This window comes from Elaeis guineensis, chromosome 7, assembly GCF_000442705.2.
Source record: "Elaeis guineensis isolate ETL-2024a chromosome 7, EG11, whole genome shotgun sequence".
Lineage (NCBI taxonomy): Eukaryota > Viridiplantae > Streptophyta > Magnoliopsida > Arecales > Arecaceae > Elaeis > Elaeis guineensis.
In genome coordinates, this window is record NC_025999.2 from 84,048,527 (window position 1) to 84,115,921 (window position 67,395).

A 67,395-nucleotide genomic window follows, 5' to 3' on the forward strand; every position below is an offset into this window, starting at 1 on the left:
TCCACATACAATACAAAAATACTACTACTGGATCATTAGCCCACTTATAAATGCAGGGCTCTTCTCCGTTCTTAACGAAGCCATACGTTTTGATTATCCTATCAAAATGTATGTTCTAACTCCGAGATGCCTGCTTAAGTCCATAAATGGACCTTTGTAGCTTGCATACCTTAGATATGCAAGCTATAATGATATGATTAGAGCGTAGACTATCTTCTCCGTCCTTGAATATCTTATTTCAATATTATGAAGCACTTTGCTAGTATAGTAAATTGACAGTTGAATTCGATTTTCATCCTTCTGGACGAGTACCGATCTAACTATTTTTGTTGAAGTCATCAAATAGAGATATAAAATTTCTCCGACTTTTGATTTTGCAAGCAATGGTAGAGACACCACATATCTTTTTAAATCTTCGAAGGATTGTCGGCACTCGTCTGACCATAAAAAACTTTTTATTTATCTCAAGATCTTGAAGAAGAGCAAGTATCTTTCTGCCGACTTAGAGATGAATCAGTTGAGTGCGGTGATCCTTCCATTAAATTGTTGTATCTCTTTCTTGGAGCTTGGGTGCTTCATATTGATGATAGCCTTTATTTTCTCGAGATTGGCTTCAATTCTTCATTGTGATACAAAAAATTTTATAAATTTTTTGAAAATTACTCCGAATGCACATTTAGTCGGATTCAATTTTATTTGATATCGTCGAAGTATGTCAAAGGCTTCCTCCAAATTTTGAACATGATCAAAAGTTTGGAGACTTTTCACCAGCATATTATCCACGTAGACTTTCATATTTCATTCAATTTATACTTTGAATATTTTGTTGACTAGCCATTGATAAGTAGCTCCGACATTTTTTAAACCGAATGGCATTACTTTGTAACAATAGATGCCTTTGTCGATTATAAAGGCAGTGTGCTCCTCATCTTTGGGTACCATCTGAATTTGATTATAGCCTACAAAGGCATCTATGAAGCTTAAGAGTCAGTGTCTCGAAGTCGCATCAACTAGTTAGTTAATCTTTGACAAAGAGAAATTGTCCTTCAGATAAGTTTCATTTAGATTTGTATAGTCGATGTAGATTCTTCATTTTCCATTGGCTTTTTTCACCATCACTATATTGATGAGCTAATTGAGATAATTAGCTTCTTTGATGAAGCCAACTACGAGGAGCTTGTCGATCTCTTCGTCGATGACCTTCTGTCTTTCAGGAGCAAAAGGTCTTTTATTTTATCTTACCGACCTAATTTAGGGTCAATGTTCAATCAGTGGGTTATTACTTTTAAAAAAATTTCTGGCATATCCGTTGCCGCAAAAATATCAGTGTTTGCTCTTAGTAGATTTATCAATTGTTGTCACTCCGGATCAGACAACTGCGATCCAATTTGGACCGTCTTCTCAGAATCTTCTTCTTTTAATGGGATGAAAATCAGTTGCTCGGCTGGATCAACTCTTTCTTCATTTTTTCTTTAGTCCAATTTATCAACGGACAAAGAGTCTTCAGATTAATTATTCTTTGTGGAGATCAGGAAGCAACGTCGAGCAAGTTGTTGATCTCCATACATTTTTCCAACTCTATTTCTCGTTAGAAATCAGATTAGTAAATGGTATGTTAAAACTACTGCTCTTAGGACATTAAGTCCAGATCGTCCAAATATGGCGTTGTAAGCCAACGGAACTCGGACGACTGTGAATATCAGAAGAATAGTACTTTATTGTAAATCTATTTTCATGATTAATGGGAGAGTAATTTTTTCTTCCACGATAACTGCATCTCCAGTAAAATCGACTAATGACGTCGACACTCTTCTAAGTCGGTCAGTCGGTAGTCGCATTCGAAAAAAAATTGAGTAAAAAAGAACATCAGTTGAGCTTCTATTATCAACTAATTTTTTTTTTACATCATAATTTGCTATCATCATCGAGACAACGACAGCATCATCATGGAGAGTTTGTATTCTCCGGACATCATCTTTCAAAAAAAAAATATTATTAAGTCATCATTTTTTCGCCGACTCTTCTTCGAAAGTTATTCCTCAGTCCTTCGATCGTCCAGAGATTATATTGATTACTCCCATCGTTGGTCGATTGTTGATCGTTTCCTCAGCTTGTGGCTGAGATTATTGGTTGGTGGGAGATTGAGTTGGGCGATCTCATCGAAACTTTTCGAAGTAGCCACATCGAATCAGGCCCTCTATTTCATCCTAGGTTGGATGCACTGCTCGATATCGTATCCGTGATCACGATGAAACCGACAATACTTCTTTCTTTCATGGCTGCCCGATGATGGTTTCATCGATGAGGGATGTCGAAGTACTCTTCTCCTTCGATCTTCATCAAGATCTGCGTATGAAAAGCAGAAAGAGGAGTATAGGAGTCATACCTACCATAATTGTTTGGCTTTGGACTCCATCGTTGAGGTGAAGCTCGCTTATTGATAGTTGACCGACTTAGTTTGGTCGGAGCTTCACTTTCTTTCTGCTTCTTTTTCTGACATTTTTCTTCTATTTGGCATCGGTCAGAAGCACCCTCATCTGCATGGATATACTTGTATGCGCACTCCAAGAGTTCAGCATTGGTCTAAGAGAGAGTCTTATCCAGAGAAAAGGTAAATCTGGATCTCTTCAAACCCCTCTTTATGGCCGATATGGCTATATCTTCATTGAGATCCCAGACCTCAAATGTGGCCGCATTAAAGCTAGCCACAAAATCTCTCAACATCTCTGTCTCATCTTCCTTGATGGAGGTACCTTTCGACTGGTGCTGAAATGGGCCATGAAAGAATGTTCGAGCTACTCGAAGGAGTTTATGCTCTCCGACTGCAGTTCAAAGTACCAAACTCGAGTAGCCTTTCGAAATAGTCGTCAGAAAGTCAATGCATAGGAGGACGTCAGTTGCCTCCTAGATCATCATGAGAGCCTTGTAGCTCTCCAGATGATCGGATCGGTGGAGCTGTCATATGGCTCCATCTACGGTATTTTGAATCGAGACGAAATCGACTTATCCAGAATGCGTTGAGAGAGAGGTTAGACAGTGTGAAAGTCATAGTCGCTGAAAGATTTTCGACCTTCCATCTGAAGTCAGGCAAGTTGGCGGTCGATCTCTTTGAATTTACACTCGTAATCATCGAGTCATCGTTACTGAGATAATCTTGGGGTAGAGTCCCCCCGAAGAATTTGAGAATGGAGAAGGAGAAGGTTCATGTGGCCTTTTTCCCTTCTTGATACTATGTACATGGGAAGGAGAAGGAGATTGCCATGAAGGATGGGTGGTGTAATGAGAATGTCGAGAACATGGTTGCTCGACTCGGTGAAAATGCTGAGACGACTGTCGTTCTGGAGATGAAGAGAGTGAATACCATGGAGGACGGCGGCTATGCCTAAATGGCCTCACAAATCCCGTTGAATACTGAGCTTTGGTCTTAGCCATGGTTGCCGTATTCTCTCCTTTCTTGGTGCATCAATCTGTTGCGGCCAATCCCTGTTATGCCTGTCGTCGGAGAAGAGTACCTGCAAAAGAAATCTGCATTGATCGAAATTATGTCTGATGGGGACCCTCTGATGCTTAAGTCAATGGAGAGTGGTGAACAGTAGATAAAATTTTGAAAGTGGCAAAATATTAGCCTAGAATTTTTTTACCAAGTGCTGTTCATTTATCTCCTTTTATAGACGAGTAGTTGGTAACCATCTGTAACAGTTAGACATATGAATCCAGCATGTTCCGACATCATGTGATCGTGGGGTGGGTGGTTATACCCACCATTGATTATATTCTGATCATTATGCACTTCCTGCATTGGCAGTTTCAGATAAGCCGACTATATGTCGGTAGTAATAATACATCGATCGTGTGTCAGTAGTAGTCATGGAGATCCGAATGAGTATCGATCGGTAACTCTAATATGTTAATGGTCATCAATTTAAGATTAGCTGAGTTGTCATGGCTAAGTCTGTCGATGGCTGAGGATAACCGACTGTAGGTCGGCCAACTGATTGTTAGAAGGTATTTTATATTTATGAGGCCGATAGTAAATCAGAATCAAGAGGGTCGGCTGAATCGCCCCAACAGCTTGTAAATTAGTTTTTCTTCCCCATCTAGTAAAGTTCTTATTACTGCACATGCATGCAAGGAAGTTATATGGCTCAAAAATTCTTTTAAAAGTTCATGTAATCCAGAAGGTGGTAACAAAGTGCAATTCATTTGGCAAGGACTCCGATATTATAGGTGAAGATGAGGCATATAGATGTACTGTTGCTGCAAGGTCGATTTTGAATCGAGCTGGAGAGCTGTTAAAGGTCAAATCAACGAAGACCACGAATGAACCCATAAAAGAAGTTCTAAAATCGATGGAATACCCTCCGATTTAAGATCTTCTGATGCTTAAGTCAGTAGGAGCCTTGAGAATAAATAGTGAAAAATAGAGAAGCGAAAAACAATAAGAGTAATTTTGATCGAAAAGAGTGAGAACTCAAGTTCACTTCAGTGGGGGAAAATAAAAAAGAATTCAGCCGAATCTCAGCTCTTTTAGTTATGACTTGCTTTGTGAAAAGCACTATGCTCCTCTTTATATAGAGGGAGCTCATTTAGGCCGTTAGGAGTTTGTTAGGCCGTTAGTTTGTTATAACAGAAGGACAAGCTGTATGGACATTGTAGGTTCTTCACTCCATGTGGAGAGTAGTTGTAACATAACTGGAAGACAGCTGTACCAGAAATAGAAAATAACTGATTTGCAGTATATCTGATTTTGAATCACATTAGCTCAGGAACGATGTCTCAGGTGACAGATCTGTAGGTGGCTTAGCTGATCACAATGCTCAATTGAGTCAATCCAGATGAGTTTAGATCAATATATAATCAAGCTGAAGGTTAAATTAGATCGATATTTCACCGACTTGATCCTGAAGTTGACTTGATCAATATAATTCTCAGACAATTCTTTCTGATGTTGTCACATGATCAGTTAATTGCACTAACACATACCTCCCACTTTGCATATGCGACATTATTTTGATCGGGATATTGTGGAGGACCAATAAGTCTGCATAAAAATTCAAACAAAAAAAAAATCCAACTTATATACTTATGAAGCCCATTTTGTTATTTTATTTTTTTATCATTTCTGCCGCTTCTCAATTATAACAACAATTGTAAAAGCATTCCTAATGTCCGATATCAATCATGCTATCATAATATATCCTAGGTGCTGTTTATCAATATGACAACCAGACCAAAAAAAACAATATGCAATAGTGTAGCGGCAGAGATTGATCAACAAACCATGATATTTTGTAGGAATCTCTAGTAATTCAGAAAAGACAAAATTCTTTATACATCACGGGCGGTGTAAAATACCCGATATGGAGCACATCATTTTATATGATTGATCCACATAGTTATCATTTTTCAATACATATTAATGTCTGCAGTTTTACTTTTTCATTTGAAAATTTTAAATGATAAAAATATTCCTGCTATTTAAAAAAAATTATGACATTTTATGTCCATATTACGATATTCTGCGTACAGAAAGTCATAATTTTGAATCAGGATGTCATAATATGCTACAGGATGACATAATTTTTTCAAAGAGAAGAAGTATTTTCATCATTCAAAATTTTTAAATAAAAAAATGAAACTGTAGATATTAAATGCGTGTTGAAAAATGGTTGGACAAAAATACTTCTTTTATATTATGACATTCTGGATCATATTATGATATTCTGAACTATATTATGACATCTTGCATATAAAAGTCATAATTTAACGCAGGATGTCATAATATACCATAAAATGCCATAATTTTCTGAACCATATTATGACATCCTGCATGTAGAAAATCATAATTTTTTCTAAAAAGCAGAGATATATTTATCATATAAATTTTTTAAATAAAAAAATAAAATTACAGACATTAAATATATGTTGAAAAGTGATAGCTATATGGATTAATCAGATAAAATAGTATGCTCAACACCAAATTTTCTGCACTGCCTACGGTGCACAAAAAGTTAATGGTCCAACGGCAGGCCCACCGCACTCGTGCCCATTAAAAAAAAAAAAAAATCCTTGATCCATAGGAAACGAATCTTCAAAACATTTGAAAATGTGTTTATAGGCACTTCCCATGTTTTAATTCATAATGAATAACTTCCATCGAAAAAAAAAAGAAAAATTGTCATGAATATAATGGATCGTCAAGTTGTATACCCAACAGAATGTTTTAGCTAAGATGGCACAACTCACCTATTATACCCTTTAATCTGTTAGCATCCTTCACAACCAGATCAGATAATGGAATTTTGAGTAGAGTGTTGGTAAAACTGGGCCAAGTTTCACGGCCTATATCAAAATTGTACTGTGTCCAAATGGAGTAATTTTCTTCTTTCAGGTCTTTTACGGACTGGTTCTCATGTCTTTAAATTAGCATCTACTGCATCGTTGTGTTTGGTCTCATATGCATGCTTAAAGAATCTGCGAATGGGTGGTTGGGCCATCAAAAGGAGGCAAATTATTCTCCACTTTCTCCATGCTTGAGATATGACTGCTGCAAATTTGAGTTGTCAAATTGTTAGTTTGAAGGCCCGGCATACTTTACTGCAATAGAAACTGCAACAACAATTTAGTTTAATTTAGCTGTAACCATATCATTAAAGCTGTCAAGATGGGTCAGCCCGTCCTGACCCACTCCGACCCATCTCTAAACAGGTCAGGATGGATTGGCTCGTTTAACTGATGGGTTGAAAAAACCCCAATCTGATCCGATCCGATCCACCATGAACCGCGAGTTAAACGGGCCAATCCATCAAAAAAAAAATCTGTAAACAGTAATATAAACTGAATTTCATATTCAATTTGAGCTCAAATCAACCTATCAAAATCTCATATCTCAATTCTTAGAGCCATAAAATGAAATTGTCAAACTTAAACTAACTACTTAATATAACCCAAACTTAAAAGACTATAAGTTTTAATTTTTAAATTAATTTAGAGGCAAATTAAAGTCTCAAAAAATTATCCTCCATATCATTATTATGGTTCTCATCATTCAATTCTTCATCTTCTTCCTCTTGTTCATCAATTATCTCTTCAATAACATTAGAACCTTTTTGAAATATATATATATATATATATATATATATATATATATATATATATATATATATATATATATATATATATAAAGAGACGGATCAATCCGCTCCGACTCGCCAACCCAAACAGGATGGATTATTTGACCCACTTTTAAACGGGTTACTAAAATATCAATCCAACCTGTCTCATTTACATAGCGAGGTGGGCCAACCCGACGGATCCAACCTAAATTGACAGCTCTGCACATCATCAACTATTAGCAGAATAAGTAAATGACTGAAGCCGAGAAATCAAAAATAATAAAAATATATTTGAATATTGCTACATGATTAGACTGGAAATTCTGTATGATTCATAAATTCTATATCTTTAAGCATTACTCTGTATCAACTAAATACTACTTAGCCCAAATCCTATGAATTTTTTTTTTTGCTTGAGCTGAATTTGGATAGACTCTTGAAAGTACAAGCTAGAAAGGGTTTCAGTCCAATCCAATCGGAATATCTAGATAGACACTGAGAGAGTGCCAGCAACCAACTTTAGAATAGTTTATAGGATATCCATCACTTCGGACATGATCTCAATGGTAGCTAACATCCTGCCACTCTGCCCTTAGATTTGTTTATACAACTTATAAGTATAAAATTTACAACATTTGATCATGCCAACATAAATCAGAATGGTCTATGGTTTGGATGTTTCATACATGACCATTTTGTTGTCAAAAGAATGATGAATTTGGAGGCTAGCTTGCTTCAGACCTTACACGCTACTAGCTCCAATTGAATACATAAACAATTCTAATACTTTGATGCCAGCTATTTCCATTTCATGAAGACTAAATTGGAGGTCGGCTAGTATGATGCATTAATCATTCAAGTTGTCATCATCACGTGTCACACATATTACGAGAAGAGGTAGCATGATATCTAGCTACTAGCTATGTCGAACTTACTCAATTTTTTTTTTTTTTTTGGTATAACTTACTCAAAATCTTTAAAACAAATTACCGGCGCCCATGAACAATTTGCATGTACACTAATTTATGCACTAACATGACAATGTGCGGGGAAGTTTGAAAACCCAAATTTAATCATGCATTGTCATGTTGACATGTGAATTTGAACATAAAAACGTATGTCCCTGATTTTGACATTAATCTTCGTAATTGTGATCCAACTGTCAACTTCCAAGGGAAGGGAAGGGGAACATCCAAAAATCCTTCAAATTGTCGGGGAATCCATCACTTTAATTGGCTTTTTAGTATTTTTCTTCCCATCGGCATTCCTACGGTAAATTCTTTGTGGACTGCGGGCAGCGTAAAAAATTTAATATAAACTATATCATTTTATATAATTAATTTATATAATTATTATTTTTTAATATATATTTAATATCTGTAGATCGACTTTTTAGTTTAAAAATTTTATATAATAAAATATTTTTATTTTTTAATAAAATTATAATATTTTATATTTATATTATAACACCTAATGTCATAATTTTTAAAAAATAAAAATATTTTCATCAATCAAAATTTTTAAACAAAAAAATATTGATCTGTAACTATTAAATATATATTAAAAAATAATTAAATAAAAATATTTTTTTATATTATAATATTTTAAATCATAATAGAATATTATAAATTTTTAAAAAAATAAAAATATTTATTATATAAAATTTTTAAATAAAAAATTGGCCCATTGATCTTAAATATGTATTGAAAGGTGTTGAATACGTGAATCAATTAAAAAAAAAATGATGTACCCCGCATTGAATTTTCTGCACCGCCCGCGGTGCACAAAGAATTTCTCATGTTCCTCCACTTTTATGCATCATGGTCGATTTTTTTTCAGTAGTCTAATATTCTTTTTCTCCTCCAAAAGCGACTTTAGGTCCGACGGCGGAAGCCTCTAGTCCGGAACCCTGCACGAAGAAAGCTAGGGAGCAAGGGAGAGAGAGGGAGATGGAACCCGATTCGGTTCGCTCGACCTTGTCCGGCCTCGCGCTGGGGAATGTGATGGCCGCGGCGGCCAGGGATTACCAAAAGGTGCTGTTTTTCCGTCAAATCCACTGTTTTTTTTTTTTTTTTTGCCTATTTTGATGCCATCTTCGCGAGGCGTCCACCTATTATCGTTATTGAAAGGAGCGAACAAAGCTCGTGTCTTTATCGCCAAAAATATCCTTCTTTTGATGGTTTTATGACCAATTAATTCCCTTGTTGTTTTACTTCGAAGTAATTGATTTAGTTATCATGGCTCAGCTGTGCAAAATTCTAATTTTTTAGCTTGATTTAGATGGATTTCTTTTCTTTCTTCCTTTTTCTTTTTTTTTTATGAAAGAGAGATCAAAGATCACCCAAAATTTTTTAAAAAGCAGCAGGAGTTTATGTACAGGAGTTTGAAATATTAACAAGGAGAGAGAGAGAAAGAAATGTGATACAGCAAGAACTCCTCTGTTGCTCCTGAACTGAAAATTCTAGATGGATTTCTTGATTATTTGTTTTTTGTATTTCAAAAGATGCGATTTTTCCCTTGTGATAGGTGTGTTATAATTAGATGAGGTATCCTGGTATTGTCATTTCTGTGTTTAATGTGCAAGGCTGCGGTTGAAAAGAGAAAGAAAACAAGAAAATTAAATTGCCAGGATGCTATGTAGTGGGCCTATTGGCTGCATTTGAGATTTGAGAACGAGGATGCTGATGTCCTTTTTATACTTTGATTTTGAGAATGCTAGAGTAAGAATAGAATTGAATGTACTAGTATAGAAGTTCGGGTAGGAAATTTTGGTTAATGTTGGTTTATAAGAATTGGAGCCTTTGGATTCAAAAATGGATCAAAATTTGCAAATTTTTAAGTCTAGTTGGTGGTTTACAATCTTCTATATTATGGTACTCCAATAATTTAAGCATCGTTTTTTGGATTAAATGGTTTCTAGTTCAAGTGTTAGTATATTGCTTGCTTGGAATTTTTTTGGGAGAATGCTTGTAAATTTCCAGCATTTGGTGTTTGTAGACAGGGAAGACATGGATTGCTCATTTTATATTGCGGGGATAGGAAGGAGAGGGGGAGAGAGAGAAGGGGGGAGGGGACAGAGAGAGAGAGGCCAAGGCCTCTGAGGATCTTCGAGAGCTCTGGATCTAGCAAGGACCCCAAGAGAGAGGGGGGGAGAGAGAGAGAGAGTCATCTGGATTCTTCTGCCACCCGCTGTGATGTCAACCTAGGGTTTTGAACAGGACAATGGCTTCGAGGAGGAAAGGCTGATATAATTCATTTCAATCGGTCGAACCATGTTGGTAACCGAGACCAGTCTAGATCGGTATGCCTTGAATTGGGTCGTTCAGCATGATTCAAGCTAACTTTGGTGCTATGCAATGTGCATGTTCCTTTTACCATCTGATTAGGACGGTTCTAGAGGAATTTATTAAGCAATCAGTCCTATAGAAATTTACCCTAGAGAAATTAGTCCAACAAGACTCACAAACCTAAGGCATTCTATACAAAGTATCTATAAATGCAAAATAAAGATAGAAAATTCATCCCAGATGTCATCATTGAAAAACTGAATGGGAAGTTTTTGGGCTGGAGGCTTCAAATTGCAGGTCTTTTACAACTACCTTATTGATATCTCGGATACAACTGGGTGGAATAATACAATCCACAAGCCAGAAAGTTGAGGCCTTATTAAAGTGGATGGCCGAAGAGAAAATGTCAAAACTGTATCATAATGGATGCTCTTGGGAAACCATTGTATATTGGATTTGAAATTATTATAGATTACCAGTCTAGTGCTGTATTCGATTCGGCAGCAAGGCTTGTTGGTCAACAGTGAAAGAACCAAAACCATGGTTCTTGTGGCATCGATGAAAGAGATTTGTAGGATGTGAAAAGGCCTAACAGATACCTTTCAACTTCTATGTATCGTCTGTAGCTTCAGCTTATAGAAATTGGATTATGATATGAATAGATTTTAGAAAATGATCAGTATGCTATTTAGTTATTAATCATCATATATTGTTCATAAGTTGTGTCAGGGCACTCAAATCATGACCAACATGGACTGCATTCCATCCAATTCATGTCTAATATTATTGCTGTTTTTAATCTTCTATAATAAGTTAGAAGTCTTAACATTTAAAAATATGATCATCAACACTATAATATATAATCAAATGCTTGGCATTTGAGGTGAATTGTTTCTGTTGTGATGCCTCATCATGTAATAAACAAGGATTTGTGCATACTATAACCATGACCATCAAGGCTTGTATAGGGCCAGCTTTATGGATCCTCATTTGCCAAGAATACCTGTTTAGGATACATATTAACTTTTGGATCCTTTTCATTATAGTTTGACATGTTTTCTTGACTGGCTTTCAACCTAATATCAACCCCCACCCTTTCATCTAGGCTTGGGCCTGGCAATGGCGGTATTATCTATTAATACACATTCTTGAAGTTATTATATTCCTCTTAGGTCTATCTAAGACAGTGATGAAACAGGGGATTTGAACTGCCAAAAAATGTGGTTGAGGGGCATTTATAATTCCCCAGAAAAGACCTGGTCAGGGAACTGAAAGGCCCAAATGATTCTTCTCTTAATGGAGTGAGATTTATCCACCATGTCTTTTTGTTTAATTCTTATCAACAAACCATCCACTTTGTAAACAAGTATACTACAACCATCTGTTCCTGGTGCCTCCTCACTGACATCAAGATCACAATCTTTTACTCTTATAGCTCTTCTCATGTGTCATCACAGCCTGTACTTTTTATGCCAATTCTATGCAAGATACATCTAGATCACAGCTGCTCGTAGGGTAGGAAGAAAAAAAGTATTAGGTTGTTAGGCAAGGATTTGCTTTGAGAATTTTTTAGCATAGACGTCTTGCCATTTCTGGGATCATCATGTTCTGGGTATAGAGAATAAGATGGATTCACACTGAAGTTTTTAGCTGTTATTGTCATTTGTTCTTTACGATTGGTGATTTTCATATTTCATTGAGAACAAGAAATTTACTGATTTTGTAGGAATTGTTAGCCAAAGAGAAGACCCAGGCAAAGCCAGCTACCAACGACGTGGTTGATCTTGATGAACTGATAGATGTAAGTTTATGGCATTCAGTCTAAATCTCTATGCAATAATTAATATCCTCAATGAAAATTATATCATTAATTGATGTTTTAATTAACTAACTTTCCTAAATTATAAGTCAGGACCCTGAGCTGGAAAAATTGCACACAGAGAGAATTGCAGCTCTTAAGGTAAATCTTGAGGACCATAACACCCCCCCCCCCCCCTTCCCTCCTTATTTTTGGAAGTTATGCATGTACCTTTTTTGCAATATATGATTTTCAGTGAATATGGATTTATAAAACACTTTATTAACAGAAAGAGTTTGAGAAGCGAGAAGTCCTAAAAAGGCAAGGTCATGGAGAGTATAGGGAGATAACTGAAGGGGACTTTCTAGGGGAAGTCACTGGTAGTGAAAAAGTGATTTGCCATTTCTACCACCATGAATTTTATCGTTGCAAGTAAGCTTTCTCATATAACTTTTTATGTAGATGATTTCTGGCTCAATCATCAACAGTGTTGTCTTAATGACCCTTGCAGGATAATGGACAAGCATTTAAAGGCTCTGGCACCGTTGCACATTGATACAAAGTTCATCAAGCTGGATGCGGAAGTTAGTCTACATTAACCCTTTGCCTTTGTGTTGCAAAAGAGAGACTAACTGCTTTGGTGCTTGATGCAGAATGCTCCCTTCTTTGTGACAAAATTAGCAGTCAAAACCCTGCCTTGTGTCATGTTGTTCAAGTGAGAGCACTTCTTGCTTTTTGTTTAGCATCTTTAACTTCTAAATAAGTGGACTTCATCTCTCATCCAATATTATCATGTCCTTGTTATGATTCTAACGTATCAAGGGTTAAATCATTATCATCTCTGTTGAGGACCAAATTTTCTGCATTTTTTTTTCCGGTACTTTGAATGGCTTTATATGGTGAATTGTCCTCTAACACGTTTAATGGCAATTCTCCCAGAAATGGCATTGCCTTCGACAGGCTGATTGGGTTTCAGGATCTTGGCAGCAAAGATGATTTCACCATGAGAGCCTTAGAGAATCTTCTGAAAAGAAAAGGTAGCTGTCCTTCTTCGATGATCATTTGCATGATTTATCTTGTGGGATGCCTAAAATTAATGAAAACCGAACAAAACATTTCAGGCATCATAGATGAAAGGAAAGCAGATGACAATGACGAAGATGCAGACAATTACAGACACAGGAGCATCAGGGCCTCCGCTGTTCAGGAATCTGATTCGGACTGAGGGCAAAATAATCCTACTATTTTTTTTTTTTTCCTTTTGATGTCTAACTTGACCATATCTTCTGAGAGATATTATTGAACATGCAGTAGGGTTTCTTGAACCCACAAATTCCCCCAAACCATGCAGACTTCATATCATCTAGGATGTGTACTGATATATCACCTTTCTAATTTCATCTCGATCCAGTTGCTGTTCCTGTTCTCCATCAAACTTAAGATGGCTAGGCTATTTTCAGCCGGCATTACTCATCAGAAGCCCAGTAGTTAAGATAGAGAGAAAAAAGGCTGGTGTGTCAAGCTGGTTAGTACCTCATTATATGTTTTGCTGCCCCTACTCTCGGAATGAATTTTTTCGGGGCTGTTTTAAGCTTGATGTAGAATTCAAGAGTAAAGATATTATTTTTATTTTATTTCCTAATTTTATTAGAGAGTTGACTGATATTGTAGTTTTTCCAAATCTGTGGGCTAAATATTCATAAGTAGGTTTGCAGACTCTTGGATCCTCCCTATTATTTCCCATGCGATCTATTTGCGGTTGTTATATTAGGGAGTGTGTTCATCTTATTTGATGTATGAAAAATTTGTTGTATGAATACAATTCAATTTAAATTTAGCTGTGTCCTAAAAATGAATTGGTGTTCTGTGGCTAACCTTTCCAATGCAATTTCATAATTTGAATTGGAAATGTATTGAACAACCTCCTTTGCATGTAAAACTGAAGAATTGTTATTTTTTGTCGTTGTTGCATCAGGGGAGTTGCTTCACATGTGTTCGCTTGGTCGACCGGGTTAAAAATTTAGGCATGTCAAATTTCCTCAGAGCCCATCAACCTCCTTTTAACCTTCCTAGCTTGACCAGGCATTTAGAAAGCCAAGCATGATTAGATTATCATTACGATGTTGGTCTTCATTAAAGAGGTTGATCAGACTCGTCCTGCTTCCCATTTGGACTGACAATTCTAGGCTTAATTTATCAATCTCACCTGACTCTCTTTATCACCATATGGTAATCTGTCTTGTTAAGAAGTTTTATGGTAATTATCTAACCCAAACCAGGTGGATCTGATTTTGATATCAGGTTGGATTACCTGTGCCAAGGATCAAGATCCAGAGTCTTCATATTGGATGATGTATGGTTAGGTGATCAATATGGTAGCATACCAAACCATACAAGTATACTAGAAGAATATATTTTTATTTTTAGTTATTTTATAGCATCCTTTATTTAATTTTGAGTGAGAAATAGAATTTTGTGAGTTCATTTTTATTAAATATAATATATTTAAATATCTTATATTACATTTCTAAAGAATGAATGACTATGTGGTACATATAAAATTAACAAAGTATAACATTGAAAATATAAAATACTTCTATTAAAAAAAAATTGAAATGCAACATTCGTGTAATTTCCAAATCAAGTGTTGATGTTCCTCATGCATGTCTAGGTGACGAATTTTCAAAAAAGGACAAACATTCAACATATGTACCCGAAAATTAAAAATCACAAGGCACATTCATATGGGTTGAGGGATGTCGATCATTAACTGGGTTGGTACCATCATAAACACTCAACATATGGTTCATACAAACCAAAATTTAATGGTAATATAACATAATTATCCAGACATTGCAATGCAAATATTTTAAGGAAATGAGTTGTGCCTTTTGGAGAAGGTCATTTTATGTGTTTTGCCTAGACGACCAAAGTGCCTTGACCTAACGCTAGCTATCCAAGAACTTCACAAAAATAGAGGATGGTAGAAGATAACAAAGTGTTAATTTTGTTGGATAAATAAGCCACGTATATTTCTTGACCCTTACACACCACTTTAAAGTTATTCTTGATCTCAACCTTCGTTGTATGTTGGCAGCCATACTGGCTGATTCTTGCTAAGAATTGAGCTAGGTTTCTTATTTTAGATAATCTCAGCTTATCTTGGTCTGTGGCTAATATCAAGATGAACAGAGTGATTTATCTGAGCCAATATGGAAGGCTGGAATCTTTGAACTAGGAAATATAGGCTGACAGACACGATGGTGTGACATATGACCACCAAGATATTGAGATATCAGCCAATGTGGTAAAATTGAGATTAATGACTGCACATTATTTAATATTGGCATTTAGTATCTAAAAACATTTGAATAAGATAAAATAAATTGAATCAGAAAAATTCATGCCAGTATATCTATCCATACATGTTGGCTGACATGCAAAAAATTTATTTTAGTTGAGATTATAAGATGCAACATTTGCAAGATAATACATCGAGTTGTCATATACAAATATAGATGGATATCTCCACTGAGATTCAGCCAAGTTGTGAACATCGGATCTACACGAGAGCGTATTCCTTAATGAGTTGGACTGGCACTATGGCTAACTTCACTAGTGAGAAGTCCAGGGATTTTTTGGGAGAACGGTGGAATACGTCTACCTTGTGTATCAGCACAAGATGTTGCACAGTTTTTCAGAGCATTTTTTCAAATATATGCATGTATACATATACGCACACAGCATGCGTGCATGCACACACATATGATTTAAATTGGACGATAGAGGTTCGACATTAATAATCCAGATCATTGGAAGGGATCCATTACCTCTCAATGAGTCATGTACGAAAAATCATATGATTTGGATACTTCTAGTTTATGCATCAAATATTTTTTTTTTTAAAAAAAATTATTGTTTTGTACTATCTAAATTATTATTTTTTTTTTATCACTCAATATATAGGCCAATGATTTTTAAATCATATAATTTTTAATATATAAGTTGTCTAAAAATAATAGATCATGTTGAATAGCTTGAGTCGTTGACGTGCAATCTTATCATTCAAATTAAAACTTTTTAAATCTGAAGAAATTATTGCCTAGACCGTGCCGAAGTAGACCAGCGCAAAACTCGGACACATGCACGGTGGATAACACACAATCGAGAATTCATGAAAGACAAGGGTTAACGTGACGTGTTATCCACCATGGGATTTGGCTGGTCTACCTGGACCACGCCCAGGCAATAATTTCTCCTGAATCTGAGCGAAGATTCACTCAGGTGTAGCCAAATCAAGCCCTGCCGGCTGTCATCCCATCCAATGGAGCTTGAACACCTTCCGGTATGTGCCTCAGGCGAGGCATTTGCAATCCCTCCTAGACGCAGTAGAGGCACCGTTTTATTTTTGGTACAACAGCAGAGGCACGGTTTTGTCAAAACACAGTTGGTTCAGATGCACTGTTGTCCAGCATAGTAGGGGTGGTGCAAGTGGGCGTGGCTTGAGATGGTGAGAACCCAAAAGCGATGGCCATGCACGATCAGAAACACAAGCGTGCACGTACCGCAGAGCAGTTGCAGTGGCCTATTTTTTACATATTTCAAAGATTAAAGACCTTTTGGATCATCGCATAAGTTACGCTTGGAAAGAACAGACGATCAAGAGAGGAGCATAAACAGAGAGGAGGGCAATAATTCCGATCACTAGGGCAAGTCATCTTTCAAAAGGGAAATAATAAATTCCCAATTTTCCATGCCGGTCAGATCCATCTTGGATGGGGCAATTTATCTGGGCACCCAAACGGACCCTAAGACCTGCAATCGCATTGGAAACATTGAGCTATATAATACCACCTTAACATGGCTGGCTTGCCCCCAAAACATAAAATAAATAGGATCTAACAATCAGCCTACCATCAATAAGCTTAGCAAACTCCATAGGCACAAATTCAAAACAGGATTGCTGCAACCGATATCGATGACTAAATCTATGGTTAGCCCTTGCTTCAGTAACTCAGGGTCATGATCCACCTACTGTTTTTGTTAACTCGCCCATTTATGCTCTACATTGGATCAGAATTACCAATTAAGTAATTTACAGCCACAGTTTATGCTGCATCAACTTCGTCCATTCCCTGCTAGTTCTTAAGATAGTCAAGGTAAAGGATTAAGTCTACCACAAGGATACCTTTAGTGCCGCAGCTGCTGTAACAAAGGAGAACTACACTAGCAGTAAGAAGCGGCTTGGGTCCAAGAGACAACACTGTATAAGAAAACCGAGCATCAAATAAAATGGCTCATGCTGGGCTAACCAGCAAGGTGACCTTCCATTATGGAGTTCAAGGACAACCATTTTGTATCACAAACTGTTCAGACAGTCAATCTAGAACCTATATTTGCTAAACATAGAAGAAAAGTTCGCCTGCTGATAAGATAGTCCTCAGGCCAACAAGAGAATGATTAGTCTGGACCCAAGCTCACCAAGATGCCTGATCTCTGCAAAAAATGACCCAAAACAATGTCCTGCTTAGAATTCGAAGACATCATGACAAGCGACAAGAGGTAGTTCATACGCATACCAACTAATATAGGAATCAAACATGAAGAGGAATTGCTACTCTCTGATGCTTTTGCCCTGTGCTGCAAGTTTAGCTGCCACCTGTTCTTCAGACAAGGGTAGATAGTAGATCCTTGGGTTGGCTTTTGTTTTCTTGAAGAGATCATCAAGTGTCACAACAGGTGGTTCGGGTTTCTTTGGCGGAGGTGGTGGAGGAAGCCGTTCCCTGACAGGGGGATCAGATAGAGGTGGTGGTGGAGGGAGGGGTGGTGGGGGAGGAAGCTGCTGCCTAAGGGCATTTTGACGAGGCGGTTGGGATGCCTGGGGTTGCTGGAAGGGAGATGCCTTTGGCGTCGTGGGGCTAGGACTGATGGGACCAGGTGATTGTGGTGGGGCCTCAACATGCATCTTTACTTCTTGAGGGTCAACAAACTCGGCAACTAGAAGTTTACCACCATTAGGCGGCCACTGGAGATTGTAGACAGCGTTTCGAGTTGCTACAGCTTCCTCAACAGATGAATACTGCAAACAATAACCAAATTTTATGTCACTTGAGAAATAAAAACTCATAAGATTGAAGCATTCCATGATCCAATCCATGAACGACAAAACGAAAATAATAATCCCATCAGTTTGAATCTTTTCCCTGATTCGACCACTTTATCAACATACAGTATTATGCTGCAAATCAATTAAATACTTAATTTTTAAAAATCACTAGGTGCTGATGCAAAAGAAAATACAAACAAGCAATAAATCCAGATTATCCTATGTTCTGTTTTAGTGATTACATTGAAAGATACATCTTAGAATGACTTTTTTGATTCACCTCAATTCATTTGTTTAAGAAAACGTTTCAGTTCTGAATCCTTGAATGTAGCAAAAACTTGTAAAGCACATCACTTTCCACGTGTTGAAAAATGTGTTATAAGCTACATCAGATGAGAACCTTACAACAACCCTCCCTGAAACCCCCCCATCAAGGATGTAATATTGGACGCAGGGAGGTGGAGATGGCAGGAAACACGACCACCATTACACCAAGGATGACTAAAGTTTTCCCTTTTTGCCATCATTAAACTTCTAGAGTTTCAAAAAGGATTAAAATTTTCAGAAAGATCTGACGTCGCATATTTGCAGATCTGCAATTATCAAAAATGTGCAACCAAATGGTCACATAGCAAACTCAAATGTGCACAAATGATATATATTTCAACAAAAGGAACATCCATGTTGAATATTCATTACGCTATCCCCAGATAAATGGATTGCAGCTTGTATGTTGGCTCTTAATCATATGTGCCATGCAGGTGTGAATGAAATATCTTTCTCATGCCACTATGCTGGAGCAATATTCAGTAACAGACCATTTTGCCCAAGCAAGTCAAAGAATGTAAATTAAAAGGAAAAGAGGGTAAAAAGAGTCCAGAAAAACATACAGTTACATAGCAGTGCGTCTTGATTTGGTCCATCCAGAAACTGCAGACGGTTCCAGTTTTTGCAAGCAGCTCCTGAACAGCTTTCAGAGTGAAGGGACGCAAAAAACGATCTATTCTCAGGGAAGTTGTGGCAGGTTTCTGTGATGGTGGCACTGCAACATAAACACGAAAATTAGTCCTTCCAGCTGCATATAATCATCTAAAACCCAAAAGGATCTAAAATTCTTGATATATTACCAATACGCTCCTTCGGGGAATCTCCACTGAGTGTTGAGTCAGACCTGCTGAATGTACGCTTAGTAGGTTGAACTGCATCCTTGTGTGCACTTGAAGTGCTGAGATTAGATGTTTGCCGTTCTGGAACTTTGATGTTCTCTGAATTCCACCGACGTTGCCGCTTTATTGGCTCATTGCTCCCAACAGCTTCAGCATCTATCCAGATAGATTAATAAAGAAGACTGAGAATTCCATAGTTTGCTTGATCCAATAAAACGGGAAACTATAACACTTAGGACTACAGTACCTTGAAATCTCACCATGCAACTACTTGAGAAAAAAAGTGCATTAACAGAAGTGTATCAAAGAATGAGATAAAAGATTTATTATTATCTTTGTACATACAATTTATGCGAGCTTATCAACAAAAGGGATTAATTATAAAAGATTCAGTGGAGTTGCAAACCACAGTACTATGGGCAAATGTAACTGACCATACATATTTTTGAAATTAAGATAAAAGAGAGAAAGCAAAATCATTACTACTGGAAACAATTTGACAATTATTACTACATGAATCAGCAAAAAAAAACCTAATTCTGTCACTTTAGTGCTCCACATTCAAGGCCGGTCAGCAAGAACAAGTTCAGTTTATCAAGATAAGAATGCGAGTCATCGGATACGTAGTTACCATACATATTACTCTAACATCTCTTGCTACACTTACGTTTACTAGATTGCATATACAACTACAGGGCCTTCATGATTGTATTCTGGAGGTAGCCAGATCAGTGCAAAGGTGAGGTCTATCTTGCTATTAATTCTACTGTCACACTTTGTTTTGAAATTTACAGATCAAGTAAATACATTAAGAAGAATGGATATCAAGAGTACAGCAAAAGTTAAATGTTATGAAATCTACTAAATTGTGTAGACATTAATTCCAAAGTCCCAAAGGGCAACATCTGCCCATATCATCATCAATAATTAACATATGAAAAATTCATCTTAAAAAACATAGAATCATCCTACATCATTCACATGCATCTGAGGTTCACTGCCAGTTCAAATACAAAATATCACAACTGCCGACAAATTATCCCATTATCTAAATCATTGCATCTCTTAATAACCTCTTGTCACGTGAATTTTGCTACTCATGTAACTTGGTGTTTTAAGTCCCCATTTTGGCCCTGGCGAAGGCATTTGCCTCCACAGAAACAATATTATCTAATTATCATCTAAGTGCATGAAGAAAAACAAGTAGAAATCAATCTTTTTTCAACCACTCAATTACAGGGAAGAATTCAATTTATTGACAGCTAAATTCAAGGGAATGGAAGAACAGACAGTAATCCAGATATACCGGACAAAATCATAGAGAATCCTAGGATGTGTTTGGTGTTGCTCAAAAGAAGTGCTTTCGTAACTTCTAAAGCAAAAATTCCTTAAAAGAAAAAGGTGTTCAGTAATAGTGTCAAGAAGTGCTTCTTCAATAAGAGAAAAGTTGCAGAAGTGCTTTTAGAAGAAGCTCGAAAACCTAGCTTCTGGCTTCTTCTATAAACTTTAAGAAAAGCAGAAGAAACACTAAACATGCCCTTAATATGATATAATTTATGGTTAGGTCAATTTATTAGCTTATGGAGATCCAGCTGTATAAGGCTTGTACGAAAGTATCTTTACCCACCCTCAGAAAAACTACAAAGCAATTGAGAACAAGCTGCTCATAATGCAAAAACAAACATGAAATCCATTCTGACCACTAACTGTTAGCTATCTCACATTGGTGGGTGACTCCTAAAAGCAATCGGACACTGACCTGGTTCACAGCAAAGCCACCAAGTGTTGCTAGAAGGAGTTAAATAATAGCTCCAATGGACTCATCAAATGCTACTTAACCATCAGTTTTTTATTGAGTGACGACAAGGCATAACACCAGTAATGACAAAGCATGTCATAGTATGAACAAGTTATAGTTATTGTGTGCAACATTCCATGGACTTGAGAGGAAGCTTTACCTAGATTCCATAGAAGATGTGATCCATCTAGAAAATAAAAAACTACACTGATTTAGAAGGGCTTTGTGTGAATAAATGGTTATGGGGAAGGGTGGTTTCCTGTCAAAAAGCCATTTGAAGAAATTTACAATAAGCAGTTTCCATTTCTATGGTTTCCAAAGTTAAGCAGATAGATGCCTAACAAGGGACAGGGCATTTTTGTGTTATAATTTAATAAGAAATTCTGGAGAATGGAATAACAGAAAGATAGAGCAGTTTGAGAGAAATTCCAGCTACTGAGGATAAAAAAGGCACAAACTTATTCAGATGAAAATAGTAGAGCACATGGCAGTTGCATCATATATATCTAGAGTTGGAATATAACTAAAATCAAAACTTTGGTTTAAATTTCTAAAATACCAAAAAGCAATGATGGGTCATTGACATTAACTAGGTGTTGTATCTGCAAGTATTTATACCTAAATAGTTAGGGTGCATTTGGTTCGTGATTGGAATCGAAATTGGAATCAGAATGGATTGGAATGGGAATCGGAATCGGAATCGGAATAGCTATATCCTCCGATGACTGTAATCGAAACTGGAATGGGACTTGAATATTAGGGGGAAGTAGGGATTGGATTTTAGAAGATTGGGACATTCCCAGTCCCCCTAGGAATCGAAGTGGGAATGCAACTCTCCCCAACCAAACGGCTGAAATAGGAGTCACTCATTCCCACTCCCATTCTAGAGGCCAACTACCCCCAACCAAGCATACCCTTATAGTAAATGCAGGTCTCCCTCCCTTTCTCTCAGAATCAAAAAAAAAAAAAAAAAATGTGTCATTGACATATGAGGCTCCTGATAACCAATGGGTATAAGGCAGTGTTCTTAACATAAAACCTCTTGTCATATTTGTCAGCACAATGACATTCATTCTAACTTGAGTTCAAGTCATAGCAAATATATTTGTCATAAAATCTCTAGTCATATTTATCAGCTCATTGACATGCCTCCTAACATGAATGAAAGTAAGAGCAACCATAACAACAATATTCACACTTTAGAGACAGAAACAGGCCTCCAAAAAAAGCTCCAAGGAGCCACACTTTCATAAACCCTGTAATGATGTTTTGCCTTCAACTTCAGTCACTCATGCATTATCACTCGAATGTTCTCATTCTACAGAGGAACTTGAAATCAAATTTTATTTTGAGAAAACAGGCACATTGTAAATCACAAAATGCAGTTTGTTTATTTATACAAAGTCCATTGCAAGTTTAACCCACCTAAAAAGATACAGTCACCTCGAACATGAACAAGAAGCTTTGTTTATTGATACAATGCAGACAAATAGGAAAGCATGATTACAAATGAATGACAGATTTTCTGATTCTATAATTGGAATGCAATGAATCCCCAAAAGATGTTTGATTTTCTCATCAACATATCCAAAGTCCATCCAGCATCCCTTAGAGTAGATATAATCCAACATTGACCTCCTAGCTACATTAGAATAATCAAACAATTAGCCGCAATCAGTTCGCTGCTTCCGGCAATTTACCTATAAATTTCTAGATCCTAACCTTAAGAAAAGATGTCATTAATATATCAGTGATGATGTTAATTGGAAATAAAATAATGATTAGGGCACTCAACATATTCCACTTGATGAAAGAAAAGGATAGCCAACATCAGAATTAGCAAGTGCCACCACATTTCTGATATTGGCAACCAGCAAAAATAAATTTAAGTAAAAGGTTTGCAATGAAGAAAAGAAATCTCCTCTCTTTCCATATGAGAGGAAATAATGCACCAAACATTAAAACACTCAAGAACTAAGAATTTAAAGAATGTCACCAGAACAAGTTAAAGAAACCAGTAACCTCCTAGAGTGCATTACAGAGTCCATTCCACATCTAACCAGCTTCTCTTCTGGCATAACCAAAGCTATGTATAGTTTGTTAACTAAACCTAACATCTCCACATATGATCAGCAAGGCTTTAGAGAGATGTATCAGTTTCTAACACGGGTGACCACATTAACAGAACAGGTGCAAAAGATGCTTTATGTATATTCAACAGACATATGAATACTCATACGGTCTAGTTGTCAGTGAACATAATGGAAGGAGATAAGTACAAGAATTGGTGGTATATGATGGAGGGTAAAATAATCCTTCAGCACCAATTTAAAAACTGGGCAATCCTTAAAGAACCACCTGGGTCATTGATAGGGATTTTAATGGAGGCCAACAACCCACTAATCTGATCTGAAATCAATCCAAAACGTAGGGTTTGGGTTTTTTTTTTTAAAAAAAAAAAAACCTAATAAGATACTGGATTGGATTTGGATTCTAAAATTACACCCTAAGTCTTATTGGGTGTCAGGTTTGGGTTTAGGTAGATCCATAGCCAAAAACCCAACACTGACCATATTATATGCATACATATACAACCATGTATATGCATACTCGCAAGCATAAATAAACAAATAAGCACACAATATACGTATATCTGTGTATCTATCAAATTTTCTTTTTTAATCATAAAAGAAAAAAAAAAAGGTAAAGAGAAGTAAAACCATAACCCATCTTGTTCCACAAAATTCTTATGCACGTCATTTATTGTAGTCCTTTTATAATGTATTTCTTTGTGATTTAATATTTATATTGAGCTTGATTATTGCAGGATTTTTTTCGTCCAATGAAGATGTCCAAATAGTTTTATGGTATTGTTAAGAAAAATAAAGTAATAGAACTATATACAGATAAATAGAATAGATAAGGAGGAGAGCCACTTAAGATGGAGTCCCTTTACGGAGAACTAAACACTTACAAGATAGGGGCAAGTCTCAGATCACATTGAAAGATCAAATATGAAGTGGGAGAGAGCAAAGAAAAGCCTGGACAGTAAGATGCTTATTCATTTTGTTGCTGGAGTTTCAGCTCAAACAGTGTCTGAAGAAAAGCTGGTTCTAAAAAGAGTTATACACTTCTACACCTTTAAGATCTGAAAATGTATGTTGACAACAAGCATATATTCAAATAAAATAATTAATTAATTCAACTCACATTCCAAAGGTGTTAATAGACATGGGCTTATAAAATATGGTTAGAGATGATGAGGGCATTTCCTATAACCATGCAGGTGAGAAAAAGAAGGTAGCTAATAAAAGGGAGATTCAAGGATTGAATCAGGATAGTTGTTCCCTGGAGAGTTGCTCCACAAGTCTAGTCAGCTAACAATATCTTATATAGCATAATATGTATGTGCATAGGCAGACATCACAGGACGTGCTTAGATTGCTAAATTGATGTTTTTGAGTGGAGCAGAGGAGGCCTTTTATTTCAGAAATTAAGTTTAAAACTAATATGTAATATTCACTTTTCTACATCACTTTTGCATGTCATTTAGCAAGACAATAAGAAAATAAAGAAGTTTCTTTGATGCAAAAATTGCAGTACACTAGTTACGACTCTATGGTCGAATATAAGCAATATGGTATCACAATATCAAAAGAACAGTACATAATACCATACAAAAGAAAAAAGAGAATCTGCCTATAAAAGGTAAATGACAGACAACCAATGATAAAATCTAGAACTTAAGATTGACGAGAATCACATGCATGTAAGCAAACTCACGAGTACCTTCAAGTTTTCTCTTCTCGAGAGCTGTAGGCCCCAACTCCTCCTCATCAACAGTATCCTTCTTTTCAAGAGCAGACCCACCCCCCACAGCATCAACACTGGTCTCCTTTTCTTCAGCATGCATTTTGCTGGCCTCAGTTTTTTCTCCCAGTTCATCAGACTTAATATTGGACTCAATATGTTTACTTTCCAAGACATCCTCCTCCATCGATTCATCACCAGAACTCCTATCTAAATTTAATTTTTCTGGAGAACCTCCATCTGCACTATCTTCTTTCTTGCTAAGTTCCATATGTGTAGCATATTTGGCATTGGTTTCTTCCAAAGAGACCTGGTTCTTAACCAGCTCTTTGTCATCATCCAAGGGGTGCAAATCACCACCAATGGGAGGATCATTGCTGGATGATGTTTGCACCATCTCCGGTTTAACAACTTCTAAATGAAAATTGTCAGCATTCAAATTATCCTTTAGTTCATTTTTTTCAATAATTGACACAGAATCAATAGAAATTGACTCACACTTTACTTGGGACCCTAAATCTGGGCTGACCTCAGATACCTGATTGTTCGGTTCTGAAGGGCTGAGCTTGACATCGTCCATGGTAGGCTTTGAATCCTCGTGCTTTTCGTCATGTCTCAACTCTTGACCACTTGAATCGTTATTAAGAGTCACTATTTTGCTTTCATCCACACTGTCTTCCATGGAAGCTGCATTAAATGATGATTCCCCAGCTGCTGCATCTGATCCCATAACAGGCAATGGATCCCCATCTTGAACTTTGACACTTTGATTGACATCCAGAGGGCCACAATCCATGTCAGCCATAGTGGCATCATTGTCAGTTTTCTCAACTTGATCTACGACAAATTCAGTATGAGCTTCCGCTGGCAGATCTGCTTCCTCTTGATCACCATTGTCCTTAGGATCTGGAGCAGGATCAAGGCCATTATCCACTTCTTCATTAGTCGATTCATTCTCATTTCGAACTGCTTCATCTAACCGCTTCACCAGGTCCTCCTTCAGACCCTTAACAGGCAACTTCCTTCTACGAAGCTCTTCTTTTAATTCAGTAACCTTCCATTGATCAATGGGTTTGTTGTTGAGAACCGGATACGGTGACGACATCCTTTGTAGCTGCTTAAAACCAAACTGAGGTTTATCTTCACAATCCTAATCATCCAAGTAAAATGTTTCACATACTGTAAGTGAACTATACCAATAGCTCAAGCAAATCTAAATACCAACAAATTAATAGTTTATCAAAGCCGCCCATGACGTTCATCATTTGCATTCGTTGATATTGCACAGGAGTTCTAAAACTATAAAAAGCAACTCTTATTTTTTAAAAAATAAGGACAGAAACGAGGTAGGGGGATAATCCCTTCGTGGAACTATCTAATAATTTTATAAAGCATCACCCAAAGAACTTGAAAGCAAATAACATGATAAACTTGAAACACGAGACCAACTAAGTTTATCCATAATGAGTGTTTTGAAATGAAAAGGGAATTTTGCACACAACACAAGTGACACAAATCCTGCAATAAATAGCCCGAAGCCCTAGACAGCTCGAAGCAAGATAAAAGAAGGATCCAGGCTATTAAATGCGATAGAAAACTCAAAGCATCATCCATATATGGTTGGTTCAATACAAGCCCTAGTTCTCAAAACAAAAATGGCCTGGAAAGAACCCAAAACCCTAACACAGGATCTGGAATCGATGAATCTGAAAGATTACCGGTCAAGAGAACTTACCGAACAGCCGGCTTTCCGGAAGGGCGCGGGCGGGAGATTAGGAGCTCAGTGGGAGAGCCGGACAAGAAACCCTAATTCCAGAACAGAAAAGAGGCATTAGATAGAAACCAGTCAAAACACAGTTCGAGCAAAAGCTCGGAAGGTTCGATCTTTAGCACCGATCAGAGCCAAACCCTCGGAGTCCATCCATTTCACCCTGAAAATACCCCAAAAAAAAATTCCAAAAAACGAAAAGAAAAGAAAAACGGAGAAGAACAGGCGAAGAGGGAGAAGGACAGGGGAGCTCCAACAGATCTTTTGAGAAAGGGGTCAAGAAAGAAGGGGGGATGGCCTCCTTTTTTTCTAGGGTTTCGCTTTCGGGCGCTTCGGTCCTTCCTCTCGGGCCAGCGCTTCGAATGGCTTTCGAGAGAGAGGGATGGAGTTTTTTTATGGGGTCAAGGCTTTGGGATGGGTCGGGACACAAGATGTAAGGACGGTATTTTGTTTGGAGAGCCCTGTACATTTAATGTTTTGGGGTAGTCGGAATACACGGGCGCTGCGGAATCGACGAGCCGTTGGCGATGGAATGGTCGGTTCTGGGTTTTATTTGCGAGAAAATTTGTTCGAGGCTCAATAGCGGTACATAATAAAGGTTCGTGATTTGCAGCTGCGTCCAATTGCATAGTGTACCGACTCCACTTTATCGCTTAGTTATTTAAAAATTTTTTAAAATTTTTATTTTTATCTTAAATTTTAATTTATTATAATTAAATTATTAAATTTTTAAAATATTATAATTTTTTTCTTGATTACTATTCCTGTCGAAAGATCGTGATAGAAATGATGATGTGTCATTAAATGACACTCAATGAAAGCTATCGTAGAACGCTAAGTTTTTTTTTTATTTTTTTAATTAAAATTTATCTACTTCGTCTAAATAGGGTTTTTTTTCTAGCTAAAATTTTTATTTTTTATTTTTTTTATTTTCATCCATCATTATCTTCTTTAAAATCTGCACCATTTGCACTTTCTCTTTTAGTTTTTTAGGAAGGAGTCCAGGACATTAGCAAACACAACTTAGATGATAGTCATGATGGAGGTTTTGGAGTTGATGATAGTAAATATAAAGGTACCGATGATGATATAAAAAGTAGTGAGATTTTAAAGGAGATAGTGGTAAAGGGGAAAAAATGAACTGGGAAGTAGAAATCCTAACTATACGGAGAGGATGAGAAAAAAAGAGTTTACAAAGATTCCACATAAGATATCTCATGCCATATCAGTTTCTACTATATATCACGTGACAGTATGTGATCATTTTCATCACAGACTCATGGACATTAGACGGAAATAGCAGCTAGAGAAAAATTACAATATTCTAAAAATGTGATGATCTAATTGCAACAAATCGAAGTTTCGGATAAAAATAAAAATTTTTAAAAAATTTAAAATTTTTAACATAATTAAGTCTTATCACACTGCATTATATTAGGGTGATTCAAATAATATATTTTTTAAAATAAAATAATTATATATATATATGTATTCAAGCAATAATGTATATGGACAACATGGGATAGGTATCCTCACAAGGTGGTTCTAATACAGGTTGAGGAATATCACCATGAAAGGGCAAAATTATTTGTCCAAATATACAATAGATATAAATTAAAATAGCCTCTCGGAATGGACTTTCCATTGAAGTTGCATTTAGAGATTTTTTTTCATATTTTTTCTTCATAAATTCTCATTTATACTTATTTATTTATTTTTTAGAGAATTAGAGATAAATTTCTAGCTCTACTTTCAATTTAAAAGTAACTCCCCAGATAAGTTTTATGTAAAAATAGCTATTCATTTCAAACATAAATTAAAAACAACTATCTAATTTTGGCTGAAATTATTCTTATACCCCTATATCCTTATACTTGTAGAATTACATTATTATAGTCCAGTCTTCCTTTACAATAAGACAGTATTACATTATATTAGTGCAGTATTTCTTTATAATAATATAGTATTACTTTATTGTATTATATTAGTGCAGTATTTCTTTACAATAAAATAATATTACATTATATTAGTGTGGTATTCTTTTATAATAATGTAGTATTGCTTTATTGTATTATATTAGTACGGTATTCCTTTATAATAAGGTAGTATTATATTATCATAGTGTAATATTATTTTATAAAAATATAATATTATTTTATAATAATATAATATAATTTTATAATAATATAATATTATTTTATAATAGTGTAGTATTATTTTATAATAATACAGTATTATTTTATACTAGTACAGTGTTGCTTTATAACTATAAGAATAATTAGATTATTTCATTTTATTTAGATAATTATTTTTAAATTATATTTTAAATAAAAAATTATTTAAAATTTAAATAAAAATTTATTTTTAAATTTAAATTTAATCGAATATTTTTCGTTAATTTACTCTCTCTCTCTCTCTCTCTCTTTCCTAAAGAATCGATGCCAGGACAACCAACATTATAACGGCACTAATTTCAGGCAGTTGCAGCTACAAGTTAGCCTACTCTATTCCCGCGGGACATTATACTCGGAATCGTTTCCCTGATCGCCCTCTGGACCTCTGGAGACCGAAGAAACCCTAACTCTTATGCGGGCTCTCTCCCTCGCTGGCCTTGATCTCTCTTTCCATGGCGGAAAACCGGAGACCTTGATAATCCAATATTGAAATTCCCAAAATGTCCCTCCTAACCACCAAAATATCTCCCGGTCCCTTCCTCCGCCTCCTCCTTCCCTCCGCCGCCCGGCCGCTCTCCTCCGCCGCCCCCGCAAGCGGCGGCGCCTCTGCCGAGGCCCGGACCCAGAAGCTGGAGCGCATCGCCGACGAGCTCCTCTCCCTCACCAAGGCCGAGCGCGACGACTACTCCATCCTTTTCCGCCTCAGACTGGGGCTCCAACAGTGGATCCCTGCCGGCGGTGTGCCCACCCCGGGGGCGGGGGCCAGGCTGGCGGCGGAGGCCATGAACCCCGCAGAGGTGAAGGAGAAGACGGCGTTCGACATCAAGTTGGAGAAGTTCGATACCGCGGCCAAGATCAAGGTCATCAAGGAGGTCCGGACCTTCACGGATCTTGGCCTCAAGGAGGCCAAGGAGTTGGTGGAAAAGACCCCTGTGGTGCTCAAGAAGGGGGTCACTAAGGAGGAGGCCGAGGCCATCGCCGCCAAGCTCAAGGAGGTCGGCGCCACCGTCGTATTGGAGTGAAAATGAGAGTAGAAATCTCGTTTTTTTAACTTTTTCCCCCGAGTTTACCTTTGTTCAGTATCAGAAATTGGTAGGCCGGTATGATTACTGGGTGTTTTGAATACCTTTTTCTCCTGGAATTCCAAAATCTCTTCTTTAATATAAAACTTCGAGAAAATGGGTATGCACAATGGAGTTAATGCGCATTAAGGCATCGACACTGATGTGTGCAAGATTTTGTATGAACAATGTTGAAAATGGATTCAATCCTCTATGGAATTACTGATATGATCGGTTCATTAATGTTTGGATGAATTCTTTTTGTTAGGAAGCGGTATGCTTTCTGGGTTTATGATATCTGTGTAGAAATTTGATGTCTTCAAATCATGCTTTGATTTAATAAGGTGATTGGTACAAAGTAGTAGGGAATGTCCTTTACTTGCAGAAAAATAGGATATACTTAAGGTTGTTGAAATCAATTTGTGACTTGTTTTTTTGATGGTTAATGGTAGTTAATGGCCAAGTACAGTCTTTTGGGAATTGTTGCTATCAGCTCATAATTTGATTGTGTCATTGATGAGGCGGTTTTTTATTGTACACTGTTTGCCATTCAGTTAGCACTGTGGATACCTGATATAATATATCTCAGATTATTGTGTTTGGAAAATGTTGTTTCCCCTTTTGAAAATGTCGTTTCAAGATCTCTCACAGACAATAATAAGTTTGCCTCTCTCCTTGCATGTTCACCATGTCACCTATTGTCATTAAGTTCAATTTCTGTCAGGTTGTTGTGGTGATTTCTCACACGGCTGTTCCTTCGTACTTTTAACCATAATTTATGGTTATACTATGCTGCTAGTTCTTGTGGAAGATTGACATGTTAATGGTTTGTAAAATTAACATGCTCTTACAGATGTTCAACTTTTATTACTTGTTCTTTTATAGAAATTGAGTTCCTACAAGCAGGAGTTAAGTTGTGTCTCAATGAGATTTATCAATTTCCTCAGAGTAGGTGGCGAAGCATGCCTTTGCTCATGGAGCATCTATGAACATATGTTACCATGACAACTCAACCCATTTGGCCATTTCAGAGCTTCCCCAGTGATGCTTGCTCAATTTTGTCTGTATAGATGAAAATGTAGTTCTCATTCTTGGACTGAAATTTCTGACACCAGCTCGAGACTGAAATGCCTATCAAAGATTTACAATTTTTGCATGTAAGTTTAACCAGATACCTTGAAGAGAATTCATTTATAGGGAATAACTAGATATCAGTGATGTGCCTGATCTGTACAATTGCCATTTTCTACAGTAGTTTGCCCTTTTGACTGTGACACCAGTTCCACTTTGCTGGAGTGAAATGCATTGGCATCTTCAAGTGAAAACATGTTTTTACGTGGAGGAATGTTACCGAATTCTTGATGTTGAAACTCAGATATTTGGTTTCCAAGCCTTGTTACCTAATAAGGGTGGTGGGTGTCTTTATACCTTTTTTTGCATCAGGCCTCATGATGGTAAAAACTTGGTTTTGTCTGGTAGTTTGTCTTTTGCCATTGTACACATTTTTGTCTGTGTTAACCATCTTTTCTAACTATTTGATTTACTTTGCATTTTCATGATACAGTATCTGATGAGGTTCTTGGATGAACAGCCCATGCTTCATAAAAGTCCTGCCACTTTCAACAGATTTTCTTTCATTCTGATCATTATCAAGGGCTATTCTAGCCTAAATTGCTGTTTTCAGATATAACAGAACTCATGCTAGCGGTTGCTCAAATATCACTTTCTATGCGAAAATTGAGGATAGTTCTGGCTCTCTCTCCTTTTGTGTGTGTGTGTGTGTTTTCAATAATCTTCTCTAACTATTTAATTTACCTTGCATTGATCATGATACAGTATTTAGTATGGTTCTTCGATCAAGAGCCCATCCTTCATGAAAGTGCTGCCACTTTCAACAGATCATGTCCTTCATTCTGATCATTATTAAGGGGCTACAGTCTGCTAGCTTGCTGTTTTTAGATATAGTAAAACTCATGCTAGAGGTTTCTATAATATCACTTCCTATGCAAAAATTGAGAATAATTCTGTCTTTTTTTTTTTTATTTTGTGTGTGTGTTTAATTATCGTTTTCTGACTATTTAATATAGTTCTTTGATAAAGAGCCCATGCTTCATGAAAAGTCTGCCACTTTCAATAGGTTATATTTTTCATTCTGATCATCATGAAGGGCTTCTCTCAACTAGCTTCTGTTTGCAGACATAATAAAACACATGCTAGAGGTTGCTACAATATCACTATGTGAAAATTGAGAATAAGGCATTCATGCGTGTGCATTCATATTTTTGTTGTTCAGCAGGGGTTGGGGTTGGAGCAGCAATGATGAAAGCTTGATCATTAATCTTTGTGACAGAAAAGAGAATCAAAAACATGTCCAGTCTTCCAACTTCTAAGCTCGTTGAGATGTTCATGTAACTTTGTGCCTTTTTACCTGTCAACATAAGGGAAAAGGAAACCCTAAAATGTGAATGTTATCAGAAATATCATTCATTGAGGATTCATAAGCGGAATGATTCTTGAATTTCCCCCCCAAGAAGATCTGATCTCTTCTCCCAACTTCTCTTTTCAGCTGGTATAAAGGACTCTTGCAAGAGGGCATATGTTGGCTGAAATGAGAGATAACAATGATGGGTTTACCACTGACCCTAAACCAGATTACATATTCTCATTTATCTTACACTATAAAAGTGCGAAAGCATGACCTTCATAATGTGAGTTGAATTATGGACTGCGGACTGGAACAGTAGGAACAGCTCCAAGAGATACTTCCTTTTCCTACTTCTGTTTATTAGGTGGGGAATATGAAGCCAGAAAACCTACCAAGAATATCAGATTCAAGCTCCAGAGACCCAGAAATCAGATATACTTTCATCTAGTCTTTTGTTGGCAAGAGTGTCTGCAACCATAGGTGACATGGGACCAAGTGCAGGTCTTGGTTTTTGTATCACTTCAAGTATCAGGATCTGGCATGCAAGGCCTAGCTTGAGCAGCAGAGGATTATGGAGCCATGCAAACTATAGACTAGTCCAGGCAAATGGCCTGAGACGCAACTAGTCAACACGGTATGGTTACGCATAACCTTATATAAGATTTGATATTCGAACCAGTCAGAACAGTTCTCCATCAAGTTAAATTGTTTCAACTAGCTCCGAAACTCACCTGGTCGGGATTGAGTCAAATTTAACGTTCAAGCATTTATACATAACCCACTTTATGGAATCAATATTATAAACTAGTCCATTGTATGATATGTATCTAGCTTGATGTTGTTAGTGTTATTAAGCTATCTCCTTGCTCCCTGGCCCGAATGATGGACTCTGCATTCCCCAGTTTTGGGGACATGTCTACAGTTATGCTCTTCCCTAATTAATATCTAGGGCTTTGCTCACCAAGATTAACATAAATAGTGAATAAAATGGGGATAACTATTTGTGGTGTCTTACATGGATATCTGTGAACTAGAACGTGGGTCACAGTATCATATCTAATTCAAACAGTCATGATTGATTTATAGCATTTGGAATTTTTTTTTGCCTTTGAAGATAAATAATTGCATTAATTGTAAAAGGTAATCAATACACCTTAGGCTCAAGGGCACGTACAATGATACATACAAATAATACACATGAAGTTCTGAGGAAAGTTATGAGTCGACAAGCTTTTTCCAATACTAGTTTCATTTATCTTGGAAATAAATCATTAAATTATTATAAAGATTATATTAGACATGGTAGCTGGGCCACTCAACAGTTCAATCCTACAACATCACCATCTTACAGATCAAATGGGCCACAATGAATCATAAGGGTCCATCCATGAGTGGGTATTGCTGAAGGATCTCTACCAAATGTTGTGTCAGGTCAAGTATTGGTTAAGATTGCATACATTGTCATCCTAACTTGACTTGACCTGAACCTTATCCTACCCAACACATTGCCACCCCTATTCAGTGATGCTCACCTCAATAACACATGTAAATGTATGTGTTGAAGTACATGTGAGGAATATTCAGATGGTTGTGATCATGTTAACTAATGAAATGTGTGAGCTGCATTCTCATTTTTACATCTTTTATACGAAACATAAATACGCTTATAATCGATACACTTCTCTTGCTTCTTTTAACATGACGCAGAAAGTTTCTTGTTCGAAGAGACTGTTTAATACAGTATTGATTGGAGGTGACTGATTATGGTAAGAGTAATGACAAGTATATCATTCACAATTAGTGAATTATTGAATAGTTAATAACAGCTCAATTGTCCCGGAATAGTTTACAGAGCCATTTGGCCGGTGGAAAGTCTGTAAAAAGTTATCAAAGATCATTCTATGTCAACTTGTACAAGTATCAAAAGGGAACCATCTTTTTACAATCTCAAAACTTGTTTCCTTGGCTCAGTACAAAGATAATACTTTACAAGGATAAACCGACCCTAATCCATATTTTGTTTTCCATTGTCCCAAATTAATCTCACTGAGAAGCAGAATATAAATTACGTCTGAAAAGATAACCACCACCATGAAATCAGCAACACATCATGTATCCAGCTCATGAGCTCTTCAGCCTCCAAATGCACACTCATGTACTCCACAAAGAGGTCCGGTGGGCAGAGTTAATGCACGACGGAAGGATTTTTCCCTTTATTCACTTTCTTCGTCACTTTCTCCGTCGCTTTCTTCACTTTCTCTTAAGTTCAAGTGGTTCAAGTTCTCTTCGAGAGGTGGAAGTCCATCCTCAGAATCATAGTCAGATCCCTCATTGGTGTCCAGACGATGTTCCTCTTGCCCTGCAATTTAGCAGATAAACACTTAAATTCCGTGTGATACATAAACTAATATGAGATAATTTGCTTTGTATCCAGTTTGGCAATGAAATGGAAATGTGAGAAGTCCTTTCAACAGTTCATGAAAAATCTCTATTCAGTGATCACTTTACTAGAGGATTGTTTATAAATTAAAAATCACTTTGATCAGATAAAACCAAAAATTGAAACTTTATGATGAGGGCCAGAAGTAGGACCACAATCAATGACTGCGCTGAACATTCAGGCACGTAGCACTATCAATAAGATACAAATCTTGGCTTCAGAATATCCAAGCCCGATGAGTAGTCAATATTTATAGCCACATGAATGCAAGCTGCCAGCTTGTGTTCATGGAAAGAAATATTCCTATATTTCAACAAATATCCATTTCTATTAACAAGGAGAAATATATCATCTAAGGGCAAGTGTGGCCATACCTTTGGTGCATGGAGGTGTCTTTGGAATTCTGGAGTTGTTAGATAACCAGGAGTTCTGAACGGAAATGATTTCGGAACCATTTTCACATTGAGAATATGCCTTGAGCAGTTCCCTGAAGATGGGCAAAGAAAAAAAAAATGTAAATATTGAAGTACTTGACAAGGGATAGCATGGCTTCTCTAAATAAGAGTTGTACAGGCGAAGAAATTTATGAAAAATAACACGTAAAAAGGGTCACCTCCTTTTGCAAATGTAAATATGATCGGAGATCCAAGTAAAGAAAATTGCTATTTGGTACAGATATGCATCCTCACCACACAAACAACTAAGGGTGGTTCTATTAACTGGTGATGTAAGACAGATGAACTCAGCTAACAAGCATAAGGTTCTTCAATAAGCTTGCCAGTTGCCACCAAATGTACAATATTTATGTCACTGGAAAATATCATGGTTCAAGTCAGCTGCCCAAGAAGGTCCACTGTTTACAGAATAGGCTTCAGGTTTGTTCAAGCTTTTGATTCAAAAGGAAGGTAAATCATCCAATCAGTCAATTCTGGAAACTCCCTCAATTCCCAGGAGGACTTTCAAGGGATCCTTAACCCGAACTGGATGAACTCAGCCAACAGTTGTTTTCAGGCATCTTTATAAAGTGTAATTTGTTTGAAAAAGTGGCGATGATTCTCCAATCACCCATTCATTTACTATCAAGGTTCTTGACCTCTTGGGGAACAAGTAAAAAATGCTTTCCTTAAATCTTCTCAATGAACAATACCTTTTTCCCTTTGAAGGCATAAACTTTCCATTTTGTGGCTCTCCATAACAAGAACCGGATATCACCAATACAATCCAGGTAATTTTTATTTTATACTAGCATGTGTTTTCTTTATGAACATCAGTAATAATATTATCCATATAAAACAATCAAGCAGAACACTGGCACAACAGAGTACAAATACCTTAAAAAATGTTGAAATTTATAGTTAGAGCAGGTGCTCCCCTTGTACTTTGCTTTTTAATAAACTCATACAGATAGAATATAACAATATAAATCATATGATTCCACATACCTGTTCAGAGACAAGAACGAGTGGCCCCACTTAAATTTGCCTAATAGCAGATGTGCGGTATCCTCCTCACCACTGCCAATAAGTGAAAGGGATGTGATTGCCACTAAACTTGTGTATATCTCCACAAATAATTATTGACTGCCATGCCTTTCAAAACACAACAACTTGCCAAGCTTTTCAGAAGATAAGCTAAATACATTTTCTGTTACATGAAATTCCCATTATATAGGCTGATATTTTGGATTTTCTTGATTTTTCTGATGTAGATCGAGTCAATTTAGCAATTGGCATACATATATAAACACAAAAACAGTGTATTCGTCAGTCCTATTTTTAAGAGTTTCAATTATTTTAGTATAAAAGAAAAATAAAAGTTGAGTTCAGTTAGTCTATGATGACATGATTCCATATTCTTCATAGAAGTTTTAAGATAAAATATGTCATTGCCGAAATCACTAAAAGCTTTCATCCTGATGAACATTTTAGGCCTCGAATGCTTTATATGGAGTTTGGACTCTCTCTCTCTCTCTTCTATTTCTTTTAACTCTAATTGTTTAGTTAGTATTGGAAGTTAATAATTAGTCATAAATCAGCCCAAACTTTTCAAGTTTTAATGGACAATTTACACTTCTTGAAAATATTTTTCTAAATTTAATGGTGAGTGCCCATTTGTACTGGAAGAGACAAACAAGATGCCTGCGGTTATCTTCCTATGCCTTCTTAATCAGAAATAAAGAACTAAAAATCTGATTACTGAAAGCAGAAGATTGCACATTAGTTCTCCTTATTTCAAGTTGTGGTATGGAATTTATCTTGAACCCCCTCTTGCTGGGAGATGATATGGTTTAATAATTATTTTTTGCATGCTGCATGAAGTTGTGTGCTCATAACATTATCCCCTACCTAGTGAATGAGGGATGCCAGTGGTATCTTGCAACTATATACGTTTTCCTTTTTCGAGGGGACTGTAAGTTTTGCATTTCATCTACATAGTTGCGGGATGTTTTGCCTTCTACTTCATATTTCATGTAGTTCAACATTTTGTTTTTTATTCTCTCTACTTTTAAATATGTAACCTAGGTTTGATCTCATGATTCTGAAATCGAAACCTTTTTCTGGGAACCACAATATACCAGCGACCCTCTGTTTCTTCCTTGCAAAAGTATTGAGTTTTTTTTTTTTTTTTTGAAAAATTATTTTCTCCATAGTAAATAAATCAATTAAAAAACTATAAAGATCAGCAGAAAAAGAAACCACACTAGTTTTTTAGATGAAATAATTTCATCTCCTCAATAATATGCAAACAGAAGAAATGCATACAAGCTGTCGAAGATATTCAACAAACTATTAAAGATACAGTCAGCAATTATGGTGAAAAGATTTTCCCTCCTATTCACAGGTACAAAACTGTAGACATTGTGCACCTTCTCTCAGACAGGCTGCTTTTTTTCCTTGTCATGGGCAGATGAATAACAACACAAATGTACCAAGATGAAATTATTTAAATAACGTGTTATATCATTATAATGGAACCCCACCAAAACTGTTATTAACTGTTATAATGGTTATAATGGCCATTATTTACCCCCAAAAAGTAGCATTTCAAACTTTCAATATTCAAGTAATAATTCTTATAATGGCTGCTATAATGGCATTGTAATGGAAAATAATGGAGAAATAACAGTATTATCTTCCCCTTCACTTTTCATTGAATAAAAAATATCTCTTTCGAAGGGGATTTTAGTTGAAAAATATGAATTATATATATAAAAAAAAAACTAGTATTGTATTTCGAGAAAGATATTAGTGCGAAAAACAGCCATTATTTATGTTATAATTGATAATTATAACCATAAGTAATATGTATAATGGCTGTTGCTTTTGCCACCTATTATTGTGCATATAACATAATGGGGATGGCAGAAAGCATTATAACGGCCATTATAACAGTTGCAATACTTATTTAAAACCTTGCACAGCACAACTTTTTCTCTGCTGTGTCTGTGTGTGTCAGAGAGAGAGAGGGGATGAAATGCTAAGATTGGTTTCATTGTGGTTGAACATGATCAAGAGCACTTCAGCTGGTAATTAATTAAATTACGTAAGACAGAAAATCAATACATCCGAGGTCCAAAGAGATAATACCATATTATTAAGGCTGCCGATAATGCTTCAACACAGGATAACTCACATGGACGGCCATAATTTACAGGATTTGCTGCCACCAACCATGGCACTGCATCCCAGTAGATTTGTTAGTCAACCATCATGCCTCAATATGAATTTAAAGTCACGCAAGGGCAAGCTATGAGAGAATATTTGAAAAAAACAATCTATAAATCAAGAATATCAGATAAGTTCTTTGACTATTATATTTATGATATCATGGTATAATTTTATAAATGGCATAAATAATGATTTCATATTGTGGGAATCGCACAAAAATTTTGGCATGCATATAACATTGAAATGACCAGCATAACAGCTTTCAAAACTTAAAATCAATATCTTACGTCTTGGCCTTATCCAACAACACTTATCTCATCAATTGGTTTTTGAATCAGAAAACAATCTATCCAAGCTAAAGCACATTCTATGATCAGCTCTCAACCTCATGTCAATCATATATGATATGACATTACCATATTTAACATTGTTGACAAATTCTGAAGGATAACATAAGAGTCCTCTTATATGATGAAGATCAGATTACCAAGAAACTATACCATGTGTTGATTTCTTTGCTGGTAATGTAGAATCGCCATCCCCATAGCTCTTTTATTCAATAATAATAATAATAATTCTTTTAATTGGTAAAAATAGAATATGAGGGAAAAAATTAAATACTTGGACTCTGGCATGAAAAATGGTGGCAGGCACCTGAATACCTGACTTCAATCAGGTGATGCACAGACAAGGCACAACTTGGATTTGCATCATCCATGTGGAAAATAAATGTCAGCCCAATTGGGTTTGCATTGGGCAGCAAGACGACACCACATGTTTTGCAAGTGAAATTTTGGAATGTTAAATAGTTAAAAGGTCAGCTTAAACTATAAGGTCCAAGTCATCAGTCTGCTTCTTCCTATCATATATTGCTTTGAGTTTATGTAGCAAGCAAAAATGGACATGCTTGAAAATATATCATTGCAGAGTCATCGGAGATCTTACGGAGGCGAGGTGCACCACAACGAAGTTTCACAAAGGGAACATCATTCAAGCGTGCCCACGAGCAATCCACCACAGCCAGTCCTTTTCTCTTGATTAAAAGATGATCTTCCCTTGAGACACATTGGGAGCCAAGAGGACTGCCAAAACAATGGAAGAGAAGTTTTCAGCTGAACATTGACTATATATATTCCAAAACATAGAAAGAATTTTTAATAAGAAATCATAGACTACCGCAGCAGGTTTGTAGAACTATTATATTTGATTAATCTAAGATTGCATGCAATAAGGAAGTTTTTCACAATCTTAGCACCAGGACCCATACCAGCACCATCTTGGAACAATGACGTATGCCCGGTACGGGGGTTGGTTCAGTCTACCAGCACTCATTATGCCCCCATATTAACTATCGGTTCATTATGGTACACCTGGTATGGGCAATACGAACCCATACTGCGAACCTTGTAAGAGAATGAACCCTGGCAAGTTCCACTCATAAATTTCCAGCAGAAGCAAACCATGATATGACATATCTACACTCTGCAATATAATTTTGCATATGCAATTTTTTATGATGATAGAGTACTAGAAGAGTAAAGGTTTTGCTTCAGAATTTCCTGAGTACCTAAGTACAATGCCACTGAAGCTGCTATTCACCCGCAATTCCTGTAAAGGGTTCAAGTTTGTCAGCAATAATAAATGGACAGTAGATCAAGCACACACTAATGCAAGTATGCAACAGCATGTGATATAATTTATAAACCATTTACATTTATCCCACATATATTGGAAGTCAGACTTCTCTTCTCTAGCTAATCTACTTCTGTAAGTCAGTAACTATGAATGTGTCAAAAGCTTTTTAGCACCAGTGGCTACTAACACCAAAGGTAAAACTTCAACTTTTTATTGCATGAAAATGTTCAAAAAAATTATAGGTAGATTTATTGGATCCTACAGATAATCTTCCATTTGTCAAAGGTAAAAGAAAGAAAGAAAGAAAGAAACAATGAACTCCCTTCTAAAAAAAGGTAGTTTCACGAAAAGGTATGGCTACTGGATTGAGCAGTTATCAAGAAGCAAATGCTCCAACTTTATCTAAATACCGCATAGGACCAGATACTTTCCTTCAAAAAGCCAAATCTTGATAGCTTGCGGCCAGTGCATCTCTTCACATCACATTGCCCAAAATCCTGAAACAATAGAAGAATTGAGCCATGCTGGTGAGGGCACTCAGGCAACATACCAAGATCTAGATGATCATACACAGAACATACCCACATTGCAAGCTGAATTCTTGGAGCCTGAGATTCCTCTCTACCTTCTTCTGAAACAGAGAAGTCCGCATACCCAGTTAGACAGACTAGCTTAAAGATAAAAGGATTTGTGAAACAAGAAAATGAATTGTTCATAGAACATTTCCACCTTGGACAATCATCCCATGCAATCATCACTGAAAGCTAAAAGCATACTCCAGCTTCTATTCTACATGAATGGGAATTTACACCAACTCTATACTTCCAACAATTTATCAAACTGAGATATATTCAGTATTGTCTCGCACTTGAAGATCCATAACTTCCACCACCATAGTTAAACATGAATATGATCATCAGATTAATTTATAGAAAAATAACAATGCCAGACATCTCCCTTATTACAAATACTTAAAGCAAGTCTTATCCTTTCCATTTTTTAGGTTCAATGAATCTTTCTTAGTCCATCAAACTTGTGAAGAATTAAACCTTGATTCAAAACAAAGTCATGTCATACCTTTTTATGCAACTTCTATTTATGCCTTCTTAGCTAGCTCTAATCTGGTCATTCTTTGAAGGATCATAACGTTCATGGCTTCATGCTACATGAGCCTTCTCAAGCTTTCATCATGGATGACTGCACCAACTCAGTCAGTTCTCCCCGATTATATACTTTAAAATTCCACTTGTATACTCACATAGAACCCTTGTTAAAATTCTCATAGATTACACTCATGCCATGTGCTTTTTTTAACCTAGAGATGTACATGTACATGCCAGATTTCAATGCATTTGGCCTGTGGCTATACCTTACAGCTTCAAATGCTATAGATTCAAGTTCAAGGTTTTGCAGCATACAGTCCAATATGCTTGCATTACCAATGCTGTATCCTTGCCTTACTAAAAAGTGACTTCCTTCATCTGTTGAAGGTCGATTCTGCAGATCACGTTCTACAGTTTTGTCCTATCAAAGTAACAGATTCAGTGAACCTGAATAGGATTCATGAAATCCACTATTTCTTTGATTTTCTGTTTCACAGCCTTCGAAACAAAATCAGCCCTTCAAAACATATCATTTCCCAGACTTTGAATATATACATGAACCACCTTAATTGGTCCTCCATTACATCTAAGCTCCCTTTCACATGCTCCAATCTAATGATGCAATATCTATGATTCAACATATCCAAATCAGCACCCTTGTGTGTGAAGAACTTAAATGCATATGCCCTCTTTTATTATTATTATTATTATTTTGAGACAAACATATGTGCTATTCATTTTCCATAACCATGACAACAAGGGCAAAAGTACAGAACTTGTAGCCATTAAGTCACTGTCTCTGATGCATTTGCCCTCTTGTATTATTATTATTTTTTTTTCCGACCCAAACATATGTGCTTTTTTATTTTCCACAACCACGACAAGGGCAAAAGTACAGAATTTATGGCCATCAAGTCATTGTCAATGTCGCAGAGATGCATTGGTGAAAAAATAAATCAAAAAAAGACTTCACTTGAGCCATCAGCTACAGTTTATCACAAACATATTAAACAATCTCCACCTTTCTATATAGTACAACCAACATGTTAGATATATCAACCAATTAATTTACGGTCCAATTATGAACAACTTCAATCACATTATCATATCAAGAAATTTATTTGAAGCTGAACTAATGAAAAGCTGCAACCTGCATGCAAAAACAAGTGAAACCTCGGCAGGTATTGCTGCTGCATGCATAGCTAGTTAAATGAAGAAATTTCGTAGGGTGAAATCTCCAACATGAGGTATAAATGCTTGTGAAGGCTATACAAGATGTATCGTTTGCATATTAAGAAATATGTAACACATGAAACAAGTAAATGTAGTACAACTAGTTACTACCCAGAAAGGTTGACAATTGCAAAATGGACTATCATATAAAAGTGCACAAGTTCTCCACTTCATGATCCATGAAACCAAGGAAGCCGGAACCAGTACCCATGCCGGCCGGCCAACGGTACAAGCCTGGGTCCAGATTGGTGCGAACTGATATAAAGGAGAAGAAGGAAACTGGGGAAAAGAGAGAGAGATAGAGAGAGAGGAGGAAGAAAGAAAGGAGGAAGGAGAAGCCACTGGAGAGGCCGCCAGAGGACCACCGACTGGCCCCTGTGGCCGCCGGACAGCATAGTCGATGCCTGCGGCATCGCAGGCATGAAATAGGGGTGGGTTTTTTTTTTTTTCAAAAAACAGGGATTATGTTGAAGCCGGCAACAGATTTGCCAGCTTCACTTAATCCCGATTTAAAAAAAAAAATCATGAAACAGGAGCACACTCCTGTTTCACACCCGTGGCATCGTAGGCGTTGATTAAACTGTCCGATGGCCACAACAGCCATCCGGCGGCCTCTCCACCAGCTACACGTCCCTCCGATACGGTCGCTTCCTCTCTCTTTCTCTCTTGTTTAAACGTCGTATCGGGCAATACTGAGCTGCGGAGGCCTCCGTGGCCTTCCGACTGCCTCGACGGCCACTGCCGACCTTCGATGACATCGTCCCATCTTTCCCTCTCCTCCTCTCTCTCTTTCCCTTCCTCTCTTTCCCTCTCCCTCATCGGGTGTTTCAATTTACCTATCCAAACCGTCTTGATTTGCCGCTGGTATGGCTCAAAACATCCGAAACTATCCAATTCAGGACAGTTCGATGAATGCTGCATGAAACCTACAAATATTAAAACCTACCAGCTTAAAAACTTGTGAAGCTTGCCTTCGTCCATCAAAGGCAAATGTATAGATTCCTACAAATCAGCAGGCCCAGTGGCAACTGTAGAAGCACTAAACAATCACAAAATAGCAGTCTTAATTCTGAAATCCATTTTCTTTTATCCTTATGATCTTCATCAACTCAATCTCCACTATGCCATAGATGCATAAGCAAAAAGGAGTCTCTTGTCTCGAGCCCATACATGCCTTTGGAAAAGTATCAATCATCTACTACTAAATTATAAATTACAAACTAGTTTAAAGACCACTATATCTGTCTCAGGCAGTGTTTCTAGCAATGATACAATTTGTTGATATAGATTCATGTATTCTGGCATAAATAATTTTCTTCTGCTAGCCAACAAGACTAACTACATGTGGAGACTATATAAACAGAACAGTATATACACTATTATCATTTAAAATTAAGACCTTATAAATACTGCACATACAATCACAATTCATATCAGTCCAATAATTTTAACTTGCAGTGAAAAGGGGAATTTTGATGAGCTGCATAATTTTGAACAGATTTGAATTACTTTGTCCATTAGCAACCATGAATTGCACATCAAACACATCAAATGCAACGAACATTCAGCTTAACAACAGATATAAATATCATAACTGAAGTTTTGTTAGGTGCACGTAATTATGTACCTTCGTGGGTGGGCAGAGAATTATCGCAACCATCATCCCTGGATAATTCCAAGCAGCATAAGCCAGAAAGAACCAACTCCGGAAACATAAAAATTTAGATAAAACATGGACCAATCCAACACAGAGCTCACAATTTCTTTGTTACCAAATTTGATCATTCTCTTAATTTAAAAAAAAAAACTGAAAAAAAAAAAATCAAACATAATCCCAGTAATCAAGAACATCAACGGAATAACACTGAAAACTGAGTGCCCGTCATAAACAGTAATTGGGAACACGTTTATGAAGCAAAAAAAATGACTTTTCCCACTATTTTAAGAAAATAAATGTAAAAAAAAAAGGATTTATCAAAAAAATCATTACAAAATAAGGAATTACTATCTTTAGAAAAGGAAAATTATATTAAAAAAAAAAAAGAATAGAGAAGGAAAGAGGGAACGGGAACTCGGGGAAAGGATGTAAAGGTTGGGAAATTACCACCGGAGTTTTCGGTTATTGCTGGACTGCCCTCGGCCGGAGGAGCCGCCTCTGGAACGCCTGGAGCGGTTGTATCCCATCGCAGGACGAGAAGGCGCCGCCGCTGAGCGCCAAAGCCGAGGTTCTCTTACGTATCCCCGTGGATGAGTTGAACCGGAGCGTTGTTCTCAACACCAACCCCAATTGTCTAATAGAACCGGACCGGCTGGACCAGGCTGCTTCCGGCCCGGACCGAGATATAGGTCTTTATCAGGCTGGGCCGGGTTGGGTTGGGCCATACTTTAATTGAAGTGTGTGGAAGGGGCTTGGGGTCCCGGCCTACTCCACTTAGCTCTAGTTAAACTCCCTCTCACTCCCTCAAAATGAGTTAGCAACAAAATTAGTAACAATCTTGAAGCCAAGCAAGATAAATGTAATATTATAGAGTTTTGCTGCAGTACTTTTTTAATAATATTTTATTATAAAAGATACTTAAGACATCCCACTACAATTTTTTTATATATTTTACTATTTTTTAAAATAATATTTTATTATTTTTTAATCCTCCTTTCTCTTTTTCTACATATCTCCTCCTCGTCGCGGCCCGCCGTCAACCCCGCTCACCGCCCCACCGCTGCTTGGCTCCCTGCCACCGCTCACTCCTCTTCCCTCCCACCGCTCGGATCACCGCCCCCTTCCTCCTCTCCCTCCACCACTCACCTTTTCACTACCACATCGCCGTCACTTGGGTCCGTCGCTTGTCTTCTCGTAGTCCCACCACTGCTGCTTAGGCTTGCCATCACATGCTGCCCCTATCCTCCTCCTCCGCCCATCTTCCCCATTGTTGCCAGCAGTTGCCTCCCCCCTCCTCCTCCCACATATTCTCCGCTCAGGCCGCTTCAGGCCATCAGAATTGAAATTGGAGGATAGGGCGGTTGGATTTAGAGGAGGAGGCGGCTGCAGTGGTACGGTCAAAGCAGCAGGGTTTGATTGGAGGCAGTCGAGGTGGCAGCGACAGTCGAAGGTGAATGAGAAAATAAGAGGATCGGATGGGGCTTGATCGCACCGATTAATAAAGTAGAAGTGGAGTATGTGGGTGAGGCTTGATCGACGGTCGGAGATCAAGAAAGAGATAGCGGGGAAGAAGCGGCCACAATGGTCAGAAGGAGCGGAGGCGAGTGGGGCTTGATTGACTGATCGGAGATCAAAAAAGAGATAGTTGAGGTGGCAGGGGAGGGACGGGGTTTGATCCGTGGCAATCAAGACGGTAAGAAGAGAAGAGACTGTGGTGATCAGACAAGGAGGCAAAATGGGATAGGAAGGAAAAGAAGAAATAAGATGAAACTTCCAAAATAATCGATTGCTAAAAATATTTTTAAATTTTTAATTATTTATAAAATTAATTAATTTTTGTTTTTCAAATTATCTCTATAATTTGAATTATTTATGGTAGTCGATTAAAATTAATTATGGATGGATAGATAGTGCTGTTTATTCTGAATCGAGTGGCCAGAAAAAAATTTATAGCAGTAAGATAAAAAAAATCTTTAGAGCATCGTAACAAAATCTAATATTGTAATAAATCTTCCATATACACCCACGTGACAATATTTTATTCCAGGATGAGTTAGGATAAATGTGAGATAGATCCTTTTCTTTCTATTTGAATAAATCAATTAATTATATATTATTAAATTGCACTAGATGACAAGGACATACATGATCATTTACGTATTGTTGGGTTAAAAAGAGAGAAATACCATTTTCTTTAAGGTTGCTTTTTTTTTTTTTTTTAAAAAAGGAGCACTTTGATGATTTAATAATAAAGATGAGGATAATCATAGCCATCGTTCATTTTCCCATTGTTTGTCATCAATCAGCACCATGTGATGCAAGATGTTGGTAACGTTTAGTTAGGAAAACTGTAAGCCGTTGGATAATGGATTCCCATCATGCAAAGCTTGCATGGTACCTGTGAGGGCAGACCCAGAAAAAAAAAAAAACCGGACAAAATTGGCATTTTATTGCTCTATGTTACTTAACGGGGTTCATAATATTTTTGGGAAATCTTCTCGTCAAATGCGTTCTTAATTCATCGGACCAAGTGATCTTTTCCACGATAGTAGATGCAACCCTTGGGATGCCCCATTCCCGTGGACTCTCAGGTTATCCATCCGTCTCAATTTTCTCGCGATATCCGTTCCATATTCCAAGGCTCAGCAACTCATGAAAATTCACAAGATTTCTTGTTTTATATGTTATAGTATCGCACGTTGCTCTAAAGCGCTCGTGGCCTAATGGATAAGGCGTCTGACTTCTAATCAGACGATTGTGGGTTCGAGTCCCACCGAGCGTGTTTAAAGATTGGATGGGTTTCGCCTTAGATTTTTATTTTTAGAATAGATATTTATCTATAACTTTTTTCTTGTGATGTGACCCGAAGGTATTGGGCTCCATGCCTTCCTTTTATTATATTTTTATTTTAAAATTACATCTTCTAACTAATTACCTGATTTTTATTTTTAGAATACATATTTATCTATAACCATTTTCTTCTCATGGGACCCGAAGGTATTCGGATCTATGCCTTCCTTTTATTATATTTTTATTTTAAAATTACATCTTCTAACTAATTATCTTTTTTAAAAAAATAACACGAGCATTGTTTGTTTCTGCCCATCTTCTTCTTTGGATGATGTTTGTGCCCATCTTGGTTGGGTGCCAAATTGGCAATAACATTAGGACAGCACTACAAGGCAAAAAAAAAAAAAAAAACAATAAATTCCAACAGTAGTAGTTTTGTGCACCATATTTGAAATTAGCATCAAATATTTCAAAGATATACAAAACTCTTTATTCACCTGTTCTCAAATTATGATGGTAGAGAGCTACCATTTGCCTCTCCCCGTATGTAGCTGAAGTTTTGGACAGCCTTGAAATGAAGTTTATTTCATATGTCATTCAAGCAAATTTCACTCTGCAATTCTTTTCAATTTTATACCAATCTTTTCAATGAAATTATTAAATACTCAGGCTATTTGCAAATTTCATACTGACAGCTTGAAGGTATTTAAAATGAGAAATGTTCTGTATGCCCAACACATTCCCCAATCCACTGGATTTTGCTGGGCCAGTGAGAGTAAAGAAAACAGGCACCAAAGCCCCGCTGGTTTGGTGCTTATATTCATGGTGTGCAATGTGGCAGCAGTCAATCTTGCTCTTCCTGAGAAACAAATTGTCTTTATCTAGCAATATACAGAAAATAAAATCAGGATTTTGGATCAAGAAAGGATCTAAGTAGGATGTAATAGAGCCAATTCGAGTCAAATAGCTAGAGATGAGTTCAATTCAATTTAAAATATTTAGTTTTAAAATTCGATCCAAGATCAAGCCTTAATATTTTAAATTTGAGCTCCACTGAATAAAATAAAAACAATATTTGAGATCGACTCAATTCAATTTGAATGTCAATCGAACCATATTTGAGGTCGAGTTTGAGCTTGAATTCAAGCTTTAGTCTACGCATATAATAATAATAATAATAAAAAATATATATATAAAATTTAAATAATTTTATAAGTCTTTGAGTATCTTGCTATTCAAACTCGATGGTAACTAAATAGAGTAGTAGCTCACAAGCACCCTAGCTCATTTGCATTTTTATATAAAAGAAAAGATTTCAGAGGCCTTCTCTATATTGTCGAGATTGATGTCTACATCTTATCAATTACCATGCTCAAATGATGGAAATGGAGACCTTCTCCTCTTTTTGTTTGAGTGCAATTATACTGACACTAACATATTGGATATAATCAGAACTTAATAGTTAAACGTGCTTAGCAAAAGTAGCGCCCGGATTGGAGACCACCCTCCTTTAGGTTTGCGGGAGCAAAAAAGGGGAGTATGATCAGATTCAAGGGCAATATGATTTCTTTTCATTAAGTCGGCCAGGGGTAATGGACTTACTAGTCTCTCCATGCTTGGTTCCCATCCCTTTCCTAGCTAGCTAGGAGGCTTTTTCTTGATGGGCATGATTCATATGGATGCCCCCACCACCACCAACCTCCCTTCTCACGTAAGAGGGGAGGCGTATCTTTCTTTTGCAAAGAGAACGGGCTGCCTTTCCATGTAAAGTTCATTCAAATGTCTTTCTAGCGCACTGTGAGGCATTGGCAGCTGTAGCTCCAGCTGTTTTCCATTAGATGAATGAAAGCTTTATGAAATTTTAGGATCCCACCATTCTCATCTCCTGCCGTCAGGGTCTCTCAGATTTTTTTTTTTTTTTTTTTTTTTGCTAAAAAAAATAAGAGTTGGAGGGAGCGATCTGACGCATCTACCTCTCCTTCAATTTTTATTGGAGAATGTTCAATTCAAAACTGAGTTTGGATGAATAGACAGCCTCCTCTCTACTATATGATCAAATCCAACGAATGAATACGTTACTCTAATACCATCAAGGACCAACGGATCATATGCCATTTTCAGACATCATATCCAACTGTTATGATACGCTCCATTTGACAGTCATTCGTGTTCTCTCAAACCATATTTATGATGATGTTTGCATTTGGCACTCTATGATTCATATTTTATTATTTTTTTTTTGTATGAGGTCTTTTTCGGATCTCCTTGCCCTCTCATGGCCTACATAATTTTGGTATTATTTTTCTCTATGATCTTTCCTTCCACCAGCTTCCTTTGTTTGTGAACGTGGTGGTTAATTATATGTATATATAATGTGTTTTTTTTTTTTCATTGTTGAAATCTAATATTTTTGCTGCCTCAGTGTCAAGATCACAAGCCCATGCTTGCTTTGAGATATGGCTCTTTGCTTTAGCTGAGGAATCCAGGAAATCCCCAGTACGTGTTCAGACTACATCAGGGGAAGACTAGAACTAGAAGCATGCGGAGGAATCTAGCCAAAATTTTGCCAGGAGATTGAAAAAGACTCTAAAATTCGGGGCGTGTTAACATTCCTACTTGCACCATTTTTAGGGCACACTCGTTATTCTTTAATTTGTCCATTCTTTTCGTTTCCATACTGCTACATTTACCAATCTTCTCAGGATACAGAGACCTGAACCATAAATACAAGATAATAGATGAATATTACGTGCATGTGGAAAACTAATGGCTCGGTGGACTTCAATTACGTCCTTTTTCATCATGTCTCATACTTGGATGGAAAACTTGATAAAATTCTGGTGATTTGAGTGCAAGTCCAAAAGTTACTAGACAATTTGGCACCATTCACTTAAACTTGTCAGGCAGAAATATGCTTACATTTGAAGAAAAATCTATATTTGGGTTAAACTTTGATCGATCTGATACCAGATATACATAGCATGGTGACCTAAGATCCATACTGCGGAAGTGTTGCACCTGTTTCATGTCCATGGCCTGGTGCAACTTGTAGGAATTATCCTACTAACCAAACGACAAACATAAAAGAAGGTAAAACATAGCCTGCTATCCTTCTAAGCAAAGCATGGGTTGTTGGTGTCAAGAAATTAGTTAATTGGAGAACATTTTTTACATCCCAACATTTTGCTCTGAATTAAAAAAAAAAAAAGCCTTGTAAAAGAAACTACATATGAAATCTACACTTGTTTCGATAGATCTCCATTATTATAACGCATATGTTTGCCTCTCCATGTGAATCACACTCTGATGGCAACTTCAATGGATCTCTATTATTATAACGCAGAAAGCCTTGAATGTTATCCACGGATCGCTACGCTGCTTGCCACTGCCTTATTCCATATTTCCTCCCCCCTTTTTTTCTGGAGATGCACCTCTTTTCAGTTCTCTATATCTTTAAAGAGAAGGAGAAGAGAGTAGCACATGAAGGAAAAATTAATGCGAGTGTTTTTATCCACTGAATATTAGATAGCATCACAGCCATCCTTCCTATCTTTTCTTGTACGTGTATTGCACATTGGTATCTGATAATCTGAAAGCAAACCAAGCAGTCTGGGCCTGATAATTTGTACAGGTTCCTGACGATTCCGGATGAAGGGTCACATAGAACTGCAATTATTTACCAATTCTCCCAAGTTTTCATTTTTTATCTTTATTTCTTTTGGCGTAAAGTTATAATATTCGTACCTAGAACATTTGATGTACACAGTCTATCAACCCAACACACACACTAATATAATAGCCAAAAGTTGCCCAGCTCGATAATATTCCTGGAAATAATTAAAAATACTCAAAGAAACTTTTTATTTTAATAACACAAGAAGCTATTACTGCATCAAATGCTAATACAACTTGAAAACTACGATAGAAGCTAATTTGCAAGCTTTTTATTGACATCACAGTGCACGAAATTTTTTCTTTAATATACAATAAAGTCAGATCGTTTCATTTGCTTGCACAGTAAAAGTGATTGGAGCTACTCTTTTTGCTGGTTACAAAGCTCTTCTGACATCAGCCATGGCATCATGGGCTAAATGCAGTGCTCTAAAAAGTACACCACAGCTTTTATACGCCGGTTTAGTAGGGTAGAATTCTGTCGACCACCTCACCCCGACCACTCAGTGGTTCCCGAAGAAAACCACTAACATGAAAACAACTTGTATCAAAAAAAACAACGTCCTTGTATCACACTATCTTCATTGTTACGTGATGGAATGTGGCAATTGTAATCTAGCGGCTAAATCCCATGGGCATCCAACCTCAAGCCCACAGTGCCCACTATGCGGATTTCTTATAAGAGGGGGTTTTTACTGTTCTCCAACAGCTTCCTTTTACCTCAAGGATCAACTTCACCACTGCTACACCGTAATTTGGAAGCTGGAAGCACAGCAAATATGGTGCAAGTACACTGCCCTCTCCTTTTGGTCTTTTCTACAACTCTGCGGCCTTTCTTTATGCATGTGCTTTTGGTTTTTGGGGGAGAGAGCTTTTGTGACTGGCCTGTGCTTTTTAAAGGCTTCCATGAGGGGTTGGGGGGAGGAGAAAGGTGTCGGTGTGTGTGAGAGAGAGAAAGAGAAACAGCGACAGACAGAAAGAGAGCAGTGTGAGGAAAGGCTAGCTCACCTTGCAAGCAAACTCCCACACTAGCGTCACTATAAATTCTCAGCTTCTAATTGACATCTCTTCTCATAGGATATCCCTCGTTGTTGTTCAGTTCTTCATTGGATCCTTTTGTAATTTTACCAGAGATATTAAGCCACCCATCAAGCATAGAAACCTTATCCATCCATTAAAAACCAGTCTTTTCTGCATCTCCTCCTCTGTCCTCATCACATCAAGTTTGTTGGTTGCTTCTGTTCTGCAGGCCAATTTTAAGAAAAAGCTGACAGGTCCTCGTCTGGGACCTCTCAGTGGCTTCCTATAGGAAAGTATCCAGGCCTCTCTTCTTTCTTTTCCCACATCAAGATCCGCAAATCCTCCGCAGATCTTAGAAGCTATTTGCTCCATAGTCATCTCTTCCTCTCTATTCTTTGCTTCAGAAGATCTTCTAAAAATTATACACCACCATGGGAGGCACCTTGGAGTACTTCTCTGGCTTGTTGGGCAGTGGTCACAAGCATAGGAAGAAGCAGCAGTTGCAGACTGTCGAGCTCAAGGTCAGAATGGACTGTGAGGGCTGTGAGCTTAAGGTCAAGAAAGCCCTTTCTTCAATGAAAGGTTTGCTCCTCTTCTCATTTGTTACCAATGGGCGATGGGCACTGCTGTTTTTATTCTGAAAACTGGTCTTTTAATCCATGTTTGTGGCCTTTGCAGGAGTTCAATCAGTAAACATAAACAGGAAACAGCAGAAAGTGACTGTGGTTGGCTATGTTGAACCAAACAAGGTGTTAAAGAAGGCTCAATCCACAGGAAAGAAGGCTGAGATCTGGCCATATGTTCCTTATAACTCGGTCACTCACCCTTACACTGCAGGGACCTATGACAAGAAGGCTCCCCCAGGCTATGTTAGGAGTGTGGAGGCTGGTACAGTCTCATCCATCCAAGCCAGCAAACAAGATGACCAGATGATCAACATGTTCAGTGATGACAATCCAAACTCCTGCTCCATTATGTAAAGAAGTCATCTTTCTCTCTCTCTCTCTCTCTCTCTCTCTCTCTCTCTCTCTCTATATATATATATATATATATATATATATATATGTATGTATGTATGTCTATATATCTTTTGCCATATTGTTCATGTTTTAGGCCTAACGACTTCTATCCAGGGTATGAAATGTTAATGTAAAAATTAGATATATATTTCAGTCTTTTTATTAAATTAAAGAGGAATTTGGAAGAGACTTGCAGCTTTAGGAGCAAGAGAAGGGGTTTTTGCCTGTTTTCTAGAATGGTTTCTTGGGAGTTTGTTAGCTAAATGTATAAATACTGCTATATAATACTACATCAATTGGTATGGAAAAGTATCTGCTGGGTCCTATCTATCATGTGTGATGACTTGCCCGCAATTTCCTTCGCTTCTGTACCAAATGTTCACTTATCTGGAATCTGTATACATGATCACGAACGTCCAAAGGAGTACAGTGGCCGTCTCAGGGATGTACATAAGCAAGAAGGGCGCATGCTTACAAATGGTGACTTTTTTATTATTTTATATATGTTTATAATCTCTGCTTCTTGTGATATTAATAATTGTTGGCCTGCAACAAGAGCCCCACCAGGAAATGTGTGACCTCATAGATACTAGGAACAAAAAATATGATGTTGATACGCAGTTATAAACAATATAGTACTGAAGCACTATTGTTAGAAGACAAATTTTTTTTATAAAAATAATATTAATTTTAAAAATATTTATAAAAATAATATTTTATACAAATTATTTATGAAAGTACTGTCCACCAGAAAATCGTCTTATCATAAAATGACTTTATTTGTCATGTAGCTACGAAGAAGTCAGAGTGAGAAGAGGAGAGGTGCCAGTTTAATAGTCGTGTTATGATAGACGGCCGTCATATGATAGAGCGTCTCTCTCTTCTCTCTTTCAAATTTATCCTTCTTTTTTCTCTCTTTCTCACTGATTCTCGATTCCATCATCTTTTTTATCTTCATCACGTTGTCTTATCATAGGATTACTTATAGAGCCTTCTCTCTTTTGAACTTATCCCTCTTTTTTCTTTTTTTCTCACTGATTCTCGATTCCATCGCTTCTTTTATCTTCATCACGTCGTCTTATCATAGGGTAACTTATAGAGCCGCTTTATGACAGGATGATTCATATCATCTGTTCTTCAGCTGACAATAAGAACAGTGAGTCAGCATGAAAAAATATTTTATTATAGGATGATTTTATTTTGAGCAGTATTTCGATAAATAATTTTTAAAAAATATTATTTTAATAATTTTTTAAAAAATAATATTAAATTGATAAAAAATCTTTAAAGACATGAATACTGGAGGGCATAAAAGTGTACGGTGAATCTATGCTATTTATGTTAAAGGTAGCATGAGTCTTCCAGCAGTTGAAAACTCTGCGAGCGAGATTTGGATCCATTACATCATCCCACTTGTAAAGTTACAAGGAGAGTTCCTTAAAAGAAAAACGAGAGAGAGAGAGAGATTTCACTTCGGATGCGTTTGGTTAGTCATTAAAAAAAATATTTTTTTATTTTTTAATTTTTTTAAAAAAATAAAAAATAATATTTAAAAAATAATAATTAAAATAATTAAAATAATTATTTTATATATAAAATAAAATTTTATATTTTTTAAAATTTATTTTTTTATTTTTTTTTTATATCTAAAATATCAAATCAAAAAGTAAAGAATTCGAATGCTTCCATCTCGTCGAGTTCTTCATCTCTCTATCTTCTTTTTTTCTCCCTTCTCGAATTTTTCTCTCTCATCGATATCTTCACCTACCATCTTCAAATATTATTTTTTATTTTATAATAATATAATTATCAAATATATTTTTTATTTTTTTATTTTTATTTAATAATAAAAATAAAAAAATAAAAAATATTTTTTAAAAATAAAAAATAAAAAATAAAAAAAATGTAACCAAACGCATCCTTCGCCAATCATGAAATATTTCAGTGGCTGTATGCAACAGATAAGACAAAAATTTCCATCACATCAAAATCAATGGAACAGCGATGGAACCAGCGGAGCAATCAGATTCCCCAACACAATGCAAAAGTAACCTGGGACTGCCTAGTAACCGTCATCTGCTAGACTGTGTGGAGAGAAAGAAACGGAAGGATATTTTGTTTTGAGGCCTACTTTGCACCCAAATCCCTTCCCAAAGCCGTAACTCTCTTCAAGGACCGGACATCTATTTACAGAGAGAAATGGGAAGCAGGTGTTGGGGGATACCCACTGACCGACCGACCGATTATCGGAGGGTCCGACCGGCTGGCAGCTCGACCGACTAAGTCCGACCGACTAACCAACGGCCCGACGGACGACTCTGACTGGCCGATCGTCGGTCGGGCGACAGGCCGACGGACGCCATCAGCGACTAACTACGGCCATTCCACGGTCCATTCCCGACCGACTAAACCCAGAGGTCTGGTAGCCGACCCACATGAAGCTCGCCGACCGACGGAGGAGTCCGACGCCACTCTGCTGGCCACCGACCTGGGATCGGCCGACTCCACCAACCACCGTACGGTCGCCAGACGTTATCAGCCCTGACACGGACATGCGGCACAATTACCTAGGGGCATTGTCCCGCCCGGGGCCGGGTCAACCCTGGCGATTAGACGGCTACACGGCGACATGACGTTTTCACGGCGGCTCTGACAGTCTACAGTGAGTTGACAGTTCCTCACTTGTCCGCGCCATTAATGATGGTGCCATACCGTGCTCCACTATATATACCGGGGAAGGCAACAGTGCAAGGGGTCGATCCGCCCGTCTCTCCCGCATACGCAGGCTCGCTCCTCTCTCTCTCCCTCTCTCTTTCTCAGAGCTCTCTGTCTGCATTTCACTGTTGCCCAGTCACCTCTCTGACTTGACCGTCGGAGGGTCCCCGCCGGAGCCGCCTCCGGTCAGTGCGGACTTCCTTTTGCAGGTGCACGCTTCCCGGCGATCGGGCGACGAGGCGATTGGCCGCAACAGATTGGCGCGCCAGGTAGGGGAGCAGCATGACAAAGACAAGAGCTCAACGATCGAGAGTCACTGGGTCGGCCAGGCGCTCTTCCCGCCGGGAAGAAGCCTCCCCGCCCCCACCGGCGGCGGAGCCTAGCTCTCCGCGCCCTGCAGTGACCACGGAGGCCCAGATTGCGGCCATCGTACGGCAGATGACCGTACTGACCGACGCAGTCAAAAGCCTCCAGCAACAACCGGCGGCCCGACCTATGCCTTCCAGGAGCAGCCGCCGACGGCCGCGCCGACCCCTGTCGCCTCCATGCGAGCGCTCCCAACAGCGCTCCCACGGAGAGGAGGGGCGACCACGGCGCGACGACCGACGGTCCCAGCGGCCCTCTCCTTCCCCGTTGGAACGGGCGAGGAAGGAAAAGCGGCCGCGCACACCGTCGGCCTCTCTTTCAGAATCCTCCGGAGGCTCCACCCCTGGGGTCTCCCAGCATCGACGAGCGGACGACTACGAGCGATGGTTCGAGGAGATCGACCGCCGACTCGCCCAACTGCAGATGGACGGCCAGAAGTCTTCGAACGACATCGACTTCCAGACCGCCCAGCCTCTCTCTCGACTGGTCCTCGATGAGCCGATTCCCAGTCGGTTCAAAATGCCGAACGTGGAGCCATACGACGGCTCCACCGACCCAGTCGACCACCTCGAGAGCTATAAAGCTCTCATGACGATTCAAGGGGCAACCGACGCTCTTTTTTGCATCGGCTTCCCCGCCACACTTCGCAAGGCTGCCAGGGCTTGGTACTCCGGTCTTCGATCGGGCAGTATCCATTCCTTCGCGCAGCTCGAGCACTCGTTCGTGGCCCATTTCAGCACCAGCCGAAAGCCGCCGCGAACGTCGGATAGCCTTTTCTCCCTCAAGCAGGGGGAAAACGAGACGCTCCGACACTTCGTGGCGCGATTCAACGCGGCCACGCTCGAGGTCCGGGACCTCAACGAAGACATGGCGGTTTCAGCCATGAAGCGGGGCCTGAGGTCGTCCCGATTTACTTATTCTCTGGACAAGACCCTCCCCCGAACATACGCCGAGCTACTGGAGCGCGCATACAAGTATATGCGCGCGGACGAAGGAGCGTCCGACCGACGCTTGGTCGAGCCCAGAGGTCCGAAGGAGAAGCGAAGAAAAGGTCGGGAGCCCGCCGAACCAAGCAGGCCCCGGCCAATAGTCGGCTTTCTCCACCCCGACAGATCCAAAAATCACCCCGCCGACAGACTCCGAGGCCGGTGCGTCCCAGGTATGACTCCTACACTCCTCTCTCCGCTCCCCGTGCGCAGATCTTGATGGAGATCGAAGGGGAAGAATACCTGCGACGGCCTCCGCCTCTGAAGGCAAAGGGCCTCGACCATCGGAAGTACTGCCGGTTCCATCGGAGCCACGGCCACGACACCGAGCGATGCATCCAGTTGAAGGATGAGATCGAAAATCTCATCCGCCGGGGGTATCTCGGCAAATTTCGAAAGGGTCCGCGACCCGACCGACTGCCGATCGACGCCCCCAGCCGACTGAAGAGGCGCCGACTAACCAGCCGACGGCTGGAGTCATCAACATGATCTCCAAGCGGCTGGGATCGGGGACGTCTACAGGGGGGAGCCGACGAAAAAGCCGCGCCCGGACGACGTGATTACCTTCTCAGAAGACGACGTTCGGGGCATCCAGACTCCCCACGACGACGCTGTTGTTGTGTCGGCGACAATAGCCAATTATGATGTAAAACGAATTTTTGTTGATAATGGAAGTTCGACAAATGTTTTGTTTTACTCGACCTTCTCCCGAATGCGACTACCGACTGATCGACTTAGTAGGGTCTCCACGCCCTTGATCGGCTTTGCCGGAGACACCGTCACGACAGAAGGAGAAATCACCCTGCCCGTGACGGTCGGTACCGAACCACGGCAAAGCACAGTCTCCCTCATTTTCGCGGTCGTCCAAGTTCCTTCGGCCTACAACGCCATACTCGGGCGACCCGGATTGAACGCCCTCAGGGCGATCGTCTCGACGTACCATCTCCTTGTTCGATTCCCGACCAAAAACGGAGTCGGGGAGATGCGCGGAGATCAACAGCTCGCCCGACGATGCTTCCAAATCTCCGTCCAAAGCGACGAGACAAAGGATCCCCTGACAATCGACAAACTGGATCAACGGGAGGAGGAAGAGCGGGGTTCGCCGGCCGAGCAGCTCGAGGCGATCCCGATAGGAGAAAATCCCGACAGAAAAGTTTGGGTCGGGTCTCAATTGCCCGACACCGAACGCCACCGACTGGCGGAGCTGCTGACGGCCAACGCCGACATATTCGCATGGTCGGCAGCAGATATGTCGGGCATCCCTCCAGAAACAATTACTCACCGACTCAACATCGACCCGACAATGAAGCCGGTGAGGCAGAAGAAAAGGTCCTTCGCCCCAGAAAGGCAGAAGGCCATTGACGAAGAAGTGGACAAGCTGCTCGAAGCAGGCTTCATTCGGGAATCCACGTATCCCGATTGGCTCGCCAATGTCGTCATGGTCAAGAAAGCCAACGGGAAATGGAGGATCTGCATCGACTATACCGACCTCAACCGAGCATGCCCGAAGGATAGCTTTCCACTCCCGAAGATCGACCAGCTGGTGGATGCGACGTCCGGATTTCGACTGCTCAGCTTCATGGACGCCTTCGCCGGGTACAATCAGATCCGGATGGCGCCTGAAGACGAGGAGCACACCGCGTTCGTGACCCCCAAGGGCCTCTACTGTTATCGGGTGATGCCCTTTGGATTGAAGAATGCCGGCGCCACCTACCAGCGACTCGTCAATAAGGTCTTCAAAGACCAGATCGGGCGTAACATGGAGGTGTACGTGGACGACATGCTGGTAAAGAGCACGCAGATCCCGGACCATGTTCAGGATCTCGAGGAGACCTTCCGCACCCTTCGACGACACCGAATGAAGCTCAACCCGACCAAATGCGCCTTCGGGGTGACCTCGGGGAAGTTCCTCGGATTCCTCGTTTCTCAGAGAGGGATCGAGGCCAACCCTGAGAAGATAAAGGCGATCCTCGACATGCGTCATCCGAACACCAAGAAGGAGGTCCAACAGCTGAACGGAAGAATCGTCGCTCTTAGCCGATTCATTTCCCGATCAGCTGAAAGGTGCCTCCCGTTCTTCAAGACCCTGCGCCAGGCGAACGGTTTCTCTTGGTCGGATGAGTGCGAACAGGCCTTTGAAGACCTGAAAAGGTACCTGGCTTCCCCGCCGCTGCTCGTAAAGCCGCAGGTCGGGGAGACCTTGTATCTCTACTTGGCCACATCTTCTGAGGCGATCAGTTCGGTGCTCGTTCGGGAAAACGAGTGCCGAACCCATCAGCCCATCTACTACACCAGCAAAGTGCTCCACGGCGCCGAAGCCAGATACTCGGAGACGGAAAAGATGGTTTTCGCCCTGACCGTCTCCGCGCAACGGCTCCGACCATACTTCCAGGCCCACGCCATCGTGGTACTCACCAACCAGCCCCTGAGGGCCGTACTGCGCCGACCCGACACATCCGGACGACTCGCTAAGTGGGCGATGAAGCTTAGCGAGTTCGACATTCAGTACCGACCGAGGCCTGCCTTGAAGGCTCAGGTCTTGGCCGACTTCATCGCTGAATGCCCGACGACCGACCGAAGGTCGGGAGCTGAAGGCCCGGGACGAGATTCGGTCTCTGAGCCAGACCCGATCTCCACCTGGGTACTTCACATCGACGGAGCCTCCAACGCTCAGGGAAGCGGGGCCGGGCTCCTGCTCACGAATTCGGATGGGGTAGTCACCGAATACGCCCTCCGGTTCGACTTCAAGGCCTCCAACAATCAAGCCGAATACGAGGCACTCCTCGCGGGCTTGAGGATGGCGAAGGAACTGGGCGTCGACAGCCTCCGGGCATTCTCCGACTCTCAGCTGATCGTGGGGCAGGTCAAGGGCGACTTCGAGGCGCGAGATCCGACCATGATCAAGTATCTTCAGAAGGTAAAGGATCTCGTGGCCCGCCTCGAGCATTTCGAGATCTCCCACATCCCCAGGACGGAGAACGCCCGTGCCGATGCTCTCTCCAGATTGGCAACGTCGGCCTATGATTCTTTGGGTCGGACGTTTGTCGAAAACCTCCAACAGCCGAGCATCGATCGGGTCGAAGAAGTACAGCAGCTAACGTCTGAACCAAGTTGGATGGACCCGATCGTCCGGTACCTGTCCGACGGGACCAGTCCCGAAGATCCCGCGGAGGCCAAGCGACTCCGATGGTCGGCGTCGCAATATGTGATCATGGACGGCCGACTCTACAAGAGGTCGTTCTCCCTCCCTCTGCTCAGGTGCTTGGGACCGACCGACGCTGACTACGCCCTCCGAGAGGTTCACGAAGGAATTTGTGGGAATCACTTGGGGGGCAAGTCCTTAGCCTTCAAGGTCTTGCGACAGGGCTACTACTGGCCGACCATGAGGAAGGATGCGGCAGAGTTGGTCCGAAGGTGCGAGCCATGCCAGAAGTATGCCAATATTCAGCACCAACCGGCCAGCCAAATCACTCCCATTGTCGCTCCATGGCCCTTCGCTCAGTGGGGAGTCGATATTCTCGGCCCCTTCCCACCGGCGTCAGGCCAGAGGAAGTTCATCGTTGTCGCCATCGACTACTTCACGAAGTGGGTCGAGGCCGAGCCCTTGGCGCAGATCACCGAGCGGAAGATGGAGGACTTCATCCAAAAGTCCATCATCTTCAGGTTCGGATTGCCGCGCACCATCATCACCGACAACGGACGGCAATTCGACAACCAAGACTTCAAGGACTTCTGCGCCAGGTTCCACATCCGTCATCGACTAACTTCAGTCGGGCACCCACAGTCCAACGGTGAGGTTGAGGTGACGAACCGAACCCTGCTCCATGGACTCAAGACCCGACTGAACGAAGCCAAAGGTCTCTGGGTCGACGAGCTGGGCTCCGTCCTATGGGCTTACCGAACGACCCCCCGTGTCCCGACCGGGGAGTCGCCGTTCAGTTTGGCCTACGGGACAGAGGCTATGATCCCGCTCGAGATTGGCCTGCCGTCTTCAAGGGTCGAGCAGTACCACGAGCCGGACAACTCCGAAAGCCGGAGGGCCGACCTAGACCTTCTCCCCGAACTGCGAAATAAGGCTCAAATCCGAATGGCCTCATACCGACAGAGGGTCGCCCGGTACTACAACGCTAAGGTCAGACCAAAGCTCTTCAGGCCTGGCGACCTAGTCTTGAGGAAGGCGGAAGTGTCGAAGCCCTTGGACCAAGGGAAGTTGGCTCCCAACTGGGAAGGACCCTACAAGGTTGCTGACACCTTCGGGCCGAGGGCCTACCGGCTGGAGACCCTTGAGGGGAAGCCCATTCCCCGGACTTGGAACGCCGACAACTTGAAGCTGTATTACCAGTGAATTTTGTGGTTGGAATACAAGTTCAGTTTTAAATTTCGGAGTCCTGATCCTTCGACGTTCAACGATCCATCGGCCCCTTACCAGGACCGATGCACCTACGGGAGTCGATACTCCTTCGACGTTCAACGATCCATCGGCCCTTACCAGGACCGATGCACCTACGGGAGTCGATACTCCTTCGACGTTCAACGATCCATCGGCCCCTTACCAGGACCGATGCACCTACGGGAGTCGACAGCCCGCGCGATTGTTGTCGCGACTTCCGACCAGGCTGCGGCCGGTCGAGGGATATTCGGCTTACCACCGTTTTCACACAACGCGACCTTAGTCGCACCCACAGCTTCCCGACCGATTGACGGTCGGTCGAACGACATCCGGCTTGCTACCATATGTCGGACGACACAGAACCCGACGCAAGAGCTTGGGGATCCGACTTACTATCGCTCCCCCGACACTGCGCCGGTCGATGTTCGACTGAACGCATCTACGGAAGTCCGACTACCGAACCTTTACCAGGTTCGGTCGGCTCCCGACTTAACAGATGCGCCCGACCGGCGACTTCAACTATTGGAAGCCGACCTAAAGTCGGGACACAAGCTACTTCGGAGCTGTGCAAGTCGGTTAAGTCCTACCGACTTACCCGAGTTGGCGACTTCTCTAAGTTGGTAACTAGGGTTCGACATTACAGCAATAAGAGACATTTCAAACAAAAGACACAAGAAAAGACAATTTCATTCATTGATCGAAGGAAATTACAAAGTCGGGCCGAAGCCCGATTACACGTATTTTCAAAAAGAAACAAAAGGAAGACGGTCGGCTGGACCGATCATTCGTCCTGGTTGATCTCTTCGACCGACGGAGGATCGGGAAGGATCGGCGTCTCGACCGTGAGCGGCGCTGGGTCAACGGCAGAAGGATGTCCTTCAGTCGGCAAGGGACCTTCGGTCGGCTCCTGCTCCGGGACGGCTTCCTCCGCTGGGATGACGCCTCCCGACAGCTGGTCGGCCTCCTCTTCGGTTCCCTCCTCTTCGGCGAGTAGCGGGACGACTCGGCTGACGTCCACCTCCGGGTACAAGGCATGGACGGCATCCCGACCGTCCTCGAACCCGACCCGGTAGGAGGCGAAGCCCGACTCGAGCATCTCCTCCTTGTACCGGTCGGAGGCCCGGAAGTCCTCAACCGCACGATCGGCCGACTCCCTCGCCGACCGTGCCTCGTCCTCAGTGTGGGCCAGCTCCTCCCTCGCCAACTCCGCCTCGGCCCTAGCAATTTCGGCGTCGATCTGGGCGATGGACAACTCCTCTTCGGCTTCCGCGAGCTTCCCCAGGCTGACCCGAAGTTGCTCGCGTTCCCCTTGGAGTTCGGAGGTGGCACCGTCCCGTTCGCGTCGAAGACGACGCACGGCCCGACCTTTGTGCTTGGCCTCCTTCTTGGCCGACTTCAGTTCGGCCATAAGCCGGGAGACCTCGTCCGTCAACTTGGCCTCCCGGTCGGCCGACTCCTGCAGTTGGTCGACCAGCCTCGCTCTTTCGGCCTCGGCCGCCGCCGACCTTTCTTTAAAGGCTGCCCGAACGTCGCCGAACCTTCGGTATCCGGCCTCCAACTCGGACATGGTGAAGATCAGCTGCCGACGGAAAAAAGCTTCGTCAGAATTATGTGGCAAGCAAAAATTCTTCTAAGGAAAAAGGTGACGCGAAGCTTACCTCCACCATTGTCGGGTAGAACCGCGACAGCATCTCGGTCACCTGCCGAGACCGCAACGACTGCACGTCGGTAGGGAGGAGGATCCCCTGGCACAACCTCCTCGCAAGGTTGTGGTCGGCCAAGGCCGATGCACCCTCAGGGTAGTATGCGCTGGGGGGCATTGATCTCTCCTCCTCCGAGGGCTCCATCGGGGCTTTCCCCCGATCAGCTGCCCCGACCGATGGGGCTGGCAGCGATGGGACGCTGGAGTTCGACCCGGCGCCCCCCGTTGCGCCAGCGGACGCCTCCGGACGATGTTCGGCTTCCCGAACGACATCCGGCTCCACCCGCGGCGGCGAAGCCGCCGACACTCCTTCGGCCACTTCCTCGGTCGGCCTCTCTTCGACTTGGACAGTCGGAGCCGCGAGGGCTATGATCGGCTCCGACCCCTCGGTCGCCGACGCTTCCACGGTCGGCGGGACTGGGGCTGGTCTCTTGGAAGGGCGCGAAGGGCCAGCCCCCGACGCTGGCCTCTTCCTCGCGGCGGCAAACTGACGAATCTCGGCATCGGTCGGCCTCATCCTCGGCGGTGTCCCTGCAAAACCGACCAGTGTCAAAGGCCGGACCAGAACTACCCTAAAGCCGAACAAAAAGAAAAGCTGGGGGATCGGGCGATACCTATTCGGGGGACCAGACTCAGGCCGGCATCATAGAGAGCTTGCTCGGTAACAAGCTCCCTCTGCTTCGGGACCGACATGTCTTTGAGTCGGTGGAAGTCCTCCCGGTCGTCCGCGTCGACCCGACTGTTGTCGTTGGCCTCAGTTCGGGGTACACCCCAGCGGGAAGGAAAGCCCCAAGAAGAAGAAGAAGAAATGAAAAAGAACTGGTTCTTCCATCCATGAATGGACGATGGAAGACCGGTTATGAAAGCAAGACCCTTCCGGGGGTTGAAGAGCCACCACCCTCGGGCCTTAGGGTGGGGTCGGAGCACAAAAAATGCCCGGAAGAGGGAAACGCGAGGGTTGGTCGGCAAAAGCTGACACAACAACGCGAAGGAGATTATCAGACGAACAGAGTTCGGCGCCAGCTGCGCCGGACAGAGTCCGTAGTAATCAAGCAGATTCCGGACGAACTCCGGAATCGGGAGCCGAAGACCCGCGCGAAGGTCTTCGACATATAGCGCCAGGTCGCCAGGCGGAGGGTTGTTGACCCGACCGCCGGCCCCTGGAGCGGAGAGCCGAAACTGCTCCGGGATGCGATAGTGCTCCCGAAGCTGATCGACATTCGGCCCCGAAAGCGAGGAAGCCTCATCTTCCGGAGCCGATCGAGAGTCGTCGGTCGGGTTCCCCGACCGAGCTCCCTGGGTCGGTTTCCTGGTCATTATGCAGGAACCAAAAGAGCAGAAAGGGAAGAAGAAGGAGAAGAGGGGACCACGAACCCGATGGACCCTCCGGAAGTAGAGAAGAGCTCTGCCCGCGACGACCAAGAAATCGCCCGGACAGAGTTTCCCCCAGCAAATGGCGAGTGTGGGTCCTGGGTCCGGGAGGTCCTATATATATAGGGCCGACCGACGGCCGAGATGCTCCCGCGCCGACCAAAGACCTCCAGATGCGCGACGCGTGGCGCCCGCCGGTTGGCTGAGGATTCGGCGCGCTTCGTCCCGGGACGCCCGCACCGCCCTCATTAAATGCCGGAGCGGACGCCGGCCAACCACCATGACACGCGGCGCGCGGGGGTTGGCTCCGCAGTCGGCCGCCCGCGCCGGTCCGCGTTCCCGATGGGACGCCTCACCCGCGATCGGCGCCGAATATCCGATCGACTGACGCCGTATCGTCCGGCGCCCGATCTTCTGACACCGACGTGACGACTGACGACGACAAGACGTGGCGTCTGACACCTGACGCCGGCGCGACTTCTGGCATCGACTAGACGTTCGGATCACTTGGGATTCGTGAGGTGTCTGACAACGGATCAGCCGGCGGTACGGTCGGATCTGCACATGCGACAAATCCACTCCCAGTCGTCCGGTCTTGCTACCCGAATGAAGGCATCGGCCAGCTCTCCACCCGACTTAGGAGTGGAGGGGGGCAACTGTTGGGGGATACCCACCGACCGACCGACCGACTATCGGAGGGCCCGACCGGCTGGCGGCGCCGACCGACCGACTATCAGGCCCGACCGGCGGCCCCGACCGACCGACTATCGGAGGGCCCGACCGGCTGCGGCCCCCGACCGACTACAGGCCCGACCGACTAACCAACGGCCCGACGGACGACTCTGACTGGCCGATCGTGGTGGGCGACAGCCGACGGACGCCATCACGGCTAACTACGGTCGGCGACAGGCCGACGGACGCCATCAGCGGCTAACTACGGCCATTCCACGGTCCGTTCCCGACCGACTAAACCCAGAGGTCTGGTAGCCGACCCACATGAAGCTCGCCGACCGACGGAGGAGTCCGACGCCACTCTGCTGGCCACCGACCTGGGGTCGGCCGACTCCACCAACCACCGTACGGTCGCCAGACGTTGTCAGCCCTGACACGGACATGCGGCACAATTACCTAGGGGCATTGTCCCGCCCGGGGCCGGGTCAACCCTGCGATTAGACGGCTACACGGCGACATGACATTTTCACGGCGGCTCTGACAGTCTACAGTGAGTTGACAGTTCCTCACTTGTCCGCGCCATTAATGATGGCGCCATACCGTGCTCCACTATATATACCGGGGAAGGCAACAGTGCAAGGGGTCGATCCGCCCGTCTCTCCCACATACGCAGGCTCGCTCCTCTCTCTCTCTCCCTCTCTCTTTCTCAGAGCTCTCTGTCTGCATTTCACTGTTGCCCAGTCACCTCTCTGACTTGACCGTGGAGGGTCCCCGTCGGAGCCGCCTCCGGTCAGTGCGGACTTCTTTTTGCAGGTGCACGCTTCCCGACGATCGGACGACGACGGCGATTGACCGCAACAGATATAATTTCTCTGGTGATGATCGCACCAACATTGCCCTACATGACATACATTGGCAAGAGAAATATCTACAAGGGTTCAGGTTGTATCTTTCATGCAAAAGCCTGATTTCTCTAATATCAATCATTGGATTGTGCAATGTCAGATGGAGGATAAGATACTACACAAAAATATTATTTAATACACGGTCCAAAGGTTGATGTTGCAAAAAAAAAAAAAAAAAGAAAAAAGAAAAGAAAGGATCAATTATTCTTTCACACCAAAGATACAACACAAACCCCGTAATCTGCCGCAGTGCTGTTAACAACTCCGAGTGGCATTGATTACACATGGCCATCGTAAGCAACCAGAATAAGTTTTCCCTCATCAGGCAGATCCAACTACCGAGTGTTCCAAATCTCTTCACCATGGGAGTGGACTCTTTATCATATATGCAATCGGCCATGCCTCATTGGAGACTGCTCCGAGCACTGATGAGACCCAATACTAGTTTGTGAACGTGCATGATGGGGATGAATGTTCATTGATTTTGAGGGCATCCATGCAATAATTTCTCCAAGGTGGGTGATTGATGAAAAAATTATTGATTGGATCTGGTTACCGTAGACTATAAATAATTTATTAGTTGGAAGGAGGGAAAAGACATTAAATACATGGTAGGGTCTGTTGTTAAGGAGGAAAAAGACATTAAATAGATGATAGTATGTGTTGTTATCGCACATGAAACCCAAAAAAAGTGGAGAAAAAAGGATTACATTGTTAGCGGTCTAATGTAAACCAGGTCCAAAATTTTTCGTGGAGGCGTATGTAACTGAGAAAATGTTTGAGCTACTTCTTGCACCTTATAAGGTATTCTAATCGGATTCAAGTAACATCTTTCGCACAAAGAATGGTTGTCCTTCTCCGCACCATGTCCGCACAGCTCTCAAAGCACTCCAAATCCATTGAGTTCATCCACCTGCACAAATCTCGAATGATCATTATCCAGTTCAACAGTGGATGCGCGACTCATTCTTTCACAGGAAAGATACCGACTGTTGTCCGTTCTAACCTTACACAGCGATAGAATCATACTAACGTTGTGTTACTGCTGAATCATTATGCGGGCAGAGCCATGGCTGGATCATCGTGAAGTCCTTGAGACGGTCATATTAAGTGCTGACAGTCAGCAACTTCAGATTGAAATCCAAATAAGCAAGATTTTTTTTTTTTTTGAGCTTCTTTCTTTTATTTTTTTTAACATAAAAAAATTTACACATTTTTTGCTTCAATATTTTATTCCTTTCCTGTTCATTGGCTGATCGGTCTACATAATGAAGTCCTGAATAGCCCATCACCCACCCTGCTATTTTTCCCTCATCACGCTCAGCCAAAGGTCCAAATTTTACGACCCTATAAACACATTCGCCACCAGCTGCAGACCCAAACTCACGTTAAAAAAGAACGAACAGCAACAGTTCACCAATCATTCAGCAGGTGGCTGGGAAATCAGTCACGAAGGATTTGATCCCGACCAAATGCATTGAGATTTTACAATAACTAAAAGCACCGGAAATTCCATTCAATACAAAGGGTTAGGTTCCAAGTA

General features: G+C 40.6%; 5 protein-coding genes and 1 non-coding gene across 8 annotated transcripts; 4 read left to right on the forward strand and 2 right to left on the reverse strand.

The window, feature by feature from the left end:
• Positions 1-8,956: 8,956 nt before the first annotated feature.
• Positions 8,957-13,616, forward strand: LOC105048599 (thioredoxin domain-containing protein PLP3A). The gene is made up of 8 exons (XM_010927945.4): positions 8,957-9,148; positions 12,129-12,203; positions 12,315-12,362; positions 12,490-12,632; positions 12,712-12,784; positions 12,854-12,915; positions 13,140-13,237; positions 13,322-13,616. Exons 1-8 carry the CDS (start codon positions 9,065-9,067, stop codon positions 13,423-13,425), a joined length of 687 nt encoding a protein of 228 aa, XP_010926247.1. The 5' UTR covers positions 8,957-9,064; the 3' UTR covers positions 13,426-13,616.
• Positions 13,617-17,483: 3,867 nt separating this feature from the next.
• LOC105048600 (uncharacterized) lies at positions 17,484-27,285 on the reverse strand. Of its 3 annotated transcripts, XM_010927948.4 has the most exons (7): positions 26,816-27,284; positions 25,579-26,230; positions 25,060-25,491; positions 19,434-19,628; positions 19,197-19,348; positions 17,780-18,279; positions 17,484-17,696 (listed from the first exon to the last, which is right to left on the reverse strand). In XM_010927948.4, exons 2-6 carry the CDS (start codon positions 26,183-26,185, stop codon positions 17,815-17,817), a joined length of 1,851 nt encoding a protein of 616 aa, XP_010926250.1. In that variant the 5' UTR covers positions 26,186-26,230; positions 26,816-27,284; the 3' UTR covers positions 17,484-17,696; positions 17,780-17,814. The 3 variants fall into 3 exon arrangements, with proteins under 3 accessions (XP_010926250.1, XP_073117402.1, XP_010926248.1); XM_073261301.1 differs by having other exon boundaries at positions 25,060-26,194; positions 26,816-27,285; XM_010927946.4 differs by having other exon boundaries at positions 25,060-26,230.
• Positions 27,286-29,375: 2,090 nt separating this feature from the next.
• On the forward strand, positions 29,376-30,309 carry LOC105048601 (uncharacterized). The gene has a single exon (XM_010927949.4). The coding sequence runs from the start codon at positions 29,523-29,525 to the stop codon at positions 30,042-30,044; it is 522 nt and encodes a 173-aa protein (XP_010926251.1). The 5' UTR covers positions 29,376-29,522; the 3' UTR covers positions 30,045-30,309.
• A 3,960-nt stretch (positions 30,310-34,269) lies between these two features.
• On the reverse strand, positions 34,270-44,866 carry LOC105048603 (uncharacterized). Its single transcript, XM_073261302.1, has 10 exons — positions 44,692-44,866; positions 44,215-44,252; positions 40,833-40,882; positions 40,680-40,748; positions 40,184-40,221; positions 39,562-39,698; positions 38,536-38,626; positions 36,391-36,462; positions 35,323-35,435; positions 34,270-34,867 (listed from the first exon to the last, which is right to left on the reverse strand). The coding sequence occupies exons 1-10, from the start codon at positions 44,769-44,771 to the stop codon at positions 34,722-34,724; spliced, it is 834 nt and encodes a 277-aa protein (XP_073117403.1). The 5' UTR covers positions 44,772-44,866; the 3' UTR covers positions 34,270-34,721.
• A 2,087-nt stretch (positions 44,867-46,953) lies between these two features.
• On the forward strand, positions 46,954-47,026 carry TRNAR-UCU (transfer RNA arginine (anticodon UCU)). Its single transcript has one exon. It is a non-coding gene; the product is annotated as a tRNA-Arg (tRNA).
• A 4,903-nt stretch (positions 47,027-51,929) lies between these two features.
• LOC105048604 (heavy metal-associated isoprenylated plant protein 23) lies at positions 51,930-52,833 on the forward strand. Its single transcript, XM_010927952.4, has 2 exons — positions 51,930-52,308; positions 52,405-52,833. The coding sequence occupies exons 1-2, from the start codon at positions 52,158-52,160 to the stop codon at positions 52,704-52,706; spliced, it is 453 nt and encodes a 150-aa protein (XP_010926254.1). The 5' UTR covers positions 51,930-52,157; the 3' UTR covers positions 52,707-52,833.
• The last annotated feature ends 14,562 nt before the right edge of the window (positions 52,834-67,395 follow it).

Bases quoted from the DNA above. Each gene is read 5' to 3' on its own strand.
- LOC105048599 (XM_010927945.4), top strand. From the start codon at position 9,065: ATGGAACCCGATTCGGTTCGCTCGACCTTGTCCGGCCTCGCGCTGGGG. The intron at 12,204-12,314 runs GTAAGTTTATGG...ATTATAAGTCAG, and splicing joins ATCTTGATGAACTGATAGAT to GACCCTGAGCTGGAAAAATT. The intron at 12,363-12,489 runs GTAAATCTTGAG...CTTTATTAACAG, and splicing joins AGAGAATTGCAGCTCTTAAG to AAAGAGTTTGAGAAGCGAGA.
- LOC105048600 (XM_073261301.1), bottom strand. From the start codon at position 26,185: ATGTCGTCACCGTATCCGGTTCTCAACAACAAACCCATTGATCAATGG. The intron at 19,349-19,433 runs GTAATATATCAA...TTTATGTTGCAG, and splicing joins TTCCCCGAAGGAGCGTATTG to TGCCACCATCACAGAAACCT. The intron at 18,280-19,196 runs GTATGTTTTTCT...TATTGTTTGCAG, and splicing joins AGACGCACTGCTATGTAACT to TATTCATCTGTTGAGGAAGC.
- LOC105048601 (XM_010927949.4), top strand. From the start codon at position 29,523: ATGTCCCTCCTAACCACCAAAATATCTCCCGGTCCCTTCCTCCGCCTC.
- LOC105048603 (XM_073261302.1), bottom strand. From the start codon at position 44,771: ATGGGATACAACCGCTCCAGGCGTTCCAGAGGCGGCTCCTCCGGCCGA. The intron at 44,253-44,691 runs GTAATTTCCCAA...GGAATTATCCAG, and splicing joins AATAACCGAAAACTCCGGTG to GGATGATGGTTGCGATAATT. The intron at 40,749-40,832 runs GTATGTTCTGTG...CTATTGTTTCAG, and splicing joins GAATTCAGCTTGCAATGTGG to GATTTTGGGCAATGTGATGT.
- LOC105048604 (XM_010927952.4), top strand. From the start codon at position 52,158: ATGGGAGGCACCTTGGAGTACTTCTCTGGCTTGTTGGGCAGTGGTCAC. The intron at 52,309-52,404 runs GTTTGCTCCTCT...TGGCCTTTGCAG, and splicing joins AGCCCTTTCTTCAATGAAAG to GAGTTCAATCAGTAAACATA.